The sequence below is a fragment of the Barbatula barbatula genome (assembly GCF_947034865.1).
Source record: "Barbatula barbatula genome assembly, chromosome: 21".
Taxonomy (NCBI): Eukaryota; Metazoa; Chordata; class Actinopteri; order Cypriniformes; family Nemacheilidae; genus Barbatula; species Barbatula barbatula.
The window spans coordinates 13,473,488-13,544,290 of NC_136784.1; the positions used below are offsets into that span (position 1 = coordinate 13,473,488).

At 39.4% G+C, this 70,803-nt stretch overlaps 5 protein-coding genes across 10 annotated transcripts; 3 read left to right on the forward strand and 2 right to left on the reverse strand.

Moving 5' to 3' along the window:
• The first annotated feature begins 15,719 nt into the window (after window positions 1-15,719).
• On the forward strand, window positions 15,720-30,127 carry kpna6 (karyopherin alpha 6 (importin alpha 7)). 2 transcript variants are annotated; one of them, XM_079484368.1, is made up of 14 exons: window positions 15,720-15,915; window positions 18,956-19,092; window positions 20,404-20,499; window positions 20,714-20,813; window positions 20,900-20,994; window positions 21,249-21,380; window positions 22,546-22,634; window positions 23,028-23,127; window positions 23,388-23,551; window positions 23,680-23,758; window positions 23,869-23,994; window positions 24,149-24,276; window positions 25,623-25,801; window positions 26,310-30,127. In XM_079484368.1, exons 1-14 carry the CDS (start codon window positions 15,912-15,914, stop codon window positions 26,495-26,497), a joined length of 1,617 nt encoding a protein of 538 aa, XP_079340494.1. In that variant the 5' UTR covers window positions 15,720-15,911; the 3' UTR covers window positions 26,498-30,127. The 2 variants fall into 2 exon arrangements, with proteins under 2 accessions (XP_079340494.1, XP_079340495.1); XM_079484369.1 differs by having other exon boundaries at window positions 15,724-15,915; window positions 18,959-19,092.
• A 1,541-nt stretch (window positions 30,128-31,668) lies between these two features.
• On the forward strand, window positions 31,669-37,557 carry txlna (taxilin alpha). Of its 3 annotated transcripts, none has more exons than XM_079484954.1 (11): window positions 31,669-31,840; window positions 32,311-32,453; window positions 32,579-32,842; window positions 33,111-33,202; window positions 33,950-34,120; window positions 34,258-34,452; window positions 34,528-34,647; window positions 34,836-34,910; window positions 35,465-35,557; window positions 35,683-35,778; window positions 35,938-37,557. In XM_079484954.1, the coding sequence occupies exons 2-11, from the start codon at window positions 32,318-32,320 to the stop codon at window positions 36,256-36,258; spliced, it is 1,563 nt and encodes a 520-aa protein (XP_079341080.1). In that variant the 5' UTR covers window positions 31,669-31,840; window positions 32,311-32,317; the 3' UTR covers window positions 36,259-37,557. The 3 variants fall into 3 exon arrangements, with proteins under 3 accessions (XP_079341080.1, XP_079341079.1, XP_079341081.1); XM_079484955.1 differs by having other exon boundaries at window positions 31,778-31,881; window positions 35,938-37,530; XM_079484953.1 differs by having other exon boundaries at window positions 31,733-31,840; window positions 34,258-34,647; window positions 35,938-37,530.
• Window positions 37,558-38,290: 733 nt separating this feature from the next.
• Window positions 38,291-41,408, forward strand: eif3i (eukaryotic translation initiation factor 3, subunit I). Its single transcript, XM_079485398.1, has 11 exons — window positions 38,291-38,476; window positions 38,936-39,028; window positions 39,126-39,213; window positions 39,373-39,438; window positions 39,549-39,698; window positions 39,774-39,901; window positions 39,979-40,089; window positions 40,170-40,259; window positions 40,333-40,406; window positions 40,996-41,088; window positions 41,203-41,408. The coding sequence occupies exons 1-11, from the start codon at window positions 38,474-38,476 to the stop codon at window positions 41,282-41,284; spliced, it is 978 nt and encodes a 325-aa protein (XP_079341524.1). The 5' UTR covers window positions 38,291-38,473; the 3' UTR covers window positions 41,285-41,408.
• Window positions 41,409-41,883: 475 nt separating this feature from the next.
• On the reverse strand, window positions 41,884-47,198 carry hdac1 (histone deacetylase 1). 3 transcript variants are annotated; one of them, XM_079485396.1, is made up of 14 exons: window positions 46,966-47,198; window positions 46,236-46,348; window positions 46,033-46,150; window positions 45,760-45,834; window positions 45,543-45,681; window positions 45,037-45,178; window positions 44,853-44,945; window positions 44,662-44,770; window positions 44,407-44,547; window positions 44,217-44,325; window positions 43,372-43,499; window positions 43,083-43,241; window positions 42,661-42,709; window positions 41,884-42,537 (listed from the first exon to the last, which is right to left on the reverse strand). In XM_079485396.1, exons 1-14 carry the CDS (start codon window positions 47,015-47,017, stop codon window positions 42,510-42,512), a joined length of 1,455 nt encoding a protein of 484 aa, XP_079341522.1. In that variant the 5' UTR covers window positions 47,018-47,198; the 3' UTR covers window positions 41,884-42,509. The 3 variants fall into 3 exon arrangements, with proteins under 3 accessions (XP_079341522.1, XP_079341523.1, XP_079341521.1); XM_079485397.1 differs by having other exon boundaries at window positions 43,095-43,241; window positions 46,966-47,165; XM_079485395.1 differs by having other exon boundaries at window positions 43,077-43,241; window positions 46,966-47,165.
• A 2,687-nt stretch (window positions 47,199-49,885) lies between these two features.
• marcksl1b (MARCKS-like 1b) lies at window positions 49,886-52,471 on the reverse strand. Its single transcript, XM_079484606.1, has 2 exons — window positions 52,158-52,471; window positions 49,886-51,200 (listed from the first exon to the last, which is right to left on the reverse strand). Exons 1-2 carry the CDS (start codon window positions 52,242-52,244, stop codon window positions 50,655-50,657), a joined length of 633 nt encoding a protein of 210 aa, XP_079340732.1. The 5' UTR covers window positions 52,245-52,471; the 3' UTR covers window positions 49,886-50,654.
• Window positions 52,472-70,803: the final 18,332 nt, after the last annotated feature.

Sequence of the window (70,803 nt, forward strand, 5' to 3'; positions counted from 1 at the left end):
TTAGTTCTTTTTCTTAATTTGTCTGTCAAGTTTTCACAGAAGAGATGGGTTTTAAGGAGTTATTTGAAGGTTGTTAGAGATGTGGTTGACCGGACTGAGTTAGGAAGAATATTCCACCAGGAAGGAGTTGTGAAGTAGAATGAGCGGGAAAGCGATTTAATGCCCTTTTGAGAAGGCAATACAAGAGGCCGCTGATTTGCTAAACGCAAGGTTCTTGAAGGGGTGTAGGAGGGTGTGAAAGTATGCCGCTGCAGATCCAGTGATAGTCCTGCTTGCAACAAGCATTAGTGACTTGAATCCGATTCAGGCTTTGACCGGTAGCCAGTGGAGAGATATGAAAAGGGGTGTCATATGAGCCCATTTGCTGCATTCTGAACCAGCTGGAGTGGTCTGATAGCCTTTGCAGGAAGACCAGCAAGGAGAGCATTGCATTAGTCCAACCTTGGGATTACCAGGGCCTGGACAAGGAGTTGTGCCACATGCTCAGTGAGATAGGGTCTAAACTTTCTAATGTTGAATAAGACATAATGCATGACCGCTTTGTCTTTGCAATGTGATCATTGAAGGACAGCTGTTCATCAAATATGACTCAGAGGTTCCTGGCTGTTTGTGGTATTGCCAAGTTGGATGGTGAGATCATGTCACACCGTGGGGTGTGCCGGACATATGAGTAGTTCTGTCTGGGCAAGGTTCAGCTGGAGGCGATATTCTTTCATCCAAGCTGAGATGTCTTCTAGGCAGGCTGTAATGCGAGCTGCTTCAGTGGTATCGTCTGGGTGAAATGAGATGTACATCCGGGTGTCGTCAGCATGTCCCTGTATGATGGGACCCTAGGATGTTGTGTAGATGGAAAGAAGCGGTCCAAGCACCTATCCATGTCACCTTGAAGGATCTTCCAGAAAGGTTGGTGATTGACAGGTTCTGTATAGATGGAAGGTATTGTGAGTTGCATTGGATAAAATGCAAAATAAAATGTATGTGAAATGAGTAAAATGTACATTTCCCACAATCGCATGCATGCCATATTAGCATAGTATTGTGAGTCATTTACAAATGCAAATATTGACCCAATTACTTCTGGAATAGTAAAAAGTAATCCATATGATATGATAAGATCCACACAGACCAAAGTTTTTTCATCTGTCCAGCTTTGTAAATGCGACTTACTGTTGCATTGCTGAGTCAAATCAAGAGTAACTCCAACCTCAGAGCGATGTAGTGAGGCGTTTACATTAGGAAAAAAATCACTTTCCATTCAGTGATTCTGCTATCTATTTAACCAACCAATAATGCACGTATAGTACCTTATGTTTTATAGTTTTAGTGCTGTGCTTTTGAATGTGCCTGTTCTTGTAACATGGATCTAATCTACTATTTTTCATCCAAGGGGTTCTCCAACTTTTTGGGGCCGGGGACCCCTTACAGCTATTTTCTTTCTAAAACCCCTACATAACTAAAACAGTGAATAAGTGTATGCTTACTAAAATTTGAAGTGTATGCTTACTACAAGCTTTCCTGTAGCTCAGTGTTAAGAGCATGGTGTTTACAATGCCAAGGTTGTGGATTCTATCCCAGGGGATTGCACATACTTAGAAACAAATGTATAGGATAATGCAATGTAAGTCGCTTTGGATAAAAGCGTCTGCCAAATGCATAAATGTGAATGTAAATGTAATGTAATTTGTACTCTTAAATGCCATTGGGCTTTATTGCATTGTAATATTTATCCTAATTCACCACTTCAGACCTGTTTAATAGAACAGAAACACATTTCAATTTAAATCACATTAATACCACTTATACTTGCAAACATCTCGGTTACGGATGTGACCTTGGTTCCCTGATGGAGGGAACGAGATGTTGTGTCGAGAGAATGGGGTTTGACTTGAGAACCTATCATCTCCGATTATACTTTGAAAAGGCCAATGAACTTGGCGAATGTGACGGCACGCCAGACTCCGCCCCGTACATACGGGTATAAAAGGGAAGATGCCCATACATTCACCTTTTTATGTGAATTTGAAGGAATTTGAGAGGCACCCTCGTTAACTGCAGAAGGGCGGCACAGCGCTCATGGGATGATGGACACAATGTTGGGTTCCCTCCATCAGGGAACCAAGGTTACATCTGTAACCGAGACGCTCCCTTTCTGTCGGTCTCTCGACATTGTGTCGAGACTGACAGAATGGAGTTCCTGTTGAAAACGCCACAGTGCTGCACCGCGTCATGATTTCCAGCAGAACGACACTGACCAGATTAGGCGAGTCACGAATGAGCATCCTCGCGAATCGTAACCATCCAGTGGTGTAGTAAGACATCAATTTGTGTGACCACGGCCGTACAGGCGGTGACATTGTTACTTTAGAGGCGAGTAGGCTGCCAGGCACCATATGGAGCACTCGGAAGTACCCTCTCGCCTGAGGGGGGGGGGCGCTATAGAGACCAAATCTGCCGAAGGGAGATAATACGTGGAATACCTACATGGTCTCACCACTGGGGAGAACTCATGGGAATAGTAGTACGGGGCCCCAGCAGGACCATGTAGTACGTAGGCCCACCAGGACCATGTTAAGGTCACAGGAGGGTACGGATAGCCAATCATAGAGACAGTCGCCTAGTGGTTGGTGCTGAATGCAGAAACAACTAAAGCATCAAGCTATATGAGGACAAACATGGTGACGTGTGAGAAGCAAGTACAGGTATTATACATGTATGTATGTTGAGCAGCAGTCTGCTCAATATGAATCAATATGGGACCAGCTGGTGAAACATAATTGCAAAAATTAGTTTTGCAGAAATTTGTTTGGGGGGGCAATTTGGTTGATTTTATGGTTCAAATTCAATGTTTCTAATAAATGTTGTTCATTCATTTTGTGTGAGTGATTTTTTTGTTACAGTCTTACATTTTCCCCTTGAGACCCAATTAGTGTCCTTCCATGAAGTATGGTATTTATATTTTGCCTAGTATGTGCTTCGTGCCCTCTAAATGTATTTTCCAGTCTGTTTAGCCATCAGCTAAAGGCTGAATTACACTACAAAACAAAACAAAATCTGAGCATTCATATACTTTGAGATTATTACTTTATGTCTAACCAGCAGTTTACAAATATACAGTCGCTCTTAAAATTGCCTCTGGGCCAGAGAGCTTTTGGGTATGTAAATGCAAAATTATGTTACACGGATTGACGCTAGCTCCAGGCTAATGGAAAAGCACAATGTGTGTATCTGAAATAAAACCTCTCAACACATCTTATTTAGCCAAATTTGTTTTCCAAAAAGAACCTTCATTTCCTTCTAGGTTCAACTACCATTGTTTCTGTCATCCTGTGATTAATATCGACTCCTTTGTTCTCCATTGAGTATTTTTGGCAAAACAGTTAGACGAGCCCAGCCCAGCCCTCATGTTTATTCACAACCGATGCTGATGTGAAAACATTATTCTTGATGTTTCTGAACTCTAATTATGCAAAAGCAGATTGCTTACCGAGCCAACCATCTCAAGGCCACTTAAGCTGAACGTTTCCGGTAGTATTGAAATGCCGTTATCGCAAGTCAACCTTTACCGACAATAGCCAGGATGTCATACCAACCTCTTTCTGCATGCAACAGGGCCTATGAACTTAAGTGGATCCCAAATTGTGGATACAATTAGTCATTTTGTCACAAAATATGTCTCCAAAGACCCAAGTGTCCTAGCCAGGTAACATAAGACATAAAACATATATAGTGAATTAATACCTGCAGTGTGCAGAAGTAAAATGATGACTCTTTTTCTTATGTATTTTATTCAGTAGGTCAGCAAATCCCGAGCCGTACTTAGACCATGGTTCTCCCAGTAGGGAACCTCTTATTGGTCTTTTTTGAGGGCCTTCACTAGGAGATAAGAAGTTATGACCTGGACACCCACTGGTGCAGGAAAATTGCCACATACTGCAAAGTTGGAGGTAATTAGTTGCCATGCTGTACCACCCTGGACTCCAAATGAGATGTGAAAGGTATATGTGTGTGTCTGAATACACTCCTCTCCACTGTCTCTGTCTTTCCGCAGTAATGTCTTTCCTCGCCTGCGAGGAAAATTATACCGTGATTCCTGAACAGACTGTAAGAGCATGTGTTGTTCAAACAGAGTTCTGCAAGACCCAAATCTGCGAATCACTCTGCTAAACCAATATTCATCTCCTTTATCATTCTGCGACTGGCTGTGACAAATTTATATGTGTGCAAATCCTCGCTTGATATGGATGTAGGCCTCTGGCAGTCTTAAAGGTGATTAAACTGTAAAGGATCTTCTATCCTATAACATTTTAATCTGCATTGTATGCACTGGAATAGTAAATGGGAGAATGGGGACTGTAGATTTTATTATTTTGTATTTTTGTTTGCCCTTCATGTGCCCATTTCATTGGCTGTACACGCCTGCCCCGAAGCTAACTTTCGTTATGTGTTTATTTATCAATCTACAGTGTATTTTATATTTACTTTAAATTAATATTTATATTCATATTTTATTGTATATTTATGGTATTAAATTAAATAAAAACTACTCAACAGTTATTGGTTCTTTGTGGAGGTCTATCGGAAGTAAAGTTTGGGCTACAATATGGTTTGTTTATTACGGAAGCCGTGAAGTGCCAAACAAAACAACAAATCGCAAAACGCAACACCAAATCTGAAAACACATTAACAAACCATAAAGCACAACAACAAATCCGGAAACAAAATAACAAATCAGAAAACACAACGACAAGTCAGAAAACACAACGACAAATCCGGAAACAAAATAACAAATCAGAAAACACAACGACAAGTCAGAAAATACAACGACAAATCCGGAAACAAAATAACAAATCAGAAAACACAACGACAAGTCAGAAAACACAACGACAATTCGGTCAAACCGGAAAAGGTAGGTCTTTTGTGTGACCGGGTAGTTACTGCTGATTGGACGGAACCCCTGTCAATCAAGATAAACAGTCAGGTGTGTTTTTTCATAGAAAATAATGGAGTTTGTTCAGCACTACTTTCAAGAAGGACATTCATATGGCGCGATTCTAGATATGCTTCTAAACATATCATGATATTAAGATCAGCTTGCGCTCTATTGAAAGACACCTCAAGAATGCAGGTTTATTCAGACGAAAAAAACGATTCCCTATTAATCGATGTCAGGAATGCTTTCAGAGCAGATGCAAAACACCAAATTTGAACCCACAATAAGGATAATACATTATATATTTGTGTACACTGACGCCAGCTACTTCTTGTTATTCTGTGCCGCTAGCTACAGAACAGTACTTCCTGTTTATCTTGATTGACAGGGGTTCCTTCCAATCAGCAGTAACTACCCCGGTCACACAAAAGACCTACCTTTTCCGGTTTGACCGAATTGTCGTTGTGTTTTCTGACTTGTCGTTGTGTTTTCTGATTTGTTATTTTGTTTCCGGATTTGTCGTTGTGTTTTCTGACTTGTCGTTGTGTTTTCTGATTTGTTATTTTGTTTCCGGATTTGTTGTTGTGCTTTATGGTTTGTTAATGTGTTTTCAGATTTGGTGTTGCGTTTTGCGATTTGTTGTTTTGTTTGGCACTTTACGGCTTCCGTAGTTTATGGTGCTGTTGCTGAAACCATCTATAGAGGTGTGCACTGTAAAATAATATTTACCAATTTCAGCTGCCTTAATCTTAAAAGTAAAATACAATTTGCTTTATGATTCAATTGAACTTAATTATATTGAAGTGAATAAAAAATCGAGTTGTAACATACAAAGTCAGTTAATTTAACTTGAGTTGTTAAGTTGTCGTTGTTTTTACAGTGTAGGTTTTATTTTAATGTCGGGTGAACACAACATGGTTCACAGATGAATGGAATCCAACATCTGGTTTAGGCGACATAAAGTGATCTTGAAACATCCAATAAAATGTAAATGTGCTGTGACTTTTTTCCAAGATTTTATCTGTTCTTTTGAAATCTGAATCTTTTGGCAACCGCTTGCTGAAGACAGTAAATATTACAAGTATTGTTTCTAAATTACAAGAATCATTAAGCAACCGGAATCATTAAGTGAAATCAGAAGCAGAATCGTTCCACTCCCTGCATCAGGTGTTCAGTATCCTATGTTTTCTCTGATCCCAGAAAAGATAGCATCTATAACAAGCTCTCCTCCTGGGGCTGCCATTTTTTCTGCAGAGGCAGCAACAGTCGCTGGATATCTCTGGTGGCCGCTGGTGCAGAGCGGAGTGCACCTGCCCCTCACACAGCCCCGCATCTGCTCCCACCCTCTTCAGTCTTGGCTCCAACTGCCAAAAACACACACACAATAAGAGGAAAAGGTGTGCAGCCCAAGATTGAGACTCAAGGAGAGAAGACACATGTCACAGGCTCTGGGTGTGTGTGTCCCGACTGTTTCTGTTGCCAGAGGTCTTGTTCGAGAAAGAGCACAGTGTTCCTTTCCAGGAGAAGCCCTGCGAGATGATGACTCCCGACATGTCTTTCCTTTCAACTTCAGTTCTCCTTTTGACCTCCTTTTCCGACATTTCTCAGAGCAATGGTGCTAATGAATGGACTGACGGCATTGTTAGAGTTGGAGAAGAGGTTGTTTATCTTTGCATGCTTAGAAAAGGTTGGTCAAAAGATGACCGAGAATCTTCTTTGCCGGGAGGTTATTACTTCACAAGGGCTCTGCACAGTGCAACACAAAAGGCTGCATTCACATTACAGAATTTAAAGAGAAAGATTTTTTCAATGTTAATCTTAGATGAACTTTCAGAGACTATTAGACATTTGTAGGTTGACTTCCTGGAGAGTGCAAATAAGTCATAGCGGTAATATCTGTTTGTCGCAACAATGGAAAGTAGGGGAAGGACAGGAAGGGGTGGTTAAGGTGTTATTATTTCTAAATTGGAGCTGCTAGGAGCACAGAAATGACAAACTTCACATTTAATATAATTCTTCATTGTGTAAACTGAGATTTAGTCATGCTATGTGTTGTTTGTGCCATTTATTTGACATCAAAATGCCCTAAAAGGCCCAACATACAGAATCAGAAATGTTCACATCACATACGCACACTTTCAATAAATGTTGAGTAAATTCAACTCAGCGTTGGGTAAAAAATGGACAACCCAATCGCTGGGTTATAAATTAACCTATGCTGGGTTGTTTCAACCGAAATGCTGGCTTGTTTTAATCCCTTGTTGGGTCAACTATAAACCATTCATTCATTTTCTTCCGCTTATCCGGGGCCGGGTCGCGGGGGCAGCAGTCTAAGCAGAGATGCCCAGAAATCCCTCACCCTGGACACTTCCTCTAGCACACCGAGGCGTTCCCAGGCCAGCCGGGAGACATAGTCCCACCAGTGTGTCCTAGGTCTGTAAACCGTCTGTAAACCGTCCCAGTGTATGCTGAAGGTCCTGGTTTGAAGGGGCCAACACGACAACATCATCCGCAAAGAGCAGAGACGAGATCGTGGGGTCCCCAAACCTGACACCCTCCGGCCCCTGGCTGCGCCTAGAAATTCTGTCCATAAAAATTACAAACAGAACCGGTGACAAAGGGCAGCCCTGCCGGAGTCCGACATGCACTGGGAACAAGTCTAATTTACTGCCGGCAATGCGAACCAAGCTCCTGCTTCGGTCGTACAGAGACCTGACAGCCCTTAGCAAAGGACCCCGGACCCCATACTCCCAAAGCACCCTCCACAGGATGCCGCGAGGGACACAGTCGAATGCCTTCTCCAAATCCACAAAACACATGTGGATTGGTTGGGCAAACTCCCATGAACCCTCCAGCACCCTGTAGAGGGTGTAGAGCTGGTCCAGCGTTCCACGGCCAGGACGAAAACCACACTGTTCCTCCTGAATCCGAGGTTCTACTATCGGCCGTATTCTCCTTTCCAGTACTCTGGCATAGACTTTCCCGGGGAGGCTGAGAAGTGTGATCCCCTGTAGTTGGAACATACCCTCCGGTCCCCCTTCTTAAAAAGAGAGACCACCACCCCGGTTTGCCATCCCAGAGGCACTGTCCCCGACCGCCACGCGATGCTGCAGAGGCGTGTCAGCCAAGACAGCCCCACAACATCCAGCGACTTGAGGTAATCAGGGCGAATCTTATCCACCCCCTATAAACCATTTGCTGAGTTAATTTAACCCAGCTGTTGGGTTTGTCTATTTTCTGACCCAATGCCGGATTTAAATCACCCAACATTTTTATGGTGCACATATACACAATATAACATCTTATTTGTGAGTCATTCTATTGAATAAAGCAAACAAAATGAACAAACGCTCTTCATAAAGTTAATTTACCGTGCGAGTCTTTTGATAGTTCATCATAAGGTTGAACTGAAGCAACTCAAGTATCAATTATATTCTCTGTGTATCTCCCTCATCTCACCACCGTCTCTCTAAACAAAAGTTAGGATTTGTCAGTTCTACCCTGTAGAGCAAACAAGCTCTAGTCATATATAAAGCAAAATAACATGAGATTTCTGCTGTCAATATCTGATTTAGTCATTTCTGTGAGGACAAATCTTAAAGGGACACTTCACCCAAACATGCTAATTCTGTCATCATTTACTCGCCCTCGAGTTGTTCCAAATCTGTAAGAATGTCTTTGTTCTGATAAAAACAAAGATATTTGGAAGAATGTTTGTAACCAAACAGCTCTGGTCACCATTGACTACCATAGTAGGGAAAATAATAATAGTAATCAACAGTGCCCCAGAACTGATTGCTTTTCTACATTCTTCACAATATCTTATTTTGTGTTCAACATAACATATAAAGCAATCTTTCCTACGGTTCCTTTAATGCTAATGATATTCTAGAGAATTGTGTGCTTGTTATTTTATAGCAACAGGGCACTTTTCTATAATTATATAATATACATTACAGTTTTATAAAAGCAGCCTCAAAACTTATAAATTAATTGTTTTTATAATACAAAACATATTTAAGACTCCATTGCTCTGACTTGGTTTCCCTTTAATTTCATTCAGTCTTGTATCTTCAAGTCCCCGTCCCCACCGCTCAATTTTTCAGTGGCTTCTCTGTAGATCTTTGGAGCGAAACAATCTAAAGCAAAAAAAGCACTGAAAAAAAAACTTTGACAGATGTTGCAGATAATCCAGACACACATAAACTAGTTCAAAAATGTTAGCCATCAAAGAGCGAAATAGTCTTTCAGGCAGACGGAGCTCGCTGTGAGAGTCACTTATTTCTCCTCTCTATAGGCTTCGCTCATTTGCCCTCCAAAGAGCATAATATTTAATTTGCCTTCGCCTTCAGTGAGTGTGTATGAGGAGAGACCGTGGGTATAGAAGAGTGCAAGGAAACTGTTTACGAGGCAGGGGGTGTGCATTTGAATGCCAACGAACAGGTAGAGCATATGACAAAAGTAGCATCTCTGATGTAACATATCAGACCTCAGAAAAATCTCTAGCGGGGGGTTTATAACCTTGTTTGAACCATGGGACTTTACACTTTAAAAAGTGACATTTTCGGGCAATTTACGGTATTTGACCGTATTTTCAAACATAAACTGTAACTAAATAATCCTGTAAAAAAGGTTTCCCAGCAGCTGGGTTGCCAGCTATAAACCATCAAACAACAGTTTTTTCAGTAAAATTACATGTTTTCCATGTTTTCTTGGAAATCTACAGTCCTTTTCTGCAGTAGTACGTTTTTTCTCGTAAAAACTGTTTCTCCAGTACAGTTTTCCCAGGTTCTTTTACAGCGTATATAGAAAAATTTAGTTTTTTGTTGACCTGTCCAGCTAATAAAAATACTGTTCTAGAAACGTTTTGCCAACATTCTCATTAAGTTATGGAAATGTTATCTTTGATTGTTTTAGAACCAATGACATATAATTTTGATCAAATGAACATGACTGTCTGGGCTGTGTAGACGTACTGAACATGTACAGGATATTACTGTATATCTATTGCATTTGTTTGTGTGTGTTTGCCAGACAGCAATAGGACACATTGAAGGATGTTATTTTTCAGCACAGTGTGATATTCACTTTCTCTCTTCACATGTCCTGCTGGGCCTAACCTGAGGTGTGACTGTTTTTGGAGATGCCTGGCAGACACTGAGCTGAGACAGTGTCTGGGACTCACACGGAGTCGGGCGCTGGTGGGGAATCTGCCTTCAGTCACCCCACAGCGGAGAGAGACTAACAGCCCGCTGCAACATAGTCGTCCTTCACACATCCCGTAATCCATCACTGCTCTGTGTTTAAGTAGACGAGAGTGTGTTTTAGTCCTCTGATACCTGGATGTGCACACACACACAAACATTTATGCGATGCAATGCAAAGTCAGCAGTAGTGAGAAGTAAGCTGAGAAGATTCAAACTCCACAGTAATGACAGTGAATATACCTGACTATGTGCTTTTCAAGTAATCGGGGGTTTATTTCTTTTTTCACTTTTATAATATTCCGAAAATTGATTATTTTTCTCTAAGCAGTTTTCCTTTCTTGTAAGTGCAGACTTTGCTTTTCAGGATCTTTTTCTGCTTATCTGTGTGGCTGGAATATGAAGTAGGGATGATGTATGAAATATTGTAATACTTTTCTTCTGTGATGACAACCGGCTTAACAGTATTCCATATAAAGATAATTTTGATACTGAAACATGCTAATCAAAACCTTATTTTGTACAAATTCATGTAAATTAGGCGGGGTTCACAAAAAGCCATTTCAAGTCACATCAATATCAACGGTCTTTTGTAAAAACAAACCTGTTGTGCTGTCACAACAATCAGCATCTCTCTTGAAATGTAGGATTGTTTCAAGGCCATTGTGACGGGAACATAGCTTTTAATGAATAAAAACCGCAGCACAGATTTCACATGGTGAGACAATCTGCAGGGAGCCGAGAAGATGGAAAACAATTAAGAGTCGGATGAAGACAAATACAGAAGAGAAGTGTTAGGGATACCCTCTCAGGTATTGAAGTCTTTGTTTAGAGTGATTCATTATATGGGGAATTTTCACTAGTTTTTCCAACAGAATTTGATCGAGTTTGTCAATTAGACATAATAAATTGGTTGAATAAAGCCGATAAAGGTCAGATGGTTGAAGGGAATTTGTGAAAAATGGCGAAAACGTGTTAAGCCATTGCAATGTTTTAAAGAAAGTGGTTTTATTGTTTTTTAATTGTGTCCAAAACAAGTTTTTAAAAAATATCTTGTATGTAATATTGAAATTTGGGGCGGTCACAATATCAGAGCAATATGCGATTATCGTGGCCAAAATAATTTGAGGTATCAATATTATTACAGTATCTGGTGGTTTTTAATACATAAATAATTGAATGAGTGAAATTCATCTTTTTTGTCTTTATTTTGTGTTTTCTCTACTCAAAATAGGAGTGTGGGGAAGCAGAGAGAGAGAGAGAGAGAGAGAGAGAGAGAGAGGGTTTGTAACCATTGTGACTTTTAAGGCTGAATAAGGGGCTTACAATATTATTATTTTCGATACTTTATATTAATCTAACAATTATTGCAAATATCGGTATACTGTGACACCCCATTTTTGCATATTTATATATTAATTTATTTTATTTATTAACATGAATGAATGAACACCATATTTCTGAATAAATTATCTTGATGTGCAGCCTTTGATATTAAAAGTTTCTTTCCCATCTTCATAAAGTTTGTTGTCCTAACTATGGACAAGCATGTGGCCAGTTGCAATGTATTGATTTTCTGTTAAAGTATGCACAACACTTAAACATGCACACTAGTGCTCCCCGGGGGGTTGTTTATGACATCAGAACACCCTTTACTTTGACAAATTTAGTATTTATGGTCCTATTGATTCCGAGACTCAACGAGTATTATGTTTGAAGATTCATAACATTGAATAGGCCCTGCAACTTGTGACAAGGGATTCTCAGTATGGATTTATTAGGGCTGGACTGTCTCTCCGGTTTTCGTGATCAGGCAGGACCAGGGTTTGGGTCCAGGGCAAAGCTGATTTAGTGAGCAAGAAGGACATGTTGGCCCCAGGCCGCTTGGTCTCTCATGTCCACTGATCCAGGATAACTGTGAGGATTTATGAGCATGGCCAGCAGACTAGTGCAGCCCGCTCTAATAATGAGATCACTTTCAGGGGCTGCGGATGTAGCCCAGCACGTCACCTCTTATCTACAAACACAACTCCCTTTCTTTGGGTTTGACTCGAGTGGTCTTAGACAAAGATTTTCTCATGAACTCATAACAAATTAGCATGATCATTGCCTAAAGCCGATCTTTTAATATCCGCTTGCCACATTCTTTCAGATGTTTTTTGAGTTGTCCTTGAAAACCTTTGTTTATGTTTCTTGTTGTTTATTTCTCCTTTTATGAATAGCCAGTGTTATTTTTAGGGGATTGTAACAATTTAATAGATATGCTCAGTTTTCTTGTGGGCCGAGCTACCGTTTATAGGCGGTTTCAAGGCAAAAACATAAATAAACGTTACTGCGCATACAATGCGTTTGTGGACTGCCCTCACTTCTTGTACACATTCGCAAATAATAGAGCAGGCTTACCTTTAGATTATTTCTGATAACAAGCAAAAGAAGCTGAGAAGAACCGTTATTTGGCAAAACTTGCCTCTCCAATATTTTGATTCTAGCCTGTGATGCCAAGCTCAACCACTAGATGTCAATGTATCATAAGGTTTCTTTAAATGTGACAAAGGTACACAACGCATTCAACAAATTGTTAATTTATCAAATTCCCTAAATTCAATAAATAATTTATTTAATTCAATGATTACGCAATCATTATTAATTAGTAAGCATATATTTATTAATATTAACACAAATAAAAAATATATCAATTGTTTATATTATTAGACACTAGGTGGAACACAGACCGGAAGTTAGCCGGACTCCATGTGCGCCTCCAAAGAAACGGTCTATTGAATATTTTAGTTTTACTGTCATGTTACGTTTGCATTAATCACTTATGTGTGTACAAAAATCGTTGTGCATTGATCAGAGTTTCTGTGTGTTTTCCAATCTTACTTCATAGCACGCAATTTATGTAAATGCTCACCAGGTCAGACAGATGCATTACGTCTTAGCCCGATGAGAACGTTTTCTTCCCTCATGCATTTAAACCACCGGCAGTAAAATAGAAAGTCACCAAGCGTTTATCAAAAAAAGAATGAATATGCAATTTGAATGTTTTCATGGAAATATTTGTATATAATCCCGTAAAAAACACTCCAAACTTTGGAGTTGCAATAGATACTTGAAAAGTTATATTTGGAGTTGTTGAGTTCAGCTGAAAACACACTACAGTATCAAAGACTGTCACTCAATATGACAGCTCATGTCATATCAGTCCTGGTGGTTGTGACGCTTATAACTAGCAAAACTGGCACGATCCCTTTGTCATTTCTCACACAGCTGGACTCCCTCTCTCTGCAATTTCACAACTATATAGGCTTACAGTCTGCTATCTCTCGAGACACCTTGCTGGCTCCACATGAAGAGAGCTAGATAAAGAGGGAGGTGGAGGATGAGGAACAGTGTGAATTTAATTTTATGGTTTATTAATAAGACGTATCACTGTCTCCGTGCCCACACAACTCTTTTTCAGTAGCTGCACCTCCCTCTTCTCCTATCCAGATCTCTTTTTATTAGTAACACCCAAAGCTCTGCTTGCAGGGGATCCAGATATAGATGTGTGTTTGACAAGCAGTCAGCCCTCGTTCTTGAATATGTTACAGGCTGGTCATTAGCATATGCTGTATAATTGAATCAGCAAATTAGGAAGCGCGTTCACTGACGTTTCTTCCAAAGTGTTTTTGATAGTTATCTAGTTATTTTGCAAATGATGCATTGAAGGCTTGATTTGGCAACATTAACAAGCTATCTGTGTGGTCTTTGAGGTTGCTTTTCATCAGCAAAGATGCGTATATAATATAAAATGAGAACAGCCAGCATGGTATAATTAAAGGCGGTTTGAAGGGAACTTAATCTTTCTTTAATCTTAATTACTAGTTTGTTCCGTAACGCTTAAAGCAACTTCAGTACTGTCAAGTGTAAATACTTGTGTGTAAGACTGTAGCCACTAGGACTTGTTATTGATTCAAAGAATGAGACTACTGCCAGGTTAAAATGTGTAAATAATATATTTGAAAATATTGAAGTTTTACTTTGGTATAATGGATATGGGAATACATACTCTCTTATTAGAACACAAGAGAGACGATTGATCAAATCTGTTATAATTCCAATTAGTACTGCCGTATAGAAAGTGCCCCAGAAAATTTTTTTCAGTAAACCAGCTGTTGCAGAGCTGTGAAACATATTGCTTATGCCAGATACAGGAATTTCTTTCTTTGGGTCACGATCCACCTTTTGAAACCTGGCACTGATAAATGACCCTGTATTATTTCCCCATTCTTTTAAACTTGAGTGGGTATGGTGGTCCTAAAGAAAAGCTTGAAAATTTTAACCCCCAACTGAGGTCAGCAGTAGTGGTAATGTTGCATAGCTAAAGACCTTATGCAATTCATTATTTCACGTGGCCAAACGAAGCCAAGGTGTGTCAGCATCTCAGGCTGATCAAATCTCGGCATGGCCTGAGTCTCCTCTGGGGCTCACTGAGTTAATCCAACGTTGCCCCCAAGTGTTCATCGAATGCAGTGCCGTCAGGAGCTGTACTGTAATTTATCGCTACCTGCTCGCGGAGAATTGAGTGCAGGTGCAGCACACTCTGCTATTGCGTCACATTCAATTTGTGCCGAGCGGAGCGCATTAATGGAGCCACGAGACTGCAAAGACTATCCATCCCAAGCTCCACATATTGCCACATTTAGAATGCCCATTGAAAGAAAGAAAGAAAGAAAGAAAGACAGAAAGGAAGGAAGGAAGGAAGGAAGGAAGGAAGGAAGGAAGGAAGGAAGGAAGGACGGAAGGACGGACGGAAGGAAGGAAGGAAGGAAGGAAGGAAGGAAGGAAGGAAGGAAGGAAGGAAGGAAGGAAGGAAGGAAGGAAGGAAGGAAGGAAGGAAGGAAGGAAGGAAGGAAGGAAGGAAGGAAGGAAGGAAGGAAGGAAGGAAGGAAGGAAGGAAGGAAGGAAGGAAGGAAGGAATTTTAATATTATTTTAATATTATTGCATTATCCATACATGATGTGGAGCAAAAATTTGCCTTTATGAAAGGATCAATAGGAATATATTTAAACTTGCATAACCTAATATGTTTTGCTCATAGTCAATGTTTTCTTGTACAGCTGCTTTGTAACAATGACAAATGTAAAAAGCGCAATATAAATAAAGTTGACTTGACTTGACTATGTTTATTTATTTGTTTTTTATTTATATTTCGTAACGTTTTGTATTTATTTATATGTATATACTCATGTGATTTTCTTCCCTGGTTAAATAAAGGGTGGCCTATAATAAAAATAAACAAAAAAAGAATAACATTGTATTTTAATACTATTAGCAGCATTTTCGCAAAAACTATTTTTGCTTGGCCTATGCTTTTGTCATGTTAAAAACAAATATGTTGCTATGTGATATTCATTAATTGTAGGTTTTGTTTATTATTTTAACACGCGAGCTTTCCCCTTTTTTCAGTTGAAAAGGCAACATTTCCATTTTCATTTAGTTCAGGTTTTTCCAATCATTTTTAGGGCCATATTTTCACTGATTTCAACGAAGCGAAAGGTTTTCAAAGTTTTAATTTAAGTCAATTGCCTTTATTCCACACAGACAGACAGCTGAAGCGCTCGCTCGTGTCGTAGGAAACAAATTAGAAACGCTGTCCTTAGTTTTGTCTCCTTTGGCTCGCCGTAGCTCGCCGACATATTGTTTGTGAGGAGCAAATTCTCGGGGAGGCAAGAGCGTTGAGATTTCAGCTTTGAAACCAGCGTTCAACGCGTATATCGGTAAAGAAATCACGATGGGTAAGTACCCAACCTTTGCTGATTTTTATCGCGTTCATTCTGTTGTTCGCGTTATTATAGAGTTAAAAACCCGAGATGAGCTACATCATGTCAGTTAAGCCATGAGTGTAAACGGCCAGTTAGCTTAGCATACTGATCTGCTGTCGTTAAATCCTTTCCAATGAACCCGAAGGCAAACATTGTATCTTCAAACAAGTTTCTGTTTGGTTAATTTGTGTTTGCCGGAGATCGAAGATGTGTTTGAGGCGTTGCTCCGTTGTAAACGCTCGGTCATGTTGCAGTCAGTGGTTATAAAATCGTGCCATATTAGAGTTAACACTGGTGCTTATCAGGAAATCCCATACATTACACACTGAGACCTATTGAGCTGACTATCTAGACAGCGTTTTTGATCATCTAGTTCAGTGGTTCTCAAACTTTTTCGTTGGAAGGCCCCATTTGTGTGGGGGGCATCGCTTTGTGGCCCCAAATACAGATTCGTAATCTTAAACTTAGAATTTGTATTAAATCAAAAAGATGTTCAGTTATACAATGCTCGAATATCCATTCGTCTGGTTGGTGAGCTTATTCTTTTGATGTTTGATTGCATAACATGTATGATACATTTCTAAATTCCCTTAATGGATCCATCTTGGGGCCCCCAGTTTGAGAACCACTGGTCTAGTAAACTAGGTCTTGAGAGACAGGCGGCTTGAGTTTCTGTCTGCTAGTTTGCTTGCTTCGTTTTGTCGACCCAAAAAGCTCATTGTTAAACTATACAATTATTGAAGTTTAGTTAAAAAGTAATGGAATGCGCCCTCTGTATTGTTCTAAACCATTTTGTGTGTCATAAAACATGTCCTGTTACATAAGTTATAAATGATGATGCCGAAGTGGGATGTTTTGAGGGGAGGAAGAGGATGGGACGGGGATGATGGTGAGCTCAGATGTCTTGCTGATGCTGCTATGGCTCTTCCTTGTCTTGTACTATTTCAAAGAATCATCACAATTCAAATTCATATGAGATTTGGCAGCGTTTTAGATTCTAGTTGGGAGGTTTTCCACACCCATTGGCATTTTAGTTTGCAATCTGAGTAAGCTGACCTTAGCCGCCTGGCAGCCAGTGGTCTGTTTAGACCTCACTTTCACATGTTTTCCTATAAAATGGCATTTCTCATCTTTCTTTTGATATTGAAGTGATTGAATAAAATCTTTAATACCATCTGCTCAGTTTGTTCTCAGATTGCTCAAACTGCTCAAGTTGTTCCAAGTTTTTTTTTATGCTGCTGCAGTGCAAGCCATGCTTTTTGCCTTTCACTTGCAATCTCATGGCAAAAAGCATGGATGTTACTCAATTGCTTTATTATAACCTTACCATTGCTAATTCGAAAAAGATAAGGATACAGTTTCGAATACTAAATTTGTGTTATCGCTCACGTGTATCGATTTTTGTCAATCTTGAATTTTTACCGAAAAGTTACAGATTTAAATTCCATTAAAACTCCTTGTCAAGTTCAAGGCAGGTTACAGAACGATCTCCACTGCCAAGCGCTGTGTCTTTAAGCCATAGCAAACACGGTTCTTTAAAATAGTTTGTGCAGCGGGCACAGCCCACACTGCTATTTGTGAGACCCATGTGATGGGGAACTATGTCAGTAATGGAGCACTTGAACTGGTGTAGAGCTACAGCCTGCTTATCATCCTATCTAAATTTGTAAAACCGAGTCATTTTGATGTCCTTGTTCTTTAGAACTGATGCATGAACCATATTTGGTGATCCTCACAAAATCCTCGATGTCAAACACGATTATTTTTTCTCTTTTTAAAAGGTCTGACTTGTTTGAAGCTATTTTTAACTCTTTTTATAAAACGGGACCTTAAAAATCTCATTACCATCATTTACGGTCTAAAAATGTCAATACCATTGCATGTTTTGATAAAAAAAAATGATTTGAGAATATCTAGTTGAAAATCTTGCTTTTTACCAGAAAGTTTTAATTTAAATCTATAAACAATTACAAAATGAATTCATCCTGAAGTTACAATTACTCTGTGCAAGATCATAACTATCTTAATTATCATTTTTATGTTACTAAATTATGCATTTTATGTCTAAAATCATTACCGCCATGATGTTTCTGAGGTATTGTGACAACTTTTGATGTGCAACATCAAAACATTTGATGAAAGATTAAGACAAACCGATTTGTTATCAGCACCTCGAACTTCCAAAAAGTATTTTTCTCCAAAACGGCAGAACTTTACAGATTTAAGGTCATGGAGGCACCTCTGCATGGTGCATGTGCTGATTTGGGGTCATTTCTTTTCATTTAGCTTCTCCATAAGAATATGATTATACAGATGAAAAGATGACCGATCCAAGATCAGCAGTTGTGCACCGAGGTGCTTTATGCGTTTGCGCCCTGCTGTGCGTTCGGTAGATTTAGCCAGTCATCGTTTGTAGTCTCCTCTACACCCAAGCCATGCAAATGCTGAGACAGGCCACTTTCGCTGCTTGCTCATGCAAACAGTGTTCAGACCCCCTCAATAAAAGTGGTTTTGCTAACTAACTCCCGATGGCTCGGTGCAAGTGCACCGTGCTCAGCACAAACTGACCGGAGTGAATAATGAACATGGAGATAGCTGCTGAGATTGCTTAAACAATTTCTCCTCCTTTCATTGTTTCGTTTTGAAGGGTGTAATAAGCTACGTGCGACAACATTAATTTTCTTCTCGTTCATGGGCACGATGTCTGCTCTAGCAGATTGCACCGAGTAAACAAATTTCCCATATGTTCTTTGTCCACACCTGACAGGTTGTGCAGGTCTCGCACTTATTAGTAGATCATTGACAGGGGAATGTACTTTTAACATTTTATTGACTGTATCACACTAACTCTGCATCCTGATTTGCATACTTACACAATGCACTGTATATACATAGCCTGAAGTATGAAGACAAACTTCGCAGGCTATTTCAGCAACACGGCTAACCGAAACAGTATAGTTTAAAGTTTATCACACATTTGATGTTTGACCAGTTTCTGGTGTGTCCTGCACAGCAGAGCCCTCAGCGAGTCCTGCGAAGGATAATTTCAGGATGAACCGCTACAAGAACAAAGCGCTCAACCTGGAGGAGATGCGTCGGAGGAGAGAGGAGGAAGGGGTTCAGTTGAGGAAACAGAAACGAGAGCAACAGGTGACTTTACATTTGGTTGTTTCAGCTCTACACTTACACCTGTTCTTTTGCGCGCTTATGGGCTTCTTATTTCAAAATAAAAATTTTAATTAGCTTATTTCAGTCATTTTCATCTGTGTTAACTGTTGTCAGTTCAACTTTCTTGTAGCTTGGTGGTTAGAGCATGGCACTGGCAATGCCAAGGTCGTTGGTTCGATCCCAGGGGATTGCACATACTTAGAAACAAATGTTTAGTGTAATGCAAAGTGAGTCGCTTTGGATAAAAGCATCTGCCAAATGCTTAAATGTAAATGTCAAGTACACCATGTGTGGCATTTAACTCTTTTCAGACATTGACAAGATTTTCTGTTGTTCATGATGACACAACACTTCCCTGTCATATAAGAATTGAGAAGCACCCCAGGGTATTCTTATTTGTGCATCCTCATTTCTTTCCTTGTCTCTTTGGGCCATCCCCTAAGATACGAGGAAAGAATGCCGTGAGGATGAGGAGGAATCAAAGCAATTTAACGTATTCACCCTCCTCGCTCGCCATATAAAGTTCATTCGCTACCATCAATATGCCTTCCATCTCTTATATTCCCAGGCTACTTGTTCTTTAGTCTCAGGAAAGGTTTGTTTGTTTTGCAATTATACCACGTATTGTATTGTTTTCTGTACCTGTCATTTCTACCTTTTTTCATTTAATTCATTAATGCATTTATTTAATGCAACATTGTACAATGGGTTAAATAAAAAAATATTTGAAATGGAATTGAATCAAATTTATAAATAATTTTTTTCTTTAACTATAGTAAAACATCGATAAGAAAAGTGCCATTATAAGAGTTTGATACGAACATGAGAACGTTTTTTGAAAGCTGCTTATGAATGTAGTGGTTCTAATGTTTTTCTTTTCTGGGTGGATGGTATTATCACAAGACCAAATAATATATATAAACAGTATATGTCAAAAAAGTAGAAGGAAATAATGGGAACTATTGGGAAAAATATGATGTCATTAAATAAACATTTTTGGGATTATTGGACTATTTGTTTGAAACGAGACATAATAAAGGATAAAAATAAAGAATTTTGATGAAGTATCAGAGCATTAATTTCAAACACAAAAAATTAAGTCTGGACAAAGTTCAGAACAAATACATTTCTTCAAAGCAGAAGCTATGGTTTTTATTATGTATTCAGAGAAGAAAATATGCTGGGGGCCATCAAAGTTTTGTGAAAATGATCAAGTCTTGTTGGTCCTGCGCTGTCAGGGAAAGCCAGATAAAAAATGCTACCTTTGATTTCATTCTTAAACTCTTTTGGCAGCTGTTTAAGAGGAGAAATGTGGAGCTACTTGGTGAAGAAGGGGGAATGATCGACAGTCCTCTCATGGACTCTGATGTCACTTCCACCACAGCTGGAGTAAGTTCAAACCAATGGCATAGTTCGCTTTCTCTCATTGTATTAGTCACAGACTAAGGTAACTCTGGGGCTATTATTATTAGTATATAATGACTCCTTAATTCAGTAAGTACTTATTGATTTTGAGCTCTAAGAGGTGCAAATCCTGACTTGAAACAAATTCAGCTCATTGATCCAGACCTAGTTTGCAAACTGTGTTCTTGTGTGTTTGTAGGATGGGGTAATTACAAGGGATATGGTTGAAATGCTTTTCTCAGAAGATCCTGAAATGCAGCTGGTCACAACACAAAGGTTCAGAAAACTGCTTTCGAAAGGTATCTGTGGAAAACACTTGTCTGGACTTCAACAATGTTTCAAATCCTTGAATCTTGAGTTTTAACTTCACCCTTGTGTTGTGCAGAACCTAATCCACCTATTGATGAAGTGATCAACACACCAGGGGTTGTGAACAGATTTGTCGAGTTCCTTCAGAAAAGTACCAATTGCACATTACAGGTGAGATTTTATTGCAGTTTTCAACACCGTTGCATCAAATAAAATGATATAATTTGCTAAGAACAACTCCCTATCCTGAAGTGTAAACTCAAAATATTCACTTTGCAACAAACCTAGTAGCAACAACCCAAAACACTAGCATCTTGGCGGCTTGTTTTGTATGCACAAGCACAACTCCGACTTATTTTTATTAGATGTAACGTTTTGGAGGTATTGAAGAGAACAAGGGTCATTGAAAGTGTGTATCTCCTCAGTTCGAGGCTGCTTGGGCACTGACCAACATCGCATCTGGGACATCTCAGCAGACAAAGTTTGTTATCGAGGCCGGTGCGGTTCCTGTGTTTATCGAGCTCCTCGACTCGGAGTTTGAAGATGTTCAGGAACAGGTACACACATGAAAGAATTTATCAAGTTGCAAAAATATCACATATTCATATAATGATTGATATATTTTTTTATGTATTGCATCAGTAAAACATGGCTATTCAGTTGTAGTTGTTGTAATAATGCTTTCTTTATAAAGAAAAGATATGAAACGTATATTGTGTATTTATATTGTTGTCCCCACAGGATTTTGCAGCGATTTTGTTTTGTGATTTATAAGGCCTAAAATGCTTAATTTCGGTACAGCTTTATTCACAATATTTAAAAAAAGTTACAAATATGACTTGAATCGGCAAATATAGTCCTTCTTTAAAACTACCACCTGTGCAAACATTATTTATGCATTTCATATGATTAAGTCGAGCAGCAGATTCATACTGACGGTCTGGAAACCTGTGCCACTTGAAGTTTAGTGCACATCCAAGAGGCCATTTTGACTGACAGGTCAACCAACCAATCACGCTTCGTTTCATGCCGCTTCATGTTTAGGGCTGTTCAATTCAGATTTTTTTATTCCAATTCCTAGTTTGGGAATCGATTCCATGAATCAATTCTGAGCGGCTGTTTTCGATTCAATTTTTATTTGTAATTAAAAAATGTACACATTTTTAATGCAATACAATTTTCTAAGCTGTCACTTTTGACATTTATTAATTGTATATTGTTTCTATATATTTTCTATTATATGTTATCTATATTTTAGTTATTCAGCAGTGTACACAAAAATTCTTGCGAAATAGATAGACAGATTGATAATCAGTCAATTGAATTATAAATATGTAAGAATACTGTGCATATATATAGAAGAATGCATAAGCATAATATAAGCTTCTTAGCTTGCTGCTGTTGGTTTCAGCGTGTTGGTTTTGTATTGTTCTTCTTCGACAACGGCGCACTGCACACTTTCTGTGTGTGTATTGACCCTTAGTGGACTAGTGCACTTTTCTCGCGCATGTGCTGTTGTACGCATCACGTCTGTGCGGTCTCAAACAATCCATTTAAAGTAAATGAGAAGCGTTGATAAGCGTGTGAATCCAGCGTTAGATGTAACTGCTAATACTTATTGCATTTCACCTTTTTGTGCAGCCCTTCTTATTTCTATAATATTAATAGTCTGTTCTGAGTGAGTATATGTACTGACCTATTGCATCACTCTTTATGTCACAGGCTGTTTGGGCTTTAGGAAACATTGCCGGAGACAGTGCTGTGTGCAGAGATTATGTGTTAAACTGTAATATCCTTACACCTCTACTAATGTAAGTACTCATTTAATCCACATCAGACATGGCGTAAGTAAGAAGTAAAATATAATATGCATTTATTGTCATTATCGCTATATAAACTTGCGTAGGGTGATTCAAACGGACAAAATTTAAGAATTTAGGAAGGCAAACAGTTCTGGGGTACCTTTGACCCGTGTTTGAAAAGCGTGTTTGTACGTTGTCTAGCATAGTATGAGTCACAACACAGCTATGCAAGAACTAGGTTGAACTCTACAGTTCATTTGTATTCATTTGCGCATGCAAAGTCACGATTAACCAATCAGAATGAGGTATTCTGTCAAGTTTTGTTTAACGTGGCAAAGCATGTTAACTTCACTGCAATGATAGATATGTTTTCTTAAAAATGCTGCTTATTGTTTTCCTCAGGCTGCTAACCAGATCCACCCGTCTCACAATGACTAGGAATGCTGTGTGGGCATTGTCCAACCTCTGCAGAGGCAAGAGTCCAGCTCCAGACTTTGAGAAGGTCTGTGTTCGCCTGGGTTTTTTCCCTATCCCTTGACAACACTCGTATGCAGCTGACGTTTTCTCAGTCGTAATGTACTGGCAAACAGATACATGCAAACAGAGTCTGATTATGCCTGTTTAAACGCATCTAATTTAGGTTTCGGCATCAGTGTGTCACAATAGCAGCACACATTTATTGCTTTAAATGAAATTATGCCCCTTCTCTTAACCTGTCACCTCGTATTAAAACAAATCGTTCATTATCTTTTACACCTGTAGGTGTCCCCGTGCTTGCCTGTGCTGTCCCGTCTGTTGTTCAGCAGCGACCCAGACCTGCTGGCTGATGCATGTTGGGCTCTGTCCTATCTCTCAGATGGACCTAATGAAAAAATCCAGGCAGTTATTGATTCAGGAGTTTGCAGGAGGCTGGTGGAACTTCTCATGTAAGTCTGCCTAAGAAAATCAGAGATTGCAATTTGCTAAATCTATATCAGTACACTCTCTAACCTTGTTTGTGGTTGTATACGTTGAACTTGTAGGGTTAGCTGATGACTTCTATTTGTTCCCTCAGGCACTCGGATTACAAGGTGGCCTCTCCCGCTCTGAGGGCTGTTGGAAACATTGTGACAGGAGATGATATTCAGACCCAGGTGTGTGTTGTTCTGTTCTTCATGTTTCATGATCTCCAGCTTTAGGTTCGGGAGACGGATGGTCTTCTTTCTACTCTCCCTCACGCTCAGTCTCTCTGGCCTCACTGCAGGTGGTGTTGAACTGCTCAGCTCTCCCTTGCCTGCTTCACCTGCTCAGCAGTGCCAAGGAGTCCATCAGAAAAGAGGCCTGCTGGACCATCTCCAACATTACAGCAGGAAACAGAGGCCAGATTCAGGTGCGCCCCGACTCACACTCCACATCTGCTTCCCATGGCAGGGTTCGGCTTGTTTATCATGCACGGCAGGGTCACGACTGCACCCTGACACTGACAAATGTGTACTTGGGGGTTATTTTTGGATTTCATCTTCTGTTTTTTTCCTGCCCTTTAGGCGGTAATAGACGCAAACATCTTCCCTGTGCTGATAGAGATCCTACAGAAAGCAGAGTTCCGCACCAGGAAGGAGGCGGCGTGGGCGATCACCAATGCCACATCGGGTGGTACGCCCGAGCAGATCAGGTGAGCCTCTGGTGTAAGGTGCAAGGGGTCATATGGTGGGAACCATCTTAATATCTTAAAGGAATAGTTCACAAAGTAAAAATCTGTATATTAGTCTTTCTTCAGTGGAGCACAAAAGAAAATTTGAGATGCGTCTCAGTGGTTTCGTGTCCGTAAAATAGAAGTCAGTGGGGGCCAATGTTGTTGGGGCACCAACCTTCTTCAAAATATCTTCTTTTGTTTTCTTCAGAAGCAAGAAAGTCATACAAGTTTGGAAAAATAAGAGCGTGAGTTAATAATGCAAGAATTGTCATTTTTGTACGTCGACATGGAAACAAACTGCACACTCATTGAGATATAATTCAGATGAGTCAAGTCTATAAATTGTCTGCAGGTAGCTCTGTCATAAGTTTGTCATGAGAGCCTATTTAAAGCATTACCACAATCACTGTCTGGCCGCGTCGGGTCTTCTAGAATGGATTTTGGCTCGCCATGGTGCAAGTGCTAATCTTAGAGATGCAGCCTTGTTCTCCCGGGCCCACTTCTGCTGTTTATCCAGATTGAATTAGAGTGCGGTCCAGCTTTCTCAGAAACGTCTCCATGCTGTCTAATGAGGTCGCTTAGTCTGAAAGCAGCAGCGTGCTCCGTGTTTATTACAGCTTCAGTTTTGACCAGAAGTGCACTAATAGCATGTTTCCGCTGCCGGTGCCAGTGCAGTGCTTCATTACACCAATCAGCTTGACTGATTACTTCAACAAGAGCACTTATTGTTTTCATGACCGCTTGCCATTTTAGTGAGATTTAACAGGAAACCGTTATTGGTGAAAACCAGCCAATTGGACAATGTTCTTTGGTCCAGGCATCGATCCAGCTGTTTGGTTTGGCTGTAGTTAATAGAATAGTTCACCAAAAAATGAACAAATTTGGACATTATTTACCCTTCGTCTTATTTTAAAACTGCTTTCTTTATTCTGCAGCACACAAAATAAGATTTGGAAAAATGTTGGTAACAGAAAACCGTTGGAATCCACTGACTTGCATTGGTTGTTTGTGTCCATACAGTAGAAGTCAAGGGGGACCCTCTTCAAAATCTCTTTATTTGTGTTTTGCATAAGAAAGTAAGTCACACGTGTTTAAGATGCCAAGAGGGAGAAAGAATTATCAATTATGACATTATTGCCATTATTTAGCTGAAGTATTCCTTAAAAGGCTTGGGTCGTAATGCGTATTTGCATATATATCAGCCTTGTCAAAACATCATTTTAATGCTATTCTAGAGTTATTGTCACATGATCAGGTATTTTGCTCAAAAACATTGTCTGGCTTGCTATGATACAAATTTGGCATTCACTGTCTTTTCTCTATAGGTATCTAGTAAATTTGGGCTGCATTAAGCCTCTTTGTGATCTCCTCACGGTCATGGACTCTAAAATCGTGCTGGTGTCTCTGAATGGTCTGGAGAACATCCTCAGACTGGGCGATCAGGAGGCCAAACAGAACGGCAGCGGCCTCAACCCGTACTGCAGTCTCATCGAGGAGGCCTACGGTAACATTATCCTCCAAATACATAGATTTTTCGTGGACTCATTCATGTGAACAGTTTGACAAGCCAATGTTAAAGGGATACTTCATCCTAAAGTGAAAATGCTGTCATGTACTCACCCTCAAGTTGTTGCAAACCTGAAAACATTTCTTTATTGAGATTTCTGGGGCACCATAGACTACCATAGAAAAGGTGACCCAGAACTGTTTGTTTTGCTAAATTCTTCAAAATATCATCTTTTGTGTGCAACAGAACAAAAAATATACGTATTGTATACAATGGTAGTTTGGTAATAATATGTACTATTCAATGGTGCCCCAGAAATCTCAGTTGCTAACATTCTTCCAAATATATTTCTTTGTGTTCAACCAAACAAAGAATTGTATAAAGGTTTGGAACAACTTGAGCGCGTTGTCATATTTGGGTGAACATCCCTTAAATTCTATTGATAAAATTAATAAAGTCATTTTAGGTACCTAATAAACTCTTTTTGTGACTTCTCCTCTGCCAGGGTTGGACAAAATTGAGTTCTTACAGAGTCACGAGAATCAGGAGATCTACCAGAAAGCCTTTGACCTCATTGAGCACTATTTTGGAGTCGAGGAGGAAGATGCCAATCTGGCTCCACAGGTGGACGAGAACCAACAGCAGTTCATGTTTCCACAGCAGGAAGCTCCCATGGAGGGCTTCCAGCTATAACCCACCATCAGACTCCTCCAAACCACCCCCTGACCTTTCCCCGCACTCCATATCAGTCTTGAAATGCATGGCGCACCGGTTAACATCCAAGCGAATGAAATCGCGACCCAGACTGATATAATGTAAACACTGAGGTGTTTCGCGCAGAGTAACTGCCTCCTCACACACAGCTTCATGTGCTGGATTTTCTTTTTCGTTCCCAACTCGATGATGCAGCTAAATAACCATCCCCTCAGGTAGAATACGCGGCGCTGTGTCTTTTATTTTTAGAGGGAGTATGCTTCGGTTTTTCTGAAAGATAAGAGCGTTGTTTAGTCATCCAATCTATATCAGAAAATCTTTCATTCTTTTGATCCTGGTTTGGTTCATTTGATTCTGGTTTCATCATTTTCATCGAGTGTTGAGTTGTAGTTGTTCATTCTTTTTGTTCACTATTCCTATCCTGGTGATTAAATAGGCCTGGTTGTGTTTGATATACATGCTTATGCTTAATGGGCGGAACTCTAAGGCTGTTGTTTTTGGTTGAGGACTCTTCAAAGGTTTTCTCATGCAGTTTCATTTCGCTTATTGGTATTCATTGACAAAATCCTTTCAGACCATGCTGGGAATCTTTTTGACGTGGTGGTGGGTTGTGTTAAAATAATCCATGTAGTTAGTACAGTAATGTCCTAACATTAAATCACCGTACCAAACGTTGATCCTTAAAGAGAGAGTTCACCCAAAAATTAAAATTATTTAAACATTCACCATCATGTCATTCCACACCTTTCTTCTGCAGAACGCAAAAGATATTTGAAGAACAACACTCAACGCAATTGACTTCTATTGTATGGACAAAAAAAACATTTTTGAGACCATGTCTTCAAAATCATACAAGTTTTGAACAACACAAGGCTGACATAATTTACATTTTTGGGTGAATTATCCCTTTAACAGGGCCTATGTAGTGAAGATAATGCCCAGTTTTCTACCAGCAGAAGTGAAAAAAATAGTTGTAGAATGTTGGTGGTGTGCAGTGTTATAAATAACAAAAAAATTTATTACAACTATTCTAAAGGCTTTAATTTTGAAATGTGATCTGGACATATCTGAGGGCCGAGAGCTGCACACGATGGTCTTAATTCTGCTCTTGGACTTTTTCTTTCATTATCGTCATTTGTTGGAGCATATTGCTATTGGTGGGGCGTTCTGGTAGTGTCAGATGGTTGTTCAGCCCTCGGTATGTGCATGTTAGGATTTTGCATGGTGTTCTATTGGTATCCCTTGCCATATCTTTTGCTTTAATTCAACAGTATGCTAGTTCTTATTTGCCATTAACGATGTAGTCGAGTAGTTCTGGATTCTGTAGTTTTGCAGGTGCTGTAGGTATGGCAAGGAATGCATATTTAAATAATAAGAAATTATATGGGCAACAAAATGAAATGTAAAAGTTATATTTGCACACACGTTGTACACACAAAACCAGCATACACTTCATGAACATGTACACGTACAGAGCATAACGGCAAGGGGAAAATGACTTTCATATTCTCTGATTATTCTTACGTTTGCAGCTTTCATACACAGAAATGTTGATGTTAGCTTGTTCTACCTTTTGGCACTTTGACTACATGCACTAAAAGCCTAAATTTAAAAGTTAAGTTGTCTGGATTAATTTCCCTGAGGAAAGGCTTGATGCGGCACTGAATAATGACTTCAGGTTTTAGAAGGAGGGCTAGAAAAGTTTGACTACAAACCTCTCTCTTCCTAAAACATTTGTGGTCTCTGAGGAAATTTAAAACCATGAGTAAACTTCAAATGGAATTATGGAATCATTTTCACTCTACCTCCACAATACACCGACTGAAAGGTGCTTCTCTGAGTAAATGGGTGGGGCTTATTTAAAATGGGAGGGGCCTGTCCCAACGAGAACATAGTGAGACTATGACTGATGGGTGATGCATGAGGAGATAGAGGCAGTGTAGATAACGTTGTTCTGGCAGCTGGCATCTGTTCTTCAGAGGAGTTCGTTTCTTGTTTTGGTGCAGGTCTTTGAAAGAAGTTTTTTTTTTGTAAAATGCAGTTCCTCATCAGAACTTTGAGAACATTTTCGAAATTGTAAGCGTTTTGAAAATACCTCTCTACGATCTGATATGTACTTCAAAAGCAGTATCAAGGTGTTCTCCATACAGGGTTCTGTTTCTGTTCATGTCCAAGTTCTGATTTACTTGATGACGTTTGCTGCGTTTACAGGAAATCCATCTTAGAACAAGGATGCCACAGTCTGGCATTGTACACACCAGAGAAACAAAAAAATAAGACTGAGGAGAAAGAAAACTATGCTCTAAAAACTAAAAAAATATGTATAATGGTCTGTAAGACCACTCTGTGGGTTTGTATCAAGTTCAAAAGCAAAGAAATTAACTCTTAACGGAAATGCACTCCTATTCACAAAAGTGCCAATCAGACCAACAAAGACAAGAGGCTGATGCGTATCGATCTGTCTTTGATTTATTTACTTTTTTATTTACTTGAATGTGCACATGTTTTGTGCAAATATTGCTGCTCTATTTTCTTATCTTATAAATTAGAGGTTATGTTGTCTGCCACAGTTTCACTAAAGATGTGACGGCCTGCTATTTGTACACCAAATTGGTAAATTCAAGATAAAGGTATGATAACAATGCCGAATTTATTGTGCTGGACTAATTCATACTTTTAACAAGTCCAATGCAAAATTGAAATATTGTTTCCGTGTGTATTGTTTGCTTAACATGTGTACTCTTTTGAAAATAGTTCTGTTGGTACAGAGGAACTGAGGATACATATGATTGAAGGAAGAGCTCCATAGTTTGCAATTTGCATTGCATAGGTTTTTTTTTGCGTGTATGTGGCTCTGTTTCGCTCCCCTTTATGAGCTCTCTTGCTCGCCATGTAGACCCAGCCATGCTGTTCCAAGTCTGGCTCCCCTCTGTGAATAATCGTAGCACAACAACAATCGAAATCCGTTCAGGCCTTTTTTGCAGACCTTTTGTTCTCAAAGCCAAGTTTGAAACAAATCTGGGTGTCAAACAATCTGTGTACCTCTGTGAATTACATTTAAACTAGAAATTTATGGTTACATTGCTACATTGGCACAATTTAGTGGCAGTCCTAGCACTGTTCTTTACTCGTTGAAAATAACTTCTGAGAAGTGCAGAACACGACATATTTACAAAAAGGCCACAAATAAGTTGAATTGGGTCTTTATGGTCTTCCGTCCTTGATCTTGTAGATGTTGAATTCTTGAGACTTTTTGTCTCTTCCAAATCTAAAGCCAATGCGTAATGATTGGCTGTGTCTAGTAATGCTGACTCACTTATGTTTACAAGGCTACATGTTTGTTGAGTACTTTTCATACATTACTTGCCCAGGTGGATATTGTATCCTGGTTTGGTAATTTTGTTCCTTGTAAATGTATTTATATTTAAATCTTCTTTCCTCCTCTACCTACAATTGCCCATCTTATACTGTGACTGACTTGACTTTACCGACGATATGAATGGTGATGGACATACAAACGGAACATGTCACACAAACATATACATTAACAATTCTGAACAAATGTTGACGAATTTTTTGTCCAGATACAAATAAAAATATTAAAGAATGTATGGTTTATGAGCTTTCTTCTGTACGTTTTCTGTCTCTTCAGGAGGGGAAGGAATGTAATGAAAGCATAATTTCTCTCCTAATTCCATAATTCTATGATGAGTAATTTGGCAAAACAGGACTATCACTGGATCTGCGCCGGCATACTTTCACACCCTCCTACACCCCATCAAGAACCCTGCGTTCAGCAAACCAGCTGCGTCTTGTAATGTCTTCTCACAAGGGCATTAAATCCCTTTCCCGCTCGTTCTCCTTCCCAACTCCTTCCTGGTGGAACATTCTTCCCAATGCGGTCCGGTCAACCACATCTCTCACAACCTTCAAAAAACTACTTAAAACACACCTCTTCTGTGAATACACTAACCCTTTCAACAGGTAGTGGTCTAGCTTTTGTTGAAACTAGTAACTTTGTATTAGCATCAAATGTACTATTGCTCTTTTATGACATATCGCAAATTGCTCCCCGACCTCTTTGTAAGTCGTTTTGGATTAAAGTGTCTGCTAAATGACAATGTAAATATAAAAACACATTTAATGGCTCTAAGGCCAAAAGTTGCGCTCTTCAAATACGCAATTATTATAATACGTAATTTTATAGACATTTTAGCTGCAACGACATACGATAAATGGTCATTTTTTGTTATCGTATTTGATTTGAATCCGACTGCTGTCTGAATGCTTTTTGTTTTGAGACATGTGGCTATCAAGAACATTTTTGGGGGTTGTTCTGGAAGAACATCTATAATTTGTTTGTTAAATAAAAATATACCAGAAAAGTTTCAAAGTTAACGAATCGGTTTCTAGTGTAAAGTAGCCTTGGTACATGATAACCTGGTTTTCTTCATTGAAAGTTTTCAAATAAAAGCAGTTGTCCACTTTTTGGCTTTTGTTTCAGTCTTAGTGAATTTTAAATTCATATTTGGATAGACGTCCAATGTTAAAGAAACATCGGTTATCGTTATCAGACAAAATGTAGGCCTACATATCGCAGCAATCCCAAACATAAACGTTACGTGGCCCAAACTTAACTTCCACTAGAACTCAAAGAATCTATAACTGTTGACTCGTTTTAATTTAATTTCATACAAATAGCCTAATATAAAATAAAATATTTACATAGATTCATATCAATATTAAATAAATATAAAATAAGTCTTTGTTATATATGTAATAATAATAATATATATATATATTTGTGAATTAACGTCTTGTTTTTAGATGGTTTTAGTCTCCTTACCTCCTGAAAATAAGGCCCAACCGAGGTTTAGCCACATGCACAAAAACCCCAAAAGAAAGAATTTATACAAATGAAAATTAATCTACAAACAAATGTGTCGGTTTTGAAAGGGTTTGATTTCGTGGGTTAGTAGCCTATGTAATGTTTTAAACCAAAAACTTTATATTTTAATCTATTATAGTAATTAATAATAATAATAATAATTCATAATAATAATTCAAATCTAACTTGAAAAGGTGGCACAAATACCAATAACAAACCAGATGTTAAATTTAAGAAATAAACGCATGCAACATTAAAGATCGAAGTCTTTTGCTTTGGCGGGCGTTTTCCCACCACTCCGCGTCACACGCCGGAAGTTCTTCACGACTCGACCAATCATCTGCGAGTGTTATCAGGCGTTTCCTGTCCCTGTAGGAAACAGCAGTTGGAAAGGAAAAGAGTGAAGTGCTTTCTTGGACCAAACTGAGATACTGGTATTATTGAAATACTATAACCTTATATCACAAAATATCTCGTGAGTGTTGTCGTATCAATGCGCATCGCCTGTAGTCATTTAATAGGCGCTTGCTGTGCGTCAGGTTAGCATTGAATGCTAATCTGGTCGAGCGAGATACAACTACAGCTCTTGATTTAGCGTTGATCTTGTTTATTTGTTTACAATCGTGAACAGTCGATAAAAGTAACTTGTTGTATCTGTTTGTATGTGCTTGTCAGTGGTTAAAGCAGGTGCATGGCTGACTAGAGATCTGATAATCATTTACTTCCTAAATGTGTTGTGCGCTTATTGACGTGTAACGAACTTTGACGTATTGTATGTTTTGATCTCATAAACTATACACCATTAAAAATGTGCTTTGTGCGTTTCTAACCGGAAATCGTACTCCGTTATAAAGCGAAAACGCATGTTTACTTGTGTTCAGAGGGGACTCCGTTTGTTTTACAGATCAGCAATGCAGAGGAAAGAGATGGAGGATCCAGTAGCTGACAGCAGTGCAGATGACACTGAGGAGAGCTCAGCTGCTTCTGATGTGACCAAGAGCAAAGAATCTGAACCACAGCCAGACAGCCCCCAAACAGGCGAAAGCTGTAAGTCAACAAACAAGGAAACTGGCAGATTTGTATGAAAATGATAGTGGGTCTGAACGTAGTATCTTGGTGTGGTTTAACTCGCGTGTCTGGCACTAATAGGTTTAATTCTGTTTCGTGTTTAGTAAAGGAGGCTCGAGCACTTTCTGCCTCCTGTGACATGGCAGAGGAACTGAGCAGGCAGCTGGAGGTCATCCTCAGCACTTACTGCCATGAGGATGGTGCCAGTGAGGACACAGCGGTGACTAATGGTCAGCCTGACGGTGTTGATGTTAATGGATTGTCTGAGAGGGAGAATGCCAAGCAGGGGGAGAGCAAAATGAATCGTAATGGATGTGTGGATAAAGACCAGAAAAAGGTTCAGGAGAAGAAGAAAGTAAAAGGACTGGGTAAGTGTCAGTGTGCTCCTATGTATAAACTAAGTACTGCATCTTATTTCCAATATAAACACAATTTGATTTCATTACGAACATATTTTTCATCTGAAGACAACTTTTTTTTTATTCTCTGTTGTGTATAGAAATAAAATGAGGCAATGTGAAACTGTGTTTTTATCACTTAGTGCCACAGGACTGCAAGGTACATCATGTGAAATTTGTGGATCTGTTATCGTAAAACTATATCTTAACCTTGAAATGTTTTACTTTTGTATTGTAGGCAAGGAAATAACTCTCCTAATGCAGACCCTAAACACTCTCAGCACTCCAGAAGAGAAACTAGCTGGTCTCTGCAAGAAGTATGCTGAGCTGGTAAGACATTATAATGAACACAAATCTGTCATTTTGTTGTATAAAGAGGAAATATCACAGATTAGTCATATTTGAAAAAGATTCACTTTTAAAAAATGCAACACCAGTGCTAGAAGACTCCAAAAAACACAGCCAAAAAAAGGAGCTACTCTCTTCAATGTACTATTGCACCTGGCAGTCTTTATATGGAATAAATGTAAAGGTTTAGCTTTTTCAATAGGGTTTCGATCAACAAATAGCTAAACTTTTGTGTATAAAAATGTTGACTTCACGTATTGAGTAGTTGAACTTGTTGGCCCATTCTTGCAGTAATAGACAAGGCTGTGGAAAGGACACACAAAAACTATATTAGAGCTGATGCGAGTGCATCTTATTTATTTAAAAATAAAAAAATTCTATTAAGGTTTTGCATAGTTTTCGAAGTGACTGTACTTATGATTTAGCCCACAGACTTTGGCAGGAAATTCCAACATTTAAAGTCTTCCTGTTTTGACATAATCTTTCAAAGCATGGCTCAAAAACACTATATCACTTTGACACTTTTACATTTATGTACTACTCATGTCGACAGTAAAGTGGGGGTTTGTACGCTACACAAGGTACATGCTGTAAATTATTATAGTAATTGCTGTGCTACAATATTTTTTTCATATTTATGAATTCCTTGTTTTTTTATCAGCTACAGAATTTGTTTATTGAATTTCAGCTCTTCAAATTGTACTAATGCTTCTGTTTCATTTGCTTTAGCTAGAGGAGCACCGCAACGCTCAGAAACAGATGAAAGCCCTGCAAAAAAAACAGACGCAGCTCATTCAGGAGAAGGACCACTTACGAAATGAACACAGCAAGGCCATCCTGGCCCGCAGCAAGCTGGAGAGCCTCTGCCGAGAGCTGCAGAGACACAACCGTACACTTAAGGTGCTGTAATCTCACTCAGGCTTTTAGGAATTCAGTGTGGAACAGTTTGTGCAACCCTCTTAAAAGACATTAAATTGTGTAGATGTTCAGATCCTCAGTACACTTGTTTTGTAACGCTTGTTTGTTCTGCCTGGCAGGAGGACGGTGTGCAACGTGCCCGACTAGAGGAAGAGAAAAGGAAGGAAGTAACGTCACACTTCCAGGTGACACTGAATGACATCCAGGCCCAGATGGAGCAGCACAATGAACGGAATGCCAACCTGAGACAGGAGAACATGGAGCTGGCTGACAAGCTGAAGAAGCTGATTGAACAGTATGAGCTCAGAGAGGAGGTGAGGGGTCAGAGGATAAGAGACCTGAAGATGAGAGTTAAAGCTGGAATTAAACCCCTGTTTCTTTTCTTCCAGCATATTGACAAAGTGTTCAAACATAAGGATCTGCAGCAGCAGCTGGTGGATGCAAAGCTTCACCAGGCGCAAGCTCTGCTCAAAGACTCGGCGGAACGCCACCAGAAGGAGAAAGACTTTGTGAGTTTTCAGATCGTTATTTTGTTTGTGATCAGCTGAATTTAGAAATTCAGGTCATTCTGAGTGGATGGCGGTAATGTATATAATATAAAGTGAATCCATGCAGATATGTGTAGATAAGGTAGTTCAACTAATTGAAAGGAGATTTCAGTTGCTAAGTAAGATTCTTGTGGTCTCTTCTTTTTCAGCTCCTGAAAGAGGCTGCAGAGTCTCAGAGGATGTGTGAGCTCATGAAACAGCAAGAAGTTCATCTGAAACAACAGGTGAGAAAACCAATGGCTCACTTCACCATGTGCCCCTCCTTTTTGAAGCACTACGGTGGCTGACAAGGGACTAAAATGTTCTTCGCTTCTATGCTGAACAAGACTTATTTTTAGCCTGTGGCCTACCTACTTTTTTTACGTGTACGTGTGCAGCCGAACGAACAGCCTTACAAAGAATCCTGCTTTCGACTCATAAACGTACACAGATTTTGACGCATGCGCATTACGACATATTGCAACACCTCTCCGGGGCTACAAGGGGTCAGGTTTCTTCTACTTGTTTGATTCAAGGCTCCCAGGACACGGTTGCCACCTGGAGGTTAAACTAATCACTGTTAGAAATGGAATGAGCACACATAAAGTGTGTGTACTTTGTATGCGAGGTAAAAAAAAATTCTGGCATTGCGTGTACTATTTCATATACATAACGGTCAATGAATAAAAATCACACATTTTAAAAAATATGTCCTTGTTACCTTAGTGCAGGTGTAATTTGCCTTGTACACATCAAAGGTCAAATAAATCTAAGCTGTTTTTTTTTTCATCTTTTCCAGTTATCTCTTTATACAGAGAAATTTGAAGAGTTTCAAAGCACGCTTTCCAAAAGCAACGAAGTGTTCACGACATTCAAACAGGAGATGGAAAAGGTAAAGTAACGTTTAGTAAATAGTCAGACTTTGCGCAGGTACACTATCTTTATTGAAATTTGATGTTATTAATTAAAGTTTCGACTGAACTCTGTCTTTTCATTTGTGCTTTTATCGGGCTGCAGATGACGAAAAAGATTAAGAAGTTGGAGAAGGAAACAACAATGTACAGATCACGATGGGAGAGCAGTAACAAAGCCCTGCTGGAGATGGCAGAAGAGGTGGTTATTGTGTTTAAGCCCTTAGCTTGAATTGTACTAACTTAATTTTTATTGTACAAGCTTTTACAAAGTAGAGGAGCTTTGTGCCAATTAGCTTTCGGTTATGTTTCTGTATGATAGCTTAACGTTGTACATCTTTTCTCCTTGTGCCTGCTTTAGAAAACACTACGTGATAAGGAGTTTGAAAGCCTGCAGGGGAAAGTGCAGCGGTTGGAAAAGCTCTGTCGGGCCTTACAGATAGAGCGCAATGAACTGAGTAAGAAAGTTCAGGGTGTCCCGGAGGGGACTACAACCCCAGAGAGCAGGCCAGAAACAGAGGCGGGGTCACAACAAGAGGCTGTTGACTCGAAGGAAGGCAGTCCTGTCCATCAGAGCAGCTCAGAAGCAGAGACTCCACAAACCGCTTGTAGTCAGGCATGCCACTGTGCTCCAGATCTGGAGGCTGAAAGTCACAGAGAGGTTTGTTCAGCCCAGGATTGAGGACACACAATTTTCCCATCATCTTCGGAAGTCTGTGAGCTGTAGTCTATGTCTCCTTCCACGGTTCCTGGGGGTTTTCATAGTGTCAGGGAAGATTGTGCCTTCAACATGATTCCTATGCTGCGTTTTTACTCTTTGGTTTTTATGTGACTTCTCCACCCTGCTCCCAGAGGGATTCTTGAGTTTGTGTTACGAGGGGCATGAAATGTTGCTGCTGTGTTTGTCCACTAAATGCTACTAGGTATGATTGTAGCCTTCTTTTTTCGGATTTGCTGAAAAACTTAATCTTAACAGACACATGGCTGAATATTAATAAAACAAAAAGCTTTGCCATGAAACAGCATTTGTATTATGACTTAAAAAAAATTATTTTATAATCGCCTTAAGTTAAAATCTGTGTTTTCATTCACCGTCATTTTCTTCGGTTAAATCTTGCATAACATTTGCACCAGATGAAGAATGTATCAATATATTTTCATCTTCACTGTTCAAAGGTAACATTTTGTTGACCTAAAGCTTCTTCTTTTAGAATTTGTCACATGTATATTCAAGCATAATTCTAGTGGCATTTAAAAAATGGCAAAGAACATAAGGGTTTTTTTTGTGTTTCTTCTATCAGTTAATACAACAGTATTGCAGATACATTCCTTTAGCCCATTCTATCAACATATACTTCACTGAGATCATGAGCACTGAGTAATTTTAAGTTATGTGGACTGTTTTGATATTATTTGTTTTGGTTATTTAAAACGATAATGATCATTTGATTGTTTGCATTATTAGATGTCAAAATGTAAGAAAAAGGAAGGCTAGTCAATTCAGATTATACAGGAAGATTTGAAAACGCTATGCAATTCTAGCTTTGTTCACGTCATCTCCTTTTAACATGGGAACATCATACTGACATGCGCTGAGAATTGAATGTACCGATCCCCACAAAGTGACTTACGGTTCACTGTTTCTGATCTTGTAGATTTTATTTCAATCTTTTTTGTTTAAGTTATTATTTCAGCACAATGACAATAAACTTTGCCATTTTCACCACTTTTGTACCCTTTCAATACCTGAGGATATAGAATATGGTGTTCCCCATCTATTACGTCCGTGTTCATGACCCTTATAATTGACCAATAATGTTGAATATTTCTCAGATTGACAGATCACTAGATATTTCACAAAAAAGTATGCTCCCATGATTTGAACGGTACCAAAGATTTTTGTTGACTTTCTTTCCCGACAACCTGTACACATTTATATGCATATTAAAATACTAAGAAAATAAAAATGTCCTCTGTGTGTTTTGATTTAAGACCGTATATAGATTTACAATATTTTTTATAACAAGGTGTACATCTAAAATATGATTACATTTGATTATAGTCATAATAACATTGATTTAGGCCATTAACCCTCCTTTTTCAATATTAGATGTATATACAGCGTTTTAAAATGTTGCATTTTGTCAACGCAGCTTTACATGGAAAAATCATTACCAGGACAAATTAAGTGTAAAGAGTGACCATCCTAATAAAATGAATTTGCAGAAGTATGTGGCAGGGGACCAAAACTCCAATGATGAATTAATGGAGAAAATACCTTTGGAGAAAACAGCCTCAGTCAGTAGGGGATGCTCTCCTCTGACACATCACAGCTGCAGTCAGTGACTTTTGAGTAATATTTAATAAATATACATTATATATATATATATATATATATATATTCATGAACTATACAGAATATGCAAAATACATGATATATCTTAATTATATAAGGTTAGCTTCAAGTCTTTAAATACATTCATTACCTTTGAATAGTCTGTAGTGGAGTGTTTTATTTAGCCTAATATTGAACCCCTGCAACAATGTGCTTTTATTATTTTTGTCCAACACTGTTATTGTATTTTTTATAAAACTTTGTTGTTCTTGGCATTAATTCATACTCCATCTAACGCTGTTTAATAAATAATAAATATAAAACGAATAATGCATAATCTAAGATCATTTTTGTAAACAGAAGCATATAGGAACTTATCGGACACGGACGGAACGTTTGAATAGTTTTTCTTGCCGGACCAATTTCTTGCCGTACAGGAAGTGAAAGGATTCTCTTCCGTTTCTAGTCGGGCGCTGTTCAACACGCGTATCGCGTTTTACAGTTTTTTCTGCGGATTAAAATATAACTTCTGCGTTATTCTGGCTACACGAACGCATTGATTATGGTAAGTATGCGTGTACGTGTTGCTGCCCTAGTGTAAATGTAGACACGTGGGCCGTTTAGAGAGTTAGCCAATATGCTAGCTAACAATATCTTAACGTTAAATAAGGCCGAGTATGCCTTCAACTGAAAGAAGAACTGTGATAAACACGTACATTTAATTTCACTCAAAACATCTATTAAATGACACGTAACTTTGATAGATTACCAGGCCTGTTTGTGTTAAATCGTTGATTTATTGCCTGTTCAATGACCATATGTGCTGTGAATAACGTTTCTGGTGCAAATTCTATAACGTTAAATAATGATTATGTGTATTAATAAACAATGTATAGCTGTTGTATTGTTGTGCGTCATGTCTCGCTTAAAAGCGCAATGCGATTGTTTTCTTTTAGTTTAGCTGTTATATTATTTAATATCTACACCAATCATGACATCAGCTTTGTTTGTTTTTTCTCAATAGAGACCCATTCTTCTAAAGGGCCATGAGAGGTCCATCACTCAGATCAAATACAACAGAGAGGGGGACTTATTGTTCTCAGTAGGCAAAGATAAAGTAAGTGATAGAAACTTATTAGATAGAAACTACGCTACACTAGTGGATTTCTCTTGTCTGTTTTAGAATTGTCATTTATACGTGTATGTCATTGTAGGTTACCAATGTTTGGTACTCTGTCAATGGAGAAAGACTGGGCACCTATAATGGACACACAGGAGCCGTTTGGTGTGTGGATGTTGACTGTATCCTTTCTACTGACCTTCATTTTGAAGAGTCTGGTTGAACAAAGCAATGCCGGAAGTCTTTTTTTAAAACTGTTGTTCTGTGTTTGGACCCTACCCTTATTTGACCTATTTCATCATTTACTATAAAAAAAAGCTTAGTCTTAACATATTTAAAAGGGGACACCAAGAACGTATTGACTGGATCTGCCGATAACAGCTGCAGACTATGGGACTGTGAGACAGGTTGGCATACAAATGTGTATTAAGTCCATTTTCATTTGTTTGTAACTTTTAATGATTTTAGTATTAAATCGAAGCCTCCTTGAATGACATCTGTGTGATGACTTCCTCAGGAAAGCAGTTAGCTCTGCTGGAGACCAGCTCGGCGGTGAGAACATGCGGCTTTGACTTCAGCGGAAACATCATCATGTTTTCCACAGACAAACAGATGGGTTACCAGTGCTTTCTCAACTACTTTGACCTGCGAGACCCCCAACAAATTGGTTGGTTTTATGATTTCATAGTCATATTATTTTTATAATATGAATCGTATGATTGATTTTGGTTTTCTCCTGCAGAGGACAACAGCCCGTATCTGTCCGTACCCTGTAACGAGTCCAAGATCACAAGTGCGGTGTGGGGTCCACTGGGAGAGTTTGTGATCGCCGGCCATGAAAATGGAGAAATCAACCAGTTCAGCGCTAAGGTTCGTGTCTCCGACCTTTACATGTGGTGATACATGAAGAAATTAGTTGTCTAAAGATATGTGTGTGTGTGCTTTAGTCAGGGGAGATTCTGAAGAATGCGAAGGAACACAAGCAGCAGATCAATGACATCCAGTCATCTGTGGATCTCACAATGGTCGTCAGTGCCTCCAAAGATTGTACTGCTAAGGTTTGTGTTCAAATTGATGTCTTGTAGAGAATAGAAATCATGCTTTGGATCGACCTTTATAAGTTATTTTCGATACACAGCTGTTTGACGCCACGACACTCGAGCACATCAAAACCTTCAAGACAGAGCGGCCTGTAAATTCATCATCTATCTCGCCTATTATGGATCATGTAAGTGTGGCTTGTTTATTTTCCTGTTGTTTCATCTACCTTCACTCATGTGTTGTCTATCTGCTTTGTTCAGGTGGTTATGGGAGGTGGTCAGGAAGCCATGGAAGTCACAACCACCTCTACAAGGATCGGCAAATTCGAGGCCAGGTTGGTGTTTATAGTGTCTTTGAATATTCTCTTCATAAAACTATACTATTTTGAAGAAATAGTTACATGAAGATTTTGTTATCAAGTTGTTTCAAACCTTCTTCTGTTAAACACAAAGGAACATATTTGGAAGAATAGTCAATTTCAGTTCTGGACCATAGTTGAACACATAATTTGATATATTGGAGAACTTGGGAAAGCAAACTGTTCTAGGGCACCTCTTGAGCACCACAAGCATTTAAATTTTTTCTACTATAGTGGTCAAAGATGTCCCAGAACTGAAAGTCGGCAACATTCTTGTATTTAGCAGACCAAAGTAATTTTATAAAGGTGTTTAACAACTGTGAGTAAATGACAGAATTTTCAGGTAAGCTATTACTTTTAAGAGCAAGTGGTTTAGATGTCAACGTTTTATTAATCTCTGTATATTCACTAAATAAGTTGGGTTTTTTCAAGAATTGGACATATGCACAGACATATTATCGGAACACAAACTTTTATTCTGGATGCGATATTTGTTGCACAACCCATGTATTTTTTTATGCACTTTATATTGCTCCATAGCTGATGATGTTCTTAACACTTCTAGGTTTTTCCATGCGGCTTATGAAGAGGAGTTTGGACGTGTCAAGGGACATTTCGGCCCCATTAACTGTGTGTCCTTCCACCCAGATGGAAAGAGGTGAGAACCTTTAACGGCAATAAAATATGTAGACCGACATAAATTAATGAATATTTTAACATTACAAGACTTGTTTAATAAATACTGTAACGATTCCTATGTTTTCTCATTCAGTTACAGCAGTGGAGGAGAGGATGGTTATGTCAGAATTCATTCCTTTGATCCTCATTATTTTGACTTTGAACTTGAAGTGTAATAACCTCACTCCACACATCCTTACACACCTGACTTATTTGTAACATTGCATTAAACATCTGAAATACAATCTGTTTGAAGGAAATGTGTATTTAATGTTCTGAATAAACTGGGTTTGGAATAAATGGACTGCTGCATTTTCCTATGTTTGGAGAAGACCAAATGGGGGATTACTAAAGCCCCACCCCCTCCTGTTTGTTTAATTAGATAATTTCTCAATTATCTTTGCAAGCTGTAAGGCACTGTTTACAGGAGACATTATATACCACCAGGAACTATCAATCCAAAATTGATACTGTAAGACTTCTGCAAAACCAAAGATAAAGATAAGCGGCTAGCACAATTCTCTTTTTTGGATGAGTCTTCCCTTTTCAAATGTAGTTTTAGTTAAAGGTCATATGCAAGGTACTCTTTCAGTATGTTATTTCACCTTTAGGACATTTATAAAATGGAGCCTGATAAAAATGTTACCTGTAGAAAATCGGCCAGCACTTAGAAGCCTTGTCATCTGAACTTTGGAACGATCTGAGGGAGAGCTATCAATAAAGCTTTCTTGTAAAAAGTTAAGACTTCATTAATGAATAAAAAACCACAAAAAAATAAGAGGGTCTCTCTTTTATTTACCAAAGTCATTGTAATAATAAGGACGATTCACAACCACTGAACTCTGGAACTCCAGCCAGTCACGTGACTGAACCGCATAACCACGATAAAAAAAGATTCTGGAAGCTAACAGCAATACAGCAAACAAACCTTTTCCATTCCAACCAGACACGTGGAAGTTCGTAAGAGTTGACAATACAGACACCTTAATAAAAACAAACATCGCTTAAAAACGAGGTAAAGGACGCCAGACAAAAGCATCCACAGAGAAATCTAAACCAAGTAAGGGCAACCAATAAGTGTTGAGTCCATGATTTAAAACAACCTGTAGGAGAAAAGATTTGTGCCATCTGTGGTCCTGCTTGAGGCGCTATTTTCAGTAAACAAAAAAGTTTTAAGTTGGGGAAACGTACATGGTTTCAAAGCACTAAAAGAAAACAGAAACATCGTTCACTTCACACTTGTAATGTAAAAACCTTTATACTGCTTCATTACAAATAGTAAAATGAGTCTTACAAAATAATTTACAGTGTGTAGCTCAGAGGCTAACATCTAACATGTGTTTGTGAAAGGATGAGGGTGAAGGACAAGTTCATGCAGTTGTGACAACTGAGCATCCTTGTTCAGACTGCTTTTAATTCTTCTTTTGGCCTGAATTTGGAAAAGATAAAATACAATAAATGCTAACACGTTACATGATATCCTATCAAAAAAGAAAATGGTGAAGTGTTTTAAACTGTGGGTTTTCAGATCTCGTAAAAGTAAAACATTTACCCCTTTGTGTCCATTTTCTCTTCTGGAGCTTTTTCTTCTTCCTTGACGTCTGTTAGCAATTGGAAGGAAGAAATCAAGTATTACTATTCGCACTGTGTATAATCTCAGATTTTGTTAATAATGTTAAAAGATTTAAATAATATTGCCATAAAGAGACCCTGACTATTTCAATTGAGTATTTAACACATTTGGACTATTTACGATTTAAATTACTTTCATATTAAAATGACAATGTAATCTAATCGTGAATCTTCTATTGCGTATAATACATTTGGACTTAGTCAGGGTCACTTTATGAGAATATGATTGATCAGGATTTAAATGGCTGCAGGCCAGTAATGTATAAGAAAATATATATCTTATAAAAAAATTTAGCCACTTTATCTAATCAAATTCTTTAAATTAAAGAAATGTACCTGTACCTGCTGGCTCACCTTTCTTCTCCTCTACATCCTTTTCTTCTTCAGTCTTCACTCGCTTGGGTTTCTTGTAATTGGCTGCATTTCTTCGGCCACCCTGTCCTTCATCCTCAGAGTCTGAGAACTCCTCATCACATGCTATTCGCTTGTCATGGGCACGGACTGTTGAGAAAAACATTTAATTAAACACTGCACTTATCTTCTGTACGGCTGCCAGAAATAAAGTTTGTTTCAAAAAGAATTTGGTGCTTGTGAAAATGAAGAGCGCTAAAAGAATTAAGGTAGCACTTACTGGATATGCGTTTGTCAGGATCATCCTCCTCATCTCCGCTGTCCTCCTGAACAGCATCCTCTGGGATTGCCTGCATCTGAACCCCCGGGGCATGAGGCAACATTCGCAGATTCTCAAACAGACGCTGTCTGTAAAGGATCAAGACAGACTCAAACTTAATCTCAGCTCTTTTTGCCAAAATAATATCCCAGGTTTAAATTAGTTAAACTCTAGGTCTATTAATCAAGCTGTGCATTTAAAGTAAATGTTACCAGACCATAAACATTACTGATAAGATGAGACAAACACAACATGTCACGTTATAAATGTTACAAAATTTTTTTATTCATGCCAGAGATATAAATGGCCTAGAAATATGTCTGCAAAATACTACTACAAAAAGACCCTCAATGTTTGCTTTGTCTCAAAAGAATACAAAAAAAGATCAATTCCACATCTTAATGGTTTAATTCAACCTGATGGAGCATTAAAAGCAAATACTGGACAAATTTGGCCACTGCTGTACTTTTAAAACTGTATATTTTTACATTCAAAATCTTTTATTTTTAAAAATTACAAACCTTTAAGTTTACATTGGGGTTTATAATAGAAATCAAAATAATCATTTTGGTCTTTTGCATCTTATATGGACAGGAAATAATGGGACAAGACAGGAAATCGGAAGCCAGGATTCTAACTCGGGTAGCCGGATGTGCTGCTGCACATCACCAAAACTTCATCAAAATTATTTTTGTTACAACACTGGCTTAAAGGAATATTCTGGGTTAACAAATTAGTTTTAAAGAATCTACCTTACTTTCGCTCAACCAATCAATTAAGTGTGTGAAGCTATTCGTTCCACTTACTTGATCTTTTCCAGATAGTCATTTGTGTTCTGATTGGTCATGTTGGATGGACTGATGTGGAGTTTGAAATCAGGTCCGAAATACTCAAAGTAGTCATTGTATGGGAGCTCTGAAAGAGAGTGCCAGTAACATTACAGCCACCGTTAAAGGACGTGTGACATACAAACAACAGCAGGTGTGAATGGCTCACCGTTAGGAATGGTTGAGTCCAATGCAACAGCGGTCTCGTAGGTCCAGCAGCGGGCCACGTTTCTGATGGTATAGCCTCCTCCACCCAGCATGAGCAGCGGCAGGTTAAAGCTCTTCATGTACTCAACACACTTGGCATGACCTGAACATCCCAAAAGTACAGTTACACATTAGCACTTTTACGAGACGTCTGTACGAAACTGTCTTCAGACCGGATAAAACGCTAAGGGTCACAAATTAGGATTTTGTGTCGTACCTTTGATGGTGAGGTTGAAGCAGCCCAATCTGTCTCCAGACAGAGAATCAGCACCACACTGAAGAACCACAGCACTGGGCTGGTACATCTCCATCACTTTGGCCATGATCTGCAGCACATTCAAAAACATGAACATCTCAGAGCTTCAGTCAAATGATCACGCATTTCACTTTCACACAAAAAAGACTTACAGGTTTGAATATGGCTTCATAAGACTCATCATCTATTCCATCCCTGAGTGGATAGTTGACAGCATAGTATTTTCCTTTTCCTGCACCAATATCCTGCATGGAAAAAAGGGATAAATTATCTTCCTTATCAAATAAGTTCTGAGTGTTTATATCAGTGGCAGAATGAATGGACTTATATACTTACTCTGAGATCTCCTGTACCAGGAAAGTACTCTCCATACTTATGGAAGGACACAGTCATGACACGGTCTGTTGTGTAGAAGGCTTCCTCAACTCCATCTCCATGATGAATGTCAATGTCAATGTAAAGAACTCTCTGATGGTACCTAGACACAAAAAACACAAATGCATCAATGTGGAAGCGGTCATCTTAGATCATGAGATCAATGTCCATTCTAAGCATAAACTTCACTGCAACATCTATATACAGAAGCCTAAAAAAGGATTTGACTAAATGAAACCCTTTTCGATGTAAAATGCATTAACACACTAAATAAAGTTTAACAGAAAAAGCACAAATTAAGTAAAACATGTTTGTAGTGTTTGAACTTAAAATAAAATGGGAGAAAATACAATGTGTGTGATCTGGAACATGTCTGTAGTTAATGTTATGCCCAACACCTGCAGTGAATTGCGCAGCTTTGTTTTTTGAAGCGCTGCCATCTTACATATTTTTAATAAACCACATACTTGAGCAGTTCCAGAATGGCCAGTACAATGTCGTTGACATAGCAGAAACCAGACGCCTCGGATTTCTTTGCGTGATGAAGCCCTCCTGCCCAGTTAATGGCAATATCTGTCTGTTGTTTGTTGAGTTTCACAGCCCCAGCTGAAAAAACCCACAAGTGTTAAAAATGTGTCTAGCCATGCCCAAGTGTGCATATACATCGTTTTCAAGATCACTTACCTACAGAGCCGCCCGTCGAGAGCTGACAAAACTCAAACAAGCCATCAAAGACAGGACAATCCTCTCCTACATTAACTGCACAGACAATCGTTTATTACCATACATGTGTAAAATAAGCATATATTAAGCACATTCAAACGCTCTTGGAGGTGATGTATCGAGAAATGTTTATATGGTTTTGCATCCACACGATGAAAGTCAACGGAGGCCAATGTTGTTCGGTTTACCAACATTCCTCAAAATATCTTCAACACCGATGTGGAGGAAACTCACATCTCTGCATCTGCTTGCTGTACTCGGACATGTTATCTGGGCGGATGGAGCGCAGGAACTTGATGTAGTCATCACTGTGATACTTGGTCATCTCCTCAGCGTTGGCCTTGTGAGGCCTCTGAATAGACACACAAAAACACATCAGTTCAGCGAGAGAAAAACGACTACATGTACATACAAGACCGAGTGAATGTTTCTCTTACATAAATTTCCATCTTCCTGTAAAGGCCATAGTTGAGAAGAAGGTTGTGGGTCATGCGGATCCTGTGGGGTTTCATGGGATGACCCTGACCATAGTAGTAATTCCCGACATCACCTGAAAAAAAATCAAAAGCATCATCATCGAACTGCTCATTCGTATCAATGAACAGACAACGGCGTATCTTTACTTGGAGTGCTTCGGGAAACCCAAGCAAAATAACTTCCGTGTAAATGCGGAGGACAACAGGGTGTCAACCATTTCTACAACGTTCGGTCAAAAACGACGTGCTGCAGACTCTAACGCCGCTCATTTAATCGTAACCCAAAGCGGGATGTTTAGAAGACAAAGGGGCTCGCACCGTAAACCTGAGCACCATTCACGCACGCTCAGATACCGCTGCTAGCAACAGACGAATAACTGCAGAAGCTCAGTTCAGTTCATACAATTGTGCTTCGCGCTTTAAACAGAAATTAGACCGAAGAACCACCGACGTGCGTAAAATTGAATGAATTTGTGCCCCGCGTGGAGGTTTCGTGGCTAACGCCGGTTTTTCAGCACAGCAAGATAAAGAGAGCAACTAGCATGCTAAGCTAGCATTAGCGCCGTGCTAGACCCGGCAGACAACTCAACTGAACTCGAGGATTGTGCAACATTTATCGCAAAACGGAGCTGTACTTTGTCGCTCCGTCAATAAACACTCGATATCAAATCACTTAAAATGCTATTCTTACCATCGTAATAGTAGCAAACTTTCTTCTTTGTTCCCTGACCACTCAGCGCCATTTTACCCTCCAATTACAGCCTGCGCCTGCCGAGCTTCCTGCGCAATGACGAACTTCAATAGCAACTTGTCTGGGGTAGCTTTGAGCCAATCGTCATTCAGATTTCTGCACGGAGGGCGTGACCTTTGCGTGCCTCGGCCAATCGGTTCTTTTGGCGTCTTGATTACAACGTATTTAAGCGGAGCTGCCTTCGCTCCACAGCTGTTTAAATGTCGGAAAATGAGTCTTTGCAGTTTGTCACAGACGCTAGGACACGTTTCTCAATACTTCGGTGACTTTTGCAAAACTCTTCACACAGTGAGCACATCAGAAGTCTACGTGGGCTAAACTGAGGATCAATTATCATTGCTTTGGCACAAAATGCATCTCTCAAACTTCATGAATATTTTCTCACTCAGACACACATGCTTACTGTTTTCAAAACTGTTAAACTTGTGTTCAAAACAAAACTGAATAAGACAGCAATTTGCTACACTTCTACGGTAATATTTGAATGAAATATATTTTACATCTTAAAATGACTGTAAATGCTATAAAAACAATTGGACCGGCCACAGCTAGATGAACATTTACACAGGTTTTACTCTTTCAATTTCATTACAAAAGGAGACAACTGCTGAAGAGTTTTGCATTGTGATGTAAACATGGACCCAGCCAGATATAGAGAAGTGGCTGAAAGAGGAAGAAGATTGCCAGGGATGGATCAGGCATGCCGGAAGATTCTTGCCTAGGTGTATTGCCCTAGATGACCTAAGATGCGATGTGGATGAGAACCTGTGGCCAAATGGAGAAGACCGAGTAGATTAGCATTACTGTACTATTGTATCTGTATCAGTGGATGGTGTGTGTACAAATTCTTGTATTTTGGAATTACTCAAAAATATAAAATAAATAAACGACATAAAATATTGAGGAATTCTGCATCATGTCTGATTTATTCCAGTAACATATATTGTGGTGAGTTATAAACAGAGATGTGTCCTTGTTTTACATAAGAAAGTATAGTATAATGCTATATGTTGTTAGTGTTTTTTAGGGCATTGTTTTTTGGGTGACAAAGTGTGTTTGTCGACTGTCAACCTTTGCTAGTGTTCTGGAAGAATGAGTTGATTTGAGACCTGAATAAAGTGTTTTGGTAGTTGTAGTGCATTTTGAATCTGAACACTGGTTTGAGAAACGATTCAAACGGAACGTCAAATATTTGAAATAATATACAAAAAAATTTTTTGTTGGTAGAGCATTGTACTACAAGTGCATAGGTAATGAATTAATGGGTTTAATCTATGTACATTTACATTTCTGCATTTGGCAGACGCTTTTATCCAAAGCGACTTGCATTATCCTATACATTTTACATAGGTATCTGGAAACCCCTGGGTTCGAATCCACAACCTTGCTCTTACCACTGAGCTACAGGAAAGCTAGTTTAAGTTTAATCTGTATACAAAATTTAGATTTAGAAGATTTAGAAGACAACAAGTCATGTACTGTGTTTTTCTTATTTTCCCCTGTAAAGCTGCTTTGGAACAATGCAAATTGTGAATATATAAATAAAATTCAATTGAATTGAACAAGTGATGATAAAAACATATGTGTACAGTAGATATCCGTGCATCTATGAAAGTTCAATCAAAGTTATGTTTTAAGCAAATGAATTTTGTCGTCACTTATTTGATCTAATTCTATTCTGCCAGATTACGTGCACGCCTGTAAGCAAAAGAAACCATATCATTTCCAACAGATGAAAAAAGAAGGAAAGAATGAGAGTTATTTTAGACATTCAATATCCAAATAAGAGCAAATGGGTAGTTGATAGACTAATATGCAAATTTGTCCTATGGTGTGACAGCAACGACTTTGAAAAAACTATCAATGAAGGTACATCTCTCTTAAGCTGTTAATATTATAAATACGAGTAATGTGAATGTAAAACATTTTTTACAAATCCAATATAACCAGATTGTTTCACCACAGGACTACCCACATGTATCAAAATATAGGCCTATAGTGAATTAATAATGCCCTCAAAGTGATGGTGCTTTTGATTTAACTTCCACAAATAAGGTTGAAAAAACATTTCTGTGTAACAAAGAAAACAGCTAGGCTCTAACAGAAGCCGACCTAGAGTGACTTTGTCCATAGGTTGATATTTAGGTGAACCAGACAACTGCAACATCCCGAAGCAACACGTGATGGCGCCAGATGCTTACATTTAATCATTAATTCCCTTGTGATAAATCTGCTGATTGCCATCAAGAGACGGACGAAAAAATGCAACGGTATCGTCGACTTTAGACAAAAATAGCTATTCATTCAAGCAAAACCGCAGAGTAAGCATTAAATGCATTAATGTGTCTCGGTTTTCTCATACGGTCACTCATCTGAGGTCTATATAACTGAACTATATAAATATCTATTAGATTGTGCTTTACAGAAATCCTCCCACATAAAACGTATTAGAAAACCTATTCATTCATTCATTCGACTGATTGAAATGACGTATTATGACGTTTAATAACTTTAAATTGAATCCTGTGAGACAAAATCGTGTAATGTTGAATAAACTGTGAATGTTAGAATAATATGGATTATTTGATTGATTTATGTTTTATGAATTGCCAAGCACAAATCTGTTCATGTAGAAATTAAGCATCAATGTGACATTTATTACATTCCAGACGTTTAGATGCTATTAGGACAAGGCATTGATGTGTGAAGCTTTATTGCCTACATTAATGCTCCCTCATATTGTTTCATTAGTTATTGTGGATATAAGAATTTCTATTTGCCCAAGTAAAATACAGGTTTCATGCCTGATTGAGTTAATGTGTTACAAGTTTGGAAGAAGAAAAAATGCAAACTCGCCATATGTAGGTAACCAACATTTATTTACCATTATCAACTTTACAATAAAACCAGTAACATCTTTAAACATTAGCAAAATAAAGAACAAAGTTGGTCAAATGTATTTACAGAGACCAAAAAGCAGATCAAGGCTCACATTTAACACATAACAACTCTGCTTCTTTTAAAACTTCAAATGTGAACATAGCAAGCTCAAATGTGTTTTATTTAGTTTTTTTTCTCTCTTAAAGCCAAGATGTAAATTAAAATGCGTTTTCAAACAAACGAGACAAAGCCTTCTGGATATTTAAAATGGTTCTCTATACACCACAAAATACTTAAATTTGGGTTAAAATATAGGAATGTAGAAAGTTGGCAAGTCTTTTTCGATTTCCTTTTTTTTAACAGTCATTATATGTGGTGATGTTTATCTTGCACAATTCATCGGTATAATGGCATCTGTTCGATGGTGGCTTTGAAAGCTGCTTCACATTTATCCATCCTCAAACTCTCAACCCGCTCTTGCGTTGACATCCCATTTCCAAGAGGTGTACGCCTACGCTTGGCATTCCAGATCGTTGAGCCATTATCAGGGAAGTGAACTAGTGAATCTAGTCTGTCATTTGTTATTAATCTTGAAGAAAGTGGCACGAGGAGTCTTTTTTTTCACATACATGTGTATATATACATATACATATATCCATGTATATATACATATGTATACATGTACACATATATATAAATATATATTTTTTCTTGGAAAAACAGTTCACAAAGTCCTTTGTGAAGTACAATCACTCCTTCTGTTCAGATGGTGCAGGTGTGGAGCTGGTCTCCTCTGTTGGTTTTGTGGGCTCTGCGGCAGGTTCGGCAGCCTCCTCTTTAGGAGGAGCGGCAGCAGCAGCCTCCTCGGGTTTGGCTGCAGGTTCCTCGGCCTTGGGGGTCTCGGCGGGGGCGGGTGTCTCCTCGGCCTTGGGCTGCTCCTCCTCCTTCTTCTCCTCGGCGGCCGCTCCGTTCTCCTCTGGCTTCTCCTCGCCGGCCGGGGTGGCGGCAGCTGGGGCCTCCTCTTCTTTCACCTCGGTGCTCTTCTTGTTCTTCTTCAGCGAGATGCCCTTGAATTTGAAGGAGTTCTTCAGGGAGAACTTCTTCTTCTTCTTCTTGGGGGTCTCCTTGGTGGCCTCGCCCTCTGGTTTGACGGCCTCGCCTTCGGCTGGCGGAGCGGGCTCGATGGCATCGCCGGCCTCGGCTTCTTTGGCCGTCTCTGCGGATCCGTTGGTGGCAGCTGCGTCTCCATCTGCCTTGGCAGAGACATCACCGTTGGTCTTAACGTGGCCGTTCTCCTGAGAAAAGAAAAACGAGACAGGAGAAACGTTATTCCGGTGAACCCATCCATATATGAATAAGGAGTTACATCACCGCGCTGTGTGACTGCCGGCTATATATAACCATACGTTTCAGGGCATCCCTTCAATCGTCGACGAACACAACGGTGACCCATCACGTAAATAATGCATGTCTAAAAGGTGACGCCTTGCAGTACGTCACGCCTCCGAGCGAGGGCGCTGGAGTCGCACGGAAATCTCAAAATGCAAACCGAGACGGCAGCTTTCAAACAAAGACCGAGACCGATCGAAGCACGATGGCCAAATTCACTCGGATTCACAATAAAGCATCGACGATTGTAAAAATACAAACAGGCATTCGACAAAGAAACGTAAAATACAAGTACACTCATTGATAAAAAATGTTTTAGTCGCAAAAAACCAACAAAGCTTCTTCTAATGTGGACTCTCTCTCTCTCTCTCTCTCTCTCTGTCTGTGTGTCTAGACTTTAAACGCGCCCGTCTGAAAAACACTGAAATCCAAACGATGATAAAGAAGAGAAATACAAAATCAACACACAATTACCGAATTAAGTCAATTTAGCTGATCGATCGCGACCCCCTGTTGTTAGATCACACATAGTGAATGCGTGCAGCATCCTCATACACTCGCATGGCAACAACATCGACATCCTCAAAGCGCTCGAAATATAACTGTGGTCGATAAATAAACACGAATATTCACAGCCGGGCACAAAATCCGCCTGCATGCGTGAGATATTTTTTTATTCGTGATAAATGAAATTGTTAAAAACACGAATAATCACCGAGAATAACTATTAAAACCCTTTTTGATAATCGACACGTTTTCCCATTCCACTAAAACCGCTCGCGCTGGTGTCGTCGGGAAGCACTTGTTGGTCAGATGTGGGTGTGTCGCAGATGGCGAGATGGATCTCTCGTGTTTCGCCTTACCTGTCCATTCGTCTTGACGGCAGCCGGGTCAGCGACGGCGGCTTTCCCCTCCACAGCCACTCCTCCCTTTGATGCCTGGGATCCCATAATGCTCGTTTGGTGGGAAAGTAAACGAAAAATAACTCAAATTTCGGGCAGGTGGAAAAAAAGTATTAATCCAGACAGACGGACATCCAGAGGTGCGAATGAAGTTCTCTTTTTTTCTCTTCTCGATAAGGAAAAACTTGGGATGATCCACTCTCGTCTTCCACCCGTGTGCGTCGAGGGCAACCTACTACTAGGCTACCGGTCCTAGTTCTACAGCGCTTCAAGATAACCTAAGGCCCCGCCCACAGGCGTGTCTCGACAACTCAATCCAATCGCATACACGGCGCCGCCCACTTCTGGGCATCCGTGTCCCACCTCTTGTGTTTCGCATCAGACCCGAAGAAAATGGCATCAACTGAAAGGGGAACCGACGGTGACTTGTTGAACTTTGTGGATGTTGAGCACAATGGGGCTCCACTTTAATGAAACTCATAAAGCTAAACTGTAGAACTGAAGCGTTTAGGACGTGTCAGTGGTTGATGTGCTTGCTTTGTGGTTAAATGTATTTATCCATTTGGTATAAGACAACACGGACGTGTAATGGTTCTGTTGGCTTCATGCAACATTACATAATATTCACTTTCTGATAATGCTGATGATAAAACTGTTAATGGGAATAGTGGTCGCGTGTGTGACACTTTATCATTCACATAAGGTTTGTAAAAAAAATGTGTCAATGTTTGTGTGTTATTGATTGTGAATATTGTCAATTTTAAACACAACACATGTAGTCACACATGAACGTGTTCCCATTTGAAGTGAAAGACAAACGCGTGTGTTATATTAGTTCACAACCAGATTTGCTTCCGGAGCCAAATATCATCAACGTATTACCAAATATGTCCAAAAATATTACATTAAATGTCAGATTTATTGCTATAACCAGACGCTGTGCCCAATGTTGTTTTAGTATTTAAAGTATTACTACGTGACAAATGAGTTAGGATCAAAATACCATTAAGTTTGACACGTGACCTTTGAGGTCAACGAAAAAAGATAAAAACAGCATTGTGTCCTCTTAAAAGTTGATATACAATTGTTTTCATGTTCTACGGGTCCACATTTATGTGCATTTACATTTGCTTTAAGGGGGTTGTTGCTCACGAGTCTTATCAAGGATTTCCTGAGATATCTTATACGAGAATTTTCCTAATCAAGTCCATCTTTCTCCACATCACTATCTTCTCCCTGTCTCGAACCCCCCTGTTTTGTCAAATGACCTAAAGTCTGAGCTATTAACGCAGGAATTTGAGGCACGCAAGCGCTCGTGAAGAACTTTTCACCGCATCTGCGTCTTTCCCAGAATTCCCCGAACCTCGTGGAACGGGGCAGAATGCGTTTTATGTGTGTCAGATGAGAGAATGTAATGAATAAGCTCATATATTGAAACAGTCTCCTCTTTTACTCCAGGGAGAGAGTTGGGGGTTGGGTGTGATGGAGTGGAGAGGAGGAGGGAGTCTTCTTGCCCTGAGCTTTTGTGATGGGGTTCATTTTCTTGATGATGGGTCAGGACACATCATATCGCCGGTTCTGGGTCAGACTTTTGCTTTCTCCCCTTCTCATCAGGCCTTTATTGTCACCAAAGTTGGAGAGACGAGTAAATGGCCGCCATCCATCCAACACAAGACCTGCATTTCACACCTTTAATCCAGTAGGGAGTCTTCTTTGGGCCTGGTGTTTCAAATAGCTCCTGTAGGAGCAACATCTCCTACATGAATGTCAATGGGGTGTTGATATGCCAATGATAGGGACATCAGACCGGGCAGGGCAGGTGAGAACTGGCTATCAGTGACTCTTCTGCTCTGGGACTGTTTTGACCACAGCAGGGAATAAAAGAGGACGGTGTGAACATGGGGGTTGGTTGCCCTAGAGCATTGTGGACTAAACTGAAACTACATGGAGCCTTTGCTGAATCCAATCCAGGGTCTTGGAGAAATTTGCCAAGGAGAGAATAAATGACACATTCAAGTCTGATAGATTCGCTCTCAACCAAACCAAAGAGTTTGCTGGTAAGCTCAGTGGTTCCCATCGTGACCTGGAGGTCAAGTGACCAGGGTTCACATTCCTCTGAGTTTCCCTGATCCCCTGCTTCTTGGTGATACGTGCTTCTGTTAGTTCTGGGTGATAAATGGCTGATAATTTTTTAAAACTTTAATATGATCCATTTACATTCATTTAGGCGAATACCCTTTTTCATAAATTGCTGACCTAAATATATAAACACTGTGTGTATGTTTAAGTAAATAAATATAAAATAGTAAAAAAAGATTAGTAACTAAGCCATGTTTTCACATACTATAAACACAATCAACTAAATTAACACAATAAACAGTCATATTTAATATAAAATCAAGTAATAATAACACCAAAATACCTACACTCCAACAATGGGTTAAAACAACCTAGCATTTTTGTTTTAAACAACCCAGCATAGGTTCATTTTCAACCCAATGGTTGGGTTCATCCCTTTTTGACCCAATGCTTGGTTGAAAGTGTATAACATAAAAAAGTATGTGGACTAGGGGTGTTGCAATATACTAGTATTGTCAATAACCAATATAATAAAAACAACCATAAACGATATTGTGTTAATACTACACATATGTATTGATATTCATAAAGTAAATAATTAGGCAAACATTTTAATTTAAAAAGTCACAATGGTAACAAACCCTCTTCAAGCCTCTTAAAACTCATATTTTTAGTGTGATTTATTGGGCAAAAATACAAAATGAACAAAAATAGAGAATCATTTTACTGATGACATTATATAGTGAAAGGCCAATATTGTAATTTATATAGATATATCATTTCATCATACCTACAATATTTTGCACAGTTTAATAAAAATATCATTTTTACGTTGAATTAGCGTAAATTAAGTTAAGTTGAAACAACAAATCTATTTTTAAAATGTATATTTAGAATATAAAAGGGCACAAGAGAGACCTTCATTATTCGTTTTTTGGGGGGATTGTTTGCTATGTCACAACATAGGACATTGACATTCTCATATGTTAAAGTCACAAGATAAGAATCACATCTACATTAATAACCCGGAACGGTAATGGTCTATAAAATACATTAATGGGTAATTACTATGATGTTCACATGTTGCAAATCTATTATTTACAGAATATCAGTCTGTCCATTTCTCTTAAAAAGCTTAAGGACACCCAAGATCTCCACTGGATCTTGTAGTGCATGTTGAGAAATTAAGTCCCTCCACAGCTGAAGATCCAACTGCAGATGAGCAGATAACTGAAAGTGTGTCTGTGTTCCGCAGGAGACTTCCGCTAAACAATAGCACACTCTCAGCACCATGTGAGCTCCAGCGTGTGATCGGTTTGGATGACGATAATTACATAGGTTATGTTAATTTGCACAAGACCACCGGAGGAACTCCATGACTCAGCAGAGCACAATCGAAGTCTCCTCGGGGTGTGAGAGCTTCGAGACAAAGCCCACTTTTAAACTTTAAAACTCTGTCTGGGAAAGAAGTCATCACATGCTGTTGCTCTAATGTCCTCTGAGTAAACTTCGCCCGAGATCGAAGCGAGAGCGCAGGGGCAGGGCAGCGAGGGGAGGTACGTGACCCACTCCAAACTCTGTCTATTTCTGATGCTTAATAGCATATCTCTCGCTCTCTACGATGTAGCCTTGACCGGTTTCTGGAATACTTAACGTGGGCCATCTTATCTTTTTCTTGTTTTTCTCTTCACAACATTCAATGGACCTTTTTGTTTGGTTGCCCAGATTTCATGCCTGAACACAGAGTGAGATTTATATCCTCAAAAGGCTCTATTGTTCTCCAGTCAGAATAGCAACTGATGAGCATCACAAGCCGGGGTGAGGGGATGGAAAGAGAGAGGGAAAGACAGCGATGTAACATTGTAGTTCTTAATAAATAAATCGATGTATCACAAATTACTCACTCAATACAGTCTCACACATTGTCAACTTTACACAAACATCCCTTATTTCACCCAAAGCTCTGACTAACTTCTACCAGACAGGAAAACTTCTTCATCACAAAAGAAGCAGACCCATATCGTTTCATTGGTGCTTTTGTGAGTTTCCACACAAGCGGTGAAATCAGTCCATTAAAGTCATTCTCCTATTATCCTAAACATCTTTAGCTTAAATCTGCCTGCCCTCATCGATCAGTAAGAAGAGATTAGAAGCTTCTGAGACAATAGGAACATATGGCATAGCTTTTTAAGGGACAGATGTTCGAGTCGGCCGAAGATGAATGCAAGAAAACAATCTTGACTTTAGCTGTGAGCTTTGGTGTGGAGCTGCTGGGGGTCAAGAGGTCGAAAGGTCGCTCGGCTCTGGGACGTTTTCTTAGATGTTTCGCATCAGACCAGACCGATGTGTCATAATAATGAAGTATCCGGTAAGGAAGCAAAGCTCTACGTGATTCTCCTCAGATCTTCACTGTGTGCTAAGACCATATAGCTGCTGGCCTTCTGAAACCTCGTATCTCCATATTTCCTGATTTTTATTTCTTGCTATAAATCCCTGTTATTGGTCACTCTTTATGTTTGTCACTGTGTTTGCAAATATCCAACCAATAAAAAGTTCTTGTCAAGTTTGACAACACAGTATTCAATCATTCAAAATGTACAGTGTTTTCCATATGCTGAAAAACAGCGAATTTGAACATCTGAGGTTTCGGAAAGGAAAGTCGTGACAGTAAACTGTGACAGCTACGTTCTTGGTCGGTGAAGGTTTGACGTTTAAGAGCTATGGCAGAGGGCTGGGTTGTTAGGTTCATTTAAATATCATTCAGACATTAAAGTCATTCAGACATATAGAAGTCTTAAAATGTGTTGTAACATTCTTCATCACATCAGTTATTCATTTTAAAGTTCATACAAAAACAAGATGATTTATTATTCATCTTTTATATACCCTCATGTCATTCCAAACCTGTATGACTCTTTTTTTCTGTAGGAGACAAAAGTAGATATTTTGAAGAACGTTGGTAACCAAACAACATTGGCCCACATTTACTTCCACCTATAGAAACAAAACCACAGACACATTTCTCTAAATATATTTCTTTTATGTTCTACATAAGAAAAGCAAGTCATATCTAAACAACATGAGGGTGTATAAAATAATAACTAGTGTTGATGACTTTGGGCGAACTATTCCCGTAAGCCCGCTTATACAGTAAATTCCCCTTATCTGTACAATCCCCTACTTCCCTTTATAATAAATGAACACGTTTCCTATCACAGCATTCCTAAATTAATGATGGAAAACACCTGCCTTCCCCAAACAAACTTTGTTATTGCCACTTGTTAGACATGTACCTGCCCCACCTGTGTTTTGCAAACTACCCGACACGTGGCAAAATCTCAAGGTGCTTTCCGTGACCCACTAGAAATTCCTCCGATGAGTTCACGATTACTACATCGTGTGGCTTTCACTTTCGCTTTGTCACCATGTGTCAATTTCTGCTTTCCCTTTCTGTGTAACCTCCTTACGTTGAGGCGCATCAGCAGTATCTGGGAAATCCCAGATGGCAAATTCAAGCGAATATGCCTATTAGCCATTAAACAGAGAGATCACATTTACACGGGTATTTCTGCCTCAGTAAGTACCGTGCTTGCCATTGAGCGGAAGCTCCTATATTGCATTAAAGGCGGCTGTTGATCATTCAGTGGTGTTAACTTCGCCATTCCGCAAGAGCTGACCGTACCCAATAAACCAGATGTTTAAAACACGCAGGATTTATTATTTAAATCTTATTATCCTACCACCTACCTTACATTCTCCTGACCACTAACAACCCGCCTCATGCCATCTTATCAGAAAGACTGTGGCTATTCTGTCAGGCTGCAAATGAGTAAAACATTTTGTTTACCACAAGGAAAAGAGCTATAAATTGAATTAGTTAACTGCTGAAACTGCTCAGGTCTGTGCATTGAGAAAACATGCCACTTTTGGGCAGAAACCTCACACCTGTTCACTCTCCGCTGTATTTTTAGTGAGCGATACCTTTGATTCTCCCCATGTATAGACGGTGCCACGAATAGCTCAGAGCTAGAGATTGATACACAAACACAATGCAGACGCAGGTGAGTCAGGAGATAACATGCGGGACAGCCGGCGTGTCTAAACCTCTGCCATTTTGACAGACTGTGAATGGATGCACGGGACGGCCAGCTTTCAAATCCCCTCCTCTATTATTTTGTATGTGTTGTCGGTCTGTCTCTCTTTTGATTGGCTTTGTTTTCCTTTGGAAATAGATCTACATTCAGTAAACAGGTTTGTATGATCGCCTAGTTCTCATATTGTAAGGGAGACCTGAGCCACCAATGTGTACCAGAATATCACAGCGGCTTGGGGGATGGGCACTTTTGAGTACCCTAGCAACCATGCAGCTAACGCATAGCAACACCTTAGAATCAAGGCAATGACTACAGGCTACAAATGATACAAATGGAAAGAAATGAGGGTTATTGTATTAAATATTCATTTCAAACTGTTTCTGAAATACATGTAAAAACATGAATAATGTGTTGTTACTTGTTTTCTTTACAGTATTCAAGATGTCCTGTTTTAATTTTCTGCAAATAAAAACAATATTTTCAGTAGTTTACAGAATAATGTTGTAATAACATTTTTTGTTTTATGGATTATGGACAAACAGTAAAAAAACATCAAATTACAAAAAAGACTGCAAATTTACAAGAAAAACTGAAATCTGGCTGAAAAGAAAGTTGTTTTTTTACAGGGATATTTTTACAGTGCATGTTGCAACACAAAGCTGATGACATCTAAACACATCGACCTGTTTTCTCAAGCTAAAATTATGCTGCGTTTTCACTATTTGCATTACACACAAACAAACCTGTGTACGGCTGTTGTCATATCAACAAGGTCAGTGACACGTTCACGTGCCAAAATGCACTTTACCATTTCTGTGGACACAGATTCGTGTAAACCAGTTTGTGAGAGTGTTTGTGTGTAAACACCTGTATAAGGATACATGCTACTCACAAACGAATGTATATCCATTATAAAGATTTCCTAATTGTCTTCTCTATAAGTCGCATGCAACAATCAAACAAGAACTATCCTCTGTAACCTTGAGGTTAAACGCTGGAGGTTACAGACAGCTTAATAGACAGTAAAGAGGAGTGTTTTCCTATTGACCACAGTGCACTGCATTTGACCGCCCAGTTTGGCATTACGGGTGACGTCTGACACGAAAGTGTGTGAGCGAGCGGGAGAGCGAGGCTGAACAGTGATGCCGAAAAACACGATGGCACACTGACCCAGTAATACAACTGTAGTGCCAGTGGGCCTACCCTGCCCTACTGAACCCCCCCACTACACACATTCACACCCAGCTGTCGCTTAGTTTGTCTGTCCATAAGAACGGCCCATTAAATTCATGATGATAAAGATAGCGTTAAGAGAAGACTGAGCTATTTATGAGAGAGGCATCATTTTGGCATGGTACGGCTGTCGGCGGAGCACGCGCAAAACACACAGGCTTTCTTCTCCAAACGCAGAGAGAGTGAGACACAAAATGGAGGGGTGATGCAGAGACAAGGCAGGCATGTAAATAATGAAGCCGTGGCTTTACAGCTGTGTGCTTTGGCTATTGGACTCAGGACTTTCTGGAGGCATAGATAAGCTCGATTTTTGCTTGACAGAGGCTAAATCCAATTAATGGAGAGCGGTCGGAGCAGTATACCTCCCTTGTGAATGTCTGCGTGTTTGAGGGAGAGACAGAAAGGGAATTAGAGAGTGTGCTTGTTTTGGGGTGAAGAACATGGTCTCTTTTTCCAAAAGCAATAATGAGGCACTAATGAAAAATTCCCTCTTTTTCTGTATCTATCCCGGTCTTTGCAGCGTTATCTTCCCATCTTCAATAACACCATCTGGATTCCTCCACGATTCTGGTTTTAAATCTGTTTTCAGAGTTTCATTCCTTTAATTGCATCTAGCTTTCTTGTGTCTCTTACTGTTTTATTGGGTCTTATTTTCCTCTCGCTCAGCTTGTTCCGCTAACAGGGTGTCTGAGCTACACAATTCTTCCAGCAGCTTTATTTTCCTCATTTGTTTGAAATATTTTTGTGTTTAAAAATGTGATAGACGTGAATCATAGCTGAAAACTTTTGATTAAAAAGAAATAAATATCGGCTAATAAACATTCAGTTTATTTTGAAGGATGTTATTAACCGGCGGCACCCATTCACTTGCATTGGTTTTGTGTCCATACAGTAGAAGTGAATGGGTGCCAGTACAGTTCAGTAACCAACAATCTTCAAAATGTCTTCTTTTGTGTTCTGCATAAGAACAGGTTCTGAATGACATTGAGTAAATGATGTAAGAATGTTCATTTTTGGGTGAACTATCGCTTTAAGTCAGTGCTGATTTTAGTATTATAACACCATAGTACTATTCTAGTGGAAAGCGATATCTCCCTCCCTTGCTCATTCTCACTTTTCACAATCAGCCCCGTTTTTACTCTGTTATGAAGTTCAGCAGCAATCCGTTTCTAAGGCGAGTGGCATCAATGCTTCCTCTTGTTCTTTTACTGCGCTCCGCGAGGTGCATAAGAAGGGGCGAGAGTGAGCCATGATGTGCACTTTTGAGCAAGATGAAAACTATGTCAAAGCTTTTCTCTCTTTCTCAATGTAAATGGCTGATAAAGTAGGTCACCGCCCAAAAGAAATTCGAGGAGAACAACCCTCATCTTGAGGCGAGCCAGATGTCTTGATGTCTCTCAAGCTATGATTGTATTTAGCCTGAAACGTCTTTGGGATGTTTTCCTCCTTACAGTACGTGCTGCAGTCACCAAACAATTGGTTCAATCGGTGCAATGCCGCCACCAAAATAGTCCGTGCAAAAGAGGAAGTGGCTACACGGAGGATCTGAGGAAGTTGCTATGTTGGGGACTGTCACAACAGCTCGCTGTTTTCATAAAAGTTGTAGCCGTGCTGTATTTGCGGATGCAAATGCTGCTTCAAAGTGACTGCATGCCGGCTGCCTCCAAAATCTGGCCGGGTTAACCCAACTCTACACAGGGGTGCGAGACCGCGCACCACCAGCCGTAACGTCATTAGCACAGGTTTGAACTGTTATAATCCAAAAACTAGGCACTTTGGCACAGGGGCGTTTTTGGATGATCCACACTTGCCAGCGCTCTAATATGAACCCTTTCAAGAAGCAAAGGTCATTGACTTAAAGTCAGTATAGTCCCCTAACTAGACAACTGCTCGGTCTAAATGACTGTTTACCAAAGCTTATAGATTTAATTAAACGTTCAAGCCCCTTTCAATGACAATGAGCGGGCCGAGCTGGTACAAGAGTGCGCTTTGTGAGACGGTCATTAAAAGTCTCTTTATGGGACAGCGAGTGGGCTGGAGATGGTAGAGCAGTTCAGCTCTCCGCGTTCGGAGCGAGCCTTAAACAAGCCGGGCTTTGTGAAGTTGCCGTCTTTGAAGTGAGCGACGAGCGCTGATGGGCCAAAGCAGGAAATCGAGCTCATCTTTTCTTGTCGATCCCACAATACTTTGCGTCTCACATGAAATTGCCTGATGTTAGATATTGTCAGAAAGGATGCTTCTAATGATGTCTGTGAATTGTGTTTAGGCGGTTCAAATGTGACAAAATGAAGCTTCAGGATGTGAAACTGCACGTAGAAACCGTGGCGGTTTTAATTTTATTAGGAGTGTCAATAATTCACTAAGTTGCTGTAAAATCATGCTGAAAATCATGTTCTGCTCGCACAGCTCGGAGATCAAAGAGTAAAGCTACGCATTGGCACAGTGAACCACTATATTCGTCTCTGTTGAATACAGGAACGGGCATTTGGTCTTGACTCATTTGCACACTATACAATTTAAAGTAGGCTGACGTTTACTTTCCATTGGCTGATAAGAATTTTAAAAGCTCATGAATTCCTTCAGTCCTACAGTCATAAATAAATGGTGGAGACCGTTACCCATTCAGCAGCCCAACAAAGGGATGTGAACGACTAAATGGCTCTATTAACTATTTGCATAGTTTGCCATCACAGGCTCTCTTTGTGCTGTTTCTCTAGAAGTAGATTTCAAGATCTGTGTTTGTATTTGTCAGTCCATTTGAGAGAATCTTTGTGGATTGCTCGATCAATACTGCTTTTGTGGCTAGATTTATTTTGTAATCTTGCGTGAGATTGCGCTATCAGCGGTGCTGTAACTGTAATGTCAATAAAGCCCGCCAACTCGTACATCGACGGTTTATGGGAAAATCTGCAGGACACAGCATGCAGTGTTGGTATGTAAACACTTGAAAGTGCGTTCAAAACGTAGAGTAGACCCTTTGAAGGAGCCAGGGGAATTTCTGGAATTTTCTTGGAATGCCAGGCATTCCAAGGGAGGAGAAAATGGCACTCGGCAGAAAATATCATTTCACAAAGAATAATGGAGCTCTCGCATGTTTGATTTAAGTGTGAAATTGGTCTCAGATGTTGCTCCTGCGACGCCTCAGGACAAACAGGAACATATGGGATGATTGTTGACATACAGTAAGATTACGGAGCAGTTAATGTGCACAAAATGATCTCAGATGAAAAATCTGGTCAATCTGGGCAACATCGTTGAGATCAGAGATACTGCTCTGAATTTAATGTATAGTTGTCTTCAAGGAACAAATGAATGATGATGAGTTTCTGTTCATCTCTATTCTCTATTCGTAACTTGTTGAACAGGCCTCAAGCTGAAACGGATTTATTTGAAGATCCTCGCCAAATAATCATGATAAAGTGAAAATAAAGTGATGTAACTGATCTTTATCAAATTATCATGCATGTTAATGAGGCATGATTTACAATTTTCTCAGATTTCAATTCTTTTATTGTTTTTTCACCACCTCGCAACCTCAGTCTCTTCTGCCCAGTGGTGATGGGTGGCGTTTCTATGGTGGGGTGGTGTCCATTAAAGAGACGCAGGGGGCTTTGCCGGACTTCTCATTAGTCACGATCCCCCGCTCACGGCACGGCCATTAGAGTCCCTTCACCCACAGAGTAATCAGTGTCAGCGCTTACAGACCTGCCTTTCTCTCCTCGCTCCTCTCTCACTTTCTCGAAATCTCATCGCTTCTCCCTCCTGTTCCTATATCTCGCGCAGTCACCGTCTCATTGGCCGACAGTTATATAGGCTATTTACTCATCGGATTGTCAATCCGCTATTATCTGGTTGTCTGGTAATACCAAATGCTCAATTCTGTCCTTGATATCTCCTCTCGCCTTCTCACTTCAGTCTCAGCCTTGGGCATGTGTTGCCCTCCCCCTCATGTGCCAGTTGGTGGTGGTGGGGTGTGTATGTGTGCTGGGGGAGGGGGGTGGTTGTGTGTTGTGATGGTCGAATTGAGGCTGGGCCGGGCAATAGTCAGTGTGTGTGCTGAGTCAATAACACTGTTCCCTGTGTTCAATAGGAACAATAGGAGGGGTAAGTGAGTGTGTGTGAGACATGGGGTCTGGGGGGCAGGGCTTGGGTAACAAGCCGACAGCTGGGATCGGGGTTTGGGTGTTGCAGACACACACACACACACACAGATTAAACAGTAGTTTAAGAGGAACATGTTTGTTAAGTGGAAAAACTCTGGTTGAATTTCAGAGACCGCAGAATTTACATGGTCGGAAATTAATAAATTCTTTGTTCCTCTTTCCTTTTTGTACTTGATTATTTAGCCATCAGTGATTAGCCGGTGCTAAATGCCACTCGCCGAATGTGCCTGCTATTCTGACGTACCCACTGTCTGAGTTACAATGGGAAAACCCAGACACGGCTTAACTGCCCAATCAGAGACTGTCAAGTCAGTAAATGCTTATCAGTCATCAATACGTCGGCCAATCAGAGATGGCAATGTAAATGCTGAGCAACCAGAGAAAGCCGAACTGCTGGGGGGCAAGACTGATTCACACAACCCCTACTGGACCACCAACTCACCTTCAAAGGACTTCCTACCGGGTTTAACCTCAGTAAATGGATCTTTGCTAAGGAAAAAATGTAAGGGATGTATTCAAATTGTACGTGGCATAATCTCTGAAAGCTATGAATACGTAGATATTTCTAAAGGGATAGTTCGCCCAAAAATAAGAATTCTGTCATCATTTATTCACCCACAAAACCTGTGGACTACAAAAGAAGATATTTTGAGAAATGTCTCAGGGGTTTTGTGTCCATACTATGGAGGTCAATGGGGGACGATGTTGTTTGGTTATACTGTAAAAATTATTTGTTGTTTTAACTTAAAAAATTAAGCTAGCCTAGTTTTTACCAAATTCAGCTTAAAAACATATAACATAACAATATAGCATCAAATTCGGGTAATAACTAATATTTTCACGTTGAACTATCTCACATTTTTAAGGCAGCTGGGTAACCTCATTTTTCAAGATGAAACAACAAATACGTTTCTACTCAAAATATATTGTTTTGTGTTCTGCAGGATTGGGTGATAGGAAGATAGCGATTCCCTCACAGCGGTGGTAGACCTACACTTATATACAGTTAGCTTCTAAATCTATACAAAAGCCTCTCAGGAGTACAAATGGACAGATCTGACCTACATTAGCAGCAGCGTTATGATCTCAAAACAGCGTGGGCTGAGAAGGCGTACATTTTCATCTGGAATGCTTATCTGGTCCCACATTCCCGCCACACTACTCCAAACGTATCTAGCCGGAATCGCCAGTGAGCAGAAGATTTAAAGGGAATACTTCACCCAAAAATGGATAAAACTGTCATCATTTACTCGCCAACTCTGTATACATTTCTTAGTTCTGATGGACACAGAGAAAGATATTTGGAAGAATGCTTATAACCAGACAGATTTTGCCCCCCAAAATTGACTCCCATAGTAGAAAAAAATAAAATGGTAGTCAGTGGGGGGCAGAATCTGTCTTGTTATAAGCATTCTTCCAAATATATTTCTTTGTGTTCATCGAAGAAATGTATACAGATTTGAAACAACTCGCAGGTGAGTTAATTTTTGGGTGAACTGTCCCTTTAAGACGGCAAAGTGAGTCTCTCTTTCACAAGCTATCTTTAGCAGTGCTGGCTAAGAGCTTGCTATTATTATTTGTCATTTTGTAAAAATGCACAATTTCTGCCATAGGCACACCTGTGTGTGCTCATATTGTGCGTGTCTTGAAGGGAAGTGATTGGATCATTTTTGCATTTTGTTGATGCAAATCGATCAAAAAATAAATGTTTTTTGGAGAGATCTGAGCATTGAGGCAAGAAAATATCACAGAGAGACAGAGAGAGAATATGAGGTCTTTTGACTTTTCCATAAAGCAACCACGCAGAGCACCCTAGCAACCACGCAGAACACCTTGGCAACCGCATAGCAACATCCTGGCACAGTTGAGCATTTGCACTGGCAGTCGCCCTCACATTTTCTCCAGAAAATGCACAAATCTAGTTTGCAGTCATGTGCAATCGCACGTGTGTTACATAAGGTAGACTTGATCCATGTAACAGCTACAGCAATATTGCACAGATAAGGCACTATACTTTCTTTCCCCTCACCCTGTCTCCTAACAGTAAAGAGTTACCCACAACAGCCAGTGACACAACAGTCCCTTGTGATAAAGCCAGATGAATAAAGAGTGATCGACACCTCCATATTACAGATTAAAATGACCTTTTGATGTCTATCACGCACCCGACTGCATCAGCATAACAGACAGGGTCTTTGTCTCCGCGGCTGACCCGCCATAAACACAGTTTTAACCCTGTGCTTCTTCCCAGCTCTCCTGTGCAGTGGAAATACAGTGAGAAAGAAAGAGAGGCGAAAAACAGCGGACAGAGATGACAGATAGCCCAAGACTGCTCTACGCTGTGCCAGCTCTCATAAATCATACATGCCGCTCAGACACGGCGCCATCTTATACTCTAATGATCAGCACGGCCTCTTTATTCGCTGAAGTCTTTCTCCCATGATTCCCTTGTTTAAATATCCCACCGCTCTCAAGCTTCAACGCTTGCTGGAAATACAGTAGGTTTCAGTCTTCTCGTAAGTCGGGTTTACAGTCGATATTTCAAGGAGCCTCGGGCGTTAGATACTCTTTTGTGAAGATCGTCTTAATAAAGTTGATTTGTTCCAGCGTGACATACTTGTAAATGTTAATGAGCGGAGACTGACACATTTGAAAGCATAGGGACCCTATTACATCTGAATTTGACATTAATGATTTATACTTGATCATGCTTTTATTTAACATTTGATGCATTTAGCAGACACTTTAATTCAAAGCATTTCTTTTTTATTCAATTCATGATATACATTTCTGTGTTCCCCGGGATTTGAACCCATAATTTTGCACAACTAAGGCAATGCTCTACCAACCCATACAGAAATTTGCTATACGGCCATATATTCGATTCAATATAAATTAATTTATGTAGTGCTTTTCACAGCTTTGCATGTTTGCAAAGAAGCTATGCATATACCTATAGACCCTTTCATCAGACGCGCTCGCCTTCCAGTCTGTGTTTGTTAGAGAGCAAAAATAGTTTTCAGATGCAGTGTACATTATTTACAGCAATAATATGACATTAAATCGATCTTAATGGATTAATTAGAAGACGGTATTACTCCACCACCTATATGGCGTCATCCACTTTGTAGTTTCTCAAATGATACATTGTACAATGGTGGGTAACCAGCGACTTATGTCGTTGTTCGGGAAACGCACCCCTGGTTATCATGTAATTTTTTGTGTTCATATACATTTGTAGTATTATTTTATTGTAAAAAAATTGTATTTAATAAACGATTTATTGAATGTTGTTGTATGTTAAGTTTATTAATGAAACAATTTGTTGAAAGTGCATGTACTATATCTTTGTCGGATTTAAAGAAACCGCATCGGGCATTGCCCTCTAGGGGTTGTGCTTTATTAATAAAAAAATATTGGAGAGACAAGTTTGGCCAAGTGACGGATCTTCTTTTTTTAATAATATATAAGAAATGACTATGTTTAATATATTGAAAAATATATGCACTTGAATCCAATATATTGAAAGGTATTATTTAATATATTGCATTATATTTCCAGTATATTCCCATTTATTTCTAAGATTCTAAACCAAAATGTTCAAACAAGTTTGTATAATGCGAATCATTAAAACCATGATTGGTAGAAGTAAAGCAAGAACTAAAGCGCTACCCTTAACCTGACATCACTGAAGGATTAAAATGAAGGATTAGGTACCTTGTAAAATAGTTTGGAAATGCGTTGAGATTGTATTGAGAATACACAGTGCAGACTGTAAACTAGAAACAAAGTATTAAACCAGCAGAAAACAGTGACAGAACTGCAACAGATTTGTAGGTTTCAAGCTGTTCTCACAGTGTAACACAGTCAGTCTGTTCACTCGACAATTATGCTGGCAAAGGCACCACTGAACAAATACTGAACCTGAAATAATAAACTTCCCTATGTAACTAGTGTTGCAAGATCTTAAAATCGAAAAGAAAAACAAGCCCAGAATTAAATTAAAATCTTGTGTCTTGAAACAAGACAAACATTTGGGTTTTTTGCATTATAAAATTCCAAAAGCATCCTTTTGGGCAGAAAAAACATTCCTTAAAGGGATATTTCACAGAAAAATGACAATTCTGTCATCATTTACTCTGTATAATGTCTTTGTTCTGATGAATACAGAGAAAGATATTTGGAAGAATGCTTATAACCAGACAGATTTTGCCCCCCATTGACTCCCATAGTAGGAAATTTTTTTTTTTTGTTCAGTTGATTCAAAGGAAGACATTTTAAAGAATGTTGGACAGCAAACCGTTCTGGGGCACTTTTGGCTACCATTGTATTTCTACCTACTATGGGAGACAATGTGGGGCAAAGTCTGTTTGGTTACAAGCATTCTTCCAAATATCTTTCTCTGTATTCATCAGAACAAAGACATTTATACAGATTTTGAATTTTTGGGGGAAGTGTCCCTTTAAAAACGTTAATTTTACCTCGACCTGGCAACACTGCATGTAACTCCTACTTCTATTGACACAAGGTATTTAATACATTTTCTAAGCAAATGGAAAAACTAATTTTGCCTGCTGGATAATCCCATTGACTTTGAAGGAACGGCATGTGTCATTAACATATGGCAAACTCTTTTATTCAAACCAACTTACAGAGCATTCAAGCCATTGATTTGATCATGTTTGTGCAATGCTCTCGCAGGAACGTGTGTCAAAGATAGAATTTCACAGAGCGAGTTCTTGGTCTAATAAACAGCCAAACAGCAACACCCTAGTAACCATATGCCAATGCCCTAGCAACCAGTTTCATCCTTAAAAATCTATTTTTCTTTTCTCCAGCATGCACCTGTGTTTTGTTCTTTCTTCACTGTGCTGATGTTGAGGGGCAGGGATCAAGGCTCTACAACTGTCTTCTTCGGTCTTAAAGATACCAGTGTAAGGTAGAGAGGCTCCATTCTGCTGCTCTCTCTCTCCTACTTCACCGCCAGCTGCTCTTATGATGTGAAAGAGAATTTATAATCGGGTGGCTGAGGAGATGAGACGAGGGGAGAGAAACGAGAGAGAGAGAGAGAGAGAGATGGGAAAGAGCGGAGGTTGACCTAATTCTGTGCAAATGGCGCCTGTGCTCTGCTGTAGTAGTCAGCTCTCTCCCTCTCTTTATCTCTCTCTCTCTTTTGTAAATTTAATGTCTGAAACTCGACTTCAGAAGGTACAGAGCTTCTGCCTGGTCTTTCTCTTGGGTCTTCCAACAGTGTAGCTTGAAGGCTTTAAGCTTCTATGCTGTCGTTGCAGTTCTGCATGCTAAGAATGAGAGGATTCTTCATACAACACAAACACGAAAATACACCACGTCATAAAGTAGGCCATGAAGCAACTCATTGGTGGTACATTTTTAAGAAAGCGTAATAAATAAATAGCGATAAAAATGCATTTTCAGTCCTCACATAGAACTGAAAAGTTCTGATAAGATCTCATTGTAATGGCAAAATTAGTTTTTTGCTTCTCAGACTTTTCTCACGAGACAAAGACACCAAAAATCTCAACGATGTCAACAATGTTACATGCAGTGCGTTGTTTGCAGATTATTGGCCAATATATCAGTGGACAAACAAATTGTTTAACTTAGTTTAGATATATAGTTTAAAAACAGCCGATGATAAGGAGCCAATATATCCTGTCAATCAAACGATGACATGAAAATAGTAAGAATTTGTGCTCTGTATCAGCATCACCATCATGGCTGATGCAGTCATTATATTAATTAATAACTTTCTGAAAGATAAGAAGTATACATTTTATCTTCAGAATTGGTATATCACTTAGAATATTCGGCTATCGGTATCCGTGGAGAAATGTAGTTATGGTGCATCTCTAGTTTAACTCTCTTTGTTTTTCTAGTTTTTCTAGTTTCTAGAGAGAAATATCAAATTGATTTGTAGACAAAAAGAGACACACGGATACCAAAATGAAACATGTCTGAGAACTCCGCTTGTCCTCCTGATCTATTAAACAGCAGTAGAATTATCCAGGCTTTTACGATCCACCAGCAATTTTCCAGAACAGACTGAATTGTTTTTTGTAGAGCATTATCTAGAGAAGGCAATGAATGCCAGCTATTATGATGTGTGGTCTCCAGGGGTGCAGAGAAGAAAGTTTAAATAATGAACAAGATTACACAGCTGCCGGTGACAATGAAGGTCAAGGCACGAACTCTGAATAAAATGACTTTTTGGTCCAAAAAAGCCCTTCTATTCCCACGATCCGACTGTAGACCTGCTCTTCCGTCTTTCTCTACATCACGGTATACAGGAAACGTGCTGGAGCTCGTTTGTTTTTACATTTCCTGAAAGACTTGACATTGCAGGAAGATTGAAGTAGACATAAGCACGTTTTGATTCATACTAGTGACCCTTAAAACTAAAGAGAAGAAGGTGACTGGTGGGCTGTGTGGGGTTTAAAGGTGAATATGTGCCTTTTGTGTGTCCGGTGTCCCTGTGTGTTGACAGGTGCTGTCTTTGGGTAATTGGTTCCCATCAAAGTGTTACTCAGCACAGGGTCAATGACAGGAAAAGTTGACATCACTTACCCAGTGTGTCATTGATACCACAGCAGGTTGAGCAGAGACTAGAAACAACACTTTATGAATGGACAATTAGCATGTCTGTGGTTAGATATTTAATTCAATTCTCTGTACCACATGAACGCAAACATACTGACAAATAGGTTAACACTCGCAGTGTAAATTTACAGAAATCCTTATATCTATATGTGAACAGCCACCTACTGAGCTACTGAAATTTTCCAATGACAAGGTGATTTGTGCTTACCTACGAACCCTGGTCGCCATAACGCCAAGGGGTTGAGGTTGGGTGCAAGGGTGATGTTATGAGGTTGGTAAGGTGTTTTGACTGTTTCTTAGCTCATCGTGGTTGCCAGGTGTTGTCAACAGGGATAAGTAATGTCTCTATTGAATTGAAATGATTTTACAATTGTAAATATGAAAGCACAAATGGATATTGATAGTAATAATGGAAAACAA

Excerpts from the sequence above, each read along its gene's own strand:
- kpna6 (XM_079484368.1), top strand. Across the intron at positions 20,995-21,248 it reads GTACCAATTGCACATTACAG|TTCGAGGCTGCTTGGGCACT; the intron begins GTGAGATTTTAT and ends GTATCTCCTCAG. Across the intron at positions 23,995-24,148 it reads GAAACAGAGGCCAGATTCAG|GCGGTAATAGACGCAAACAT; the intron begins GTGCGCCCCGAC and ends CCTGCCCTTTAG.
- txlna (XM_079484953.1), top strand. The coding sequence starts at position 32,318 with ATGCAGAGGAAAGAGATGGAGGATCCAGTAGCTGACAGCAGTGCAGAT. Across the intron at positions 32,454-32,578 it reads CCCCCAAACAGGCGAAAGCT|TAAAGGAGGCTCGAGCACTT; the intron begins GTAAGTCAACAA and ends TTTCGTGTTTAG. Across the intron at positions 35,779-35,937 it reads TGCTGGAGATGGCAGAAGAG|AAAACACTACGTGATAAGGA; the intron begins GTGGTTATTGTG and ends TGCCTGCTTTAG.
- eif3i (XM_079485398.1), top strand. Across the intron at positions 39,029-39,125 it reads TCTCAGTAGGCAAAGATAAA|GTTACCAATGTTTGGTACTC; the intron begins GTAAGTGATAGA and ends ATGTCATTGTAG. Across the intron at positions 39,902-39,978 it reads TCAACCAGTTCAGCGCTAAG|TCAGGGGAGATTCTGAAGAA; the intron begins GTTCGTGTCTCC and ends TGTGTGCTTTAG.
- hdac1 (XM_079485395.1), bottom strand. The coding sequence starts at position 47,017 with ATGGCGCTGAGTGGTCAGGGAACAAAGAAGAAAGTTTGCTACTATTAC. Across the intron at positions 44,771-44,852 it reads ATGAAGCCATATTCAAACCT|ATCATGGCCAAAGTGATGGA; the intron begins GTAAGTCTTTTT and ends AATGTGCTGCAG. Across the intron at positions 44,326-44,406 it reads GGACTCAACCATTCCTAACG|AGCTCCCATACAATGACTAC; the intron begins GTGAGCCATTCA and ends ACTCTCTTTCAG.
- marcksl1b (XM_079484606.1), bottom strand. The coding sequence starts at position 52,244 with ATGGGATCCCAGGCATCAAAGGGAGGAGTGGCTGTGGAGGGGAAAGCC. Across the intron at positions 51,201-52,157 it reads CCGTCAAGACGAATGGACAG|GAGAACGGCCACGTTAAGAC; the intron begins GTAAGGCGAAAC and ends TTCTTTTCTCAG.